Source organism: Triticum urartu, chromosome 4A (genome assembly GCF_056163025.1).
Source record: "Triticum urartu cultivar PI428250 chromosome 4A, HENAU_Tu73, whole genome shotgun sequence".
NCBI lineage: Eukaryota > Viridiplantae > Streptophyta > Magnoliopsida > Poales > Poaceae > Triticum > Triticum urartu.
Window position 1 is genome coordinate 59,171,604 of NC_141876.1, and position 72,089 is coordinate 59,243,692.

A 72,089-nucleotide genomic window follows, 5' to 3' on the forward strand; every position below is an offset into this window, starting at 1 on the left:
CAAGGACCCGCAGTTCAAACTCCAGCCTGTTCCATCTGAATCGGCCGGAGGTGGTCTGAATTGCCGGGAGTAGCTTCGAGGGTCGGAAATGCATGCTTTTTTGGCGACTGTCCGTAAAATAGGGTCTACTTTGAGATAGACATGGAATGGCACCGTTTGGGGTGACCCTCCTTGTAGCCGCTTCACGAAAAACGCATGTCTTTAGCATTAAAAAAATGAAAAACGGTTTTTTTTGTTAAATAAGTTGGAACCTCGCTTTGGAAAAATTGTTTGCCATCACAAGACGGAGGCATGCGCCAAATTTGGGCATATTATCAGAAACTATTCAACGGATGCGGCCATATCATTGCTACTTTGGCTTGAAAGCCATGAATCTTCGTTCATGGTAGGTCGTTTTTGAGAACACTTTTTCAAGAAAACGCCGGTATTGCAAGTTTAGTATTTTTGCTAGTTGGTAGGCCACATTTGATGACGTGAAGCAGAGGTCTCCCATTTTTTGAATTTTTTTTTAATTTTTTACGGTGTTTTAAAAAACCGACCGATTTCGTCGCGGCGGCCATCCGTGGCTAGGGTTTGAGCCGTGCAAATCTGTTGTCGATTCTGTGATGAAATGCCTACCTATGAAGCTAAAAAAGCATTTTTAGTGAAAATAACAGGCAAGCTATGGAGGACCCGCAGTTCAAATTCCAGCCGGTTCCAACTGAATCGGCCGAAGGTGGTCTGAATTGCCGGGAGTAGCTACGAGGGTCGGAAATGCATGCTTTTTGGCAACCGTCCGTAAAATAGGGTCTACTTTGAGATAGACATAGAATGGCGCCGTTTGGGGTGACCCTCCTTGTAGCCGCTTCACGAAAAACGCATGTATTTAGTATTCAAAAAATGAAAAACGGTTTTTTTTGTTAAACAAGTTGGAACCTCGCTTTGGCAACATTGTTTGCCATCACAAGACGGAGGCATGCGCCAAATTTGGGCATATTATCAGAAACTATTCAACGGATGCGGCCATATCATTGCTAGTTTGGCTTGAAAGCCATGAATCTTCGTTCATGGTAGGTCATTTTTGAGAGCACTTTTTCAAGAAAACGCCGGTATTGCAAGTTTAGTATTTTTGCTAGTTGGTAGGCCACATTTGATGATGTGACGCGGAGGTCTCCCATTTTTTTGAATTTTTTTGAATTTTTTACAGTGTTTTCAAAAACCGGCCGATTTCGTCGTGGCGGCCGTCCGTGGCTAGGGTTTGAGCCATGCAAATCTGTTGTCGATTCTGTGATGAAATGCCTACCTGTGAAGCTAAAAAGCATTTTTAGTGAAAATAACGGGCAAGCTATGGAGGACCCGCAGTTCAAATTCCAGCCGGTTCCAACTGAATCGGCCGAAGGTGGTCTGAATTGCCGGGAGTAGCTACGAGGGTCGGAAATGCATGCTTTTCGGCGACCGTCTGTAAAATAGGGTCTACTTTGAGATAGACATGGAATGGCGCCGTTTGGGGTGACCCTCCTTGTAGCCGCTTCACGAAAAACACATGTATTTAGCATTCAAAAAATGAAAAATGGTTTTTTTGTTAAACAAGTTGGAACCTTGCTTTGTCAACATTGTTTGCCATCACAAGACGGAGGCATGCACCAAATTTGGGCATATTATCAGAAACTATTCAACGGATGCGACCATATCATTGCTAGTTTGGCTTGAAAGCCATGAATCTTCGTTCATGGTAGGTCGTTTTTGAGAACACTTTGTCAAGAAAACGCCGGTATTGCAAGTTTAGTATTTTTGCTAGTTGGCAGGCCACATTTGGTGATGTGACGCGGAGGTCTCCCATTTTTTGGAATTTTTTACGGTGTTTTCAAAAACTGGCCGATTTCGTCGCGGCGACCGTCCGTGGCTAGGGTTTGAGCTGTGAAATCGGTTGTCGATTCTGTGATGAAATGCCTACCTGTGAATCTAAAAAGCATTTTTAGTGAAAATAACGGGCAAGCTATGGAGGACCCGCAGTTCAAATTCCAGCCGGTTCCAGCGGAATCGGCCGAAGGTGGTCTGAATTGCCGGGAGTAGCTACGAGGGTCAGAAATGCATGCTTTTTGGCGACGGTCCGTAAAATAGGGTATACTTTGAGATAGACATGGAATGGCGCCGTTTGGGGTGACCCTCCTTGTAGCCGCTTCACGAAAAACACATGTCTTTAGCATTCAAAAAATGAAAAACGGGTTTTTTTTGTTAAACAAGTTGGAACCTCGCTTGGAAACATTGTTTGCCATCACAAGAAGGAGGCATGCGCCAAATTTGGGCATATTATCAGAAACTATTTAACGGATGCGGCCATATCATTGCTAGTTTGGCTTGAAAGCCATGAATCCTCGTTCATGGTAGGTCATTTTTTAGAACACTTTTTCAAGAAAACACCGGTATTGCAAGTTTAGTATTTTTGCTATTGGTAGGCCACATTTGATGATGTGACGCGGAGGTCTCCCAATTTTTTTTGATTTTTTACGGTGTTTTAAAATCCGGCCGATTTCGTCGCGGCGGCCGTCCGTGGCTAGGGTCTGAGCCGTGCAAATCTGTTGTCGATTCTGTGATGAAATGCCTACGTGTGAAGCTAAAAAGCATTTTTAGTGAAAATAACGGGCAAGCTATGGAGGACCCGCAGTTCAAATTCCAGCCAGTTCCAGCTAAATCGGCCGAAGGTGGTCTGAATTGCCGGGAGTAGCTACGAGGGTCAGAAATGCATGCTTTTTGGCGATCGTCCATAAAATAGGGTCTACTTTGAGATAGACATGGAATGGTGCCGTTTGGGGTGACCCTCCTTGTAGCCTCTTCACGAAAAACACATGTCTTTAGCATTCAAAAAATGAAAAAAGGTTTTAAAATCTTTTACGGTGTTTTCAAAAACCGGCGGATTTCGTCACTGCGGTCGTTCGTGGCTAGGGTTTGAGTCATGTTTTTAGCATTCAAAAAATGAAACTTATATTGTTTCATACATGAGCATGCACAAAACCCTTAATTTTATCTTTCATCCATGAGCATGCATAAAAAATTTCAATTCCCATCAATTACCAAACTGAATATTCATTGTTAAGAAATTGACATGTTTAGATGACACCGTCATACAGCATCCATGAGCATGCACAAAATTAAACCTAACATACTTAACATTGACATGTTCATATTACACTAACAAGCTTAAACCTAACATGCTTAACATTGCCACTTCATTTTCTTAACATCTTCACTCCTCCTTCTTCTCCTTCATCAACCTGATGCGCTCAGAGTGGCGAATCCCAACACGGATGTACTCCTCTACCACAATTGGCATGGTCCTGTCGCCAAGCTGTGGGATTGCAGGTGCCACCACCATCGCGAGGTCGTCGTCCGCCACCACCATAGCAAGGTCGTCATCCTCCACCACCATAGTAGGGTCATCGTCAGCCACCATCATAGCATGGTCGTCGTCAGCCAGAATAGGCTGCTCCTCGTCATCCCCACTGCTACTCCCATTGCCTGGCCAAATGCAACAAAGTGTGAACATGGTGTTGTCGTCGTGCAGGTAGAGGAAGCCAAAAGGACAGGAAGAAGAGAGGCAGAGAGCTTACTGGCATCGTCGTCATGCTGGTAGTACATGCGGCACATGGTGTTGTCGAACATCTTCACGGCGAACATGGCGTCACCGTTGTAGCGGAAGACAAGGAAGTACCCGAGCTGTAGCTCATGGGCGTGGGCGAAATGCTCCCAGCCGGGCCCTAGGTACATGTGGCCTTCACCATCGAATACCACCAACACGTCCCACAACCTGTGAAGCCCGCTGCCGGCCTCCCGCAGCTTCACTTTGTGGGGCTCACAGCCGGCGAGCATCTTTGCAAACTTGTCAGGCAGCCTCTGCAGCGAGGGTCAAGCAGTGGTTAATTGTGGCAATCAAGCACTAGACATCAGAGTGATGATAAAGAAATGAGTGATGATAAATATACCTGCCTACTGCAAGATTTCTCAATTATGATCTCGAAGAACTCGAAACCTTCCAAGCCAGCCATCTCACTTCTCTGAAAAGCAGCATTGTAAATTAAACAACAGGACTGGACAGAAATAGGAAACAAGCACTTCAAAACAGTAGAATAATTACTACATGTGTTTGCCAGGGCCTCAATTTGGAATACTACTATAAATGGCAATGGCCTCAATTTGCTCCTACTATAAACAAGCACATCAACATCAATAGCATAGTAAACTAACATAGCAACATCAACATCATTAGGTGACCACCAACAACAACAACACTAAAATCTACTATAAATTGACCAGAACACATCAATATAAATTGACCAGAACCATATCTACTATAAATTGACCAGAACCATATCTATTATAAATGGACCAATTGTGTACAACAAAACAACAGTTTCAATATTACAATAGAAAGAAGTCTCAGGTTTGTCAAGCACAGCAAAACAACAGTGTGACTGAAGAAAATTATAGCAGGAAATACTTCATGCATCATCAAGAGATTATGATCATTTCTGACACTGGCCTTTCTCAACCTTTTGAGCCAGCATGATCACATTACATGATGCACACATATGCAAACTTCTATGAATATAACATCAAAACAGAAAAAAAAACAAGAGACCAAGAAAATCTTAGCAGTGCAAACACCTAGATAGAATTGTATTTGTACACATCAGAACATAAGCACCAACATAGCAGTGCTTAGCATGATCACATTGTATTTGTACACCTACATAGCAGTGCTTAGCCATTCGGGTAAAACATTACAAAACGAAAAACAAATTAGAACACACTAGTGTCTCACTGCCTCATAATGTTCATACTTGCTGCATATCAAATGGCACAGAACATTCTACAGCTCATACCAAGTGTCTCATACATCTGTACTTATCTAATTCCTTAACTGAATACTTGACAAGAACCCTTAACTGAATAACCCTTAACTGAACAATCCTTGACAGCATACTTCCCACTCTTATCAAAAGACACAAAGCATACTTGACAGGATAATCCTTAACTGAATCATTTCCCACTAATCAAACCCTAATCTAATCCAACCCTAATCTAATCTAATGCAGTCCCAATCAAACCCTAACCAAATCAAACCCTAATCTAATCCAATCCCTATCTAATCTAATCTAGTCTAGGCGACGGCAAGAACCCTAATCTAACCAGTAGCAGAAAACTAATCCAACCAGGAAGGAGAGAGAGAGAGAGGAAGGATTCATACCCCGGGAGAGAGAGGAAGGAGTCGGCGGCAGTGGGAGAGGAAGGAGTCGGCATCGGTGGGAGAGGAAGGAGTCGACGATGGTGGGGAGGCCGGCGGTGGGAGAGGAAAGAGCCGGCAGCGGTGGGCGGCACCGTCGATGGAGAGGAGGAGCGGGTCGAGTGGTGAGGAGAAGTGGGGAAAAGAGAGGGAGCGGGTCCACTTATCAGCGAGTTCTGTGTTTGCTACGTGACTGGTTTGATATATTGAAAAGGGTGGGCATATATTACAAAACCAACATCCTCTTCCTAGCCCAGTGGTCGAAACACAGTGAAATAAGTGCCAGGTCGTGGGTTCGAGCCCCCCCCCCCCGCGCGCATATTTTTTGGCCACGCACATATTTTTGGTAGCTTGGGTACAATAGCAAAATGGCCCACTTGTTAGTGAGTGGGTCGAGTGGCCCACTTGTCAGCGAGGTGTGTGCTTGATACTTGACTAGTTTGATATATTGAAAAGGGTTGGCATAGAGTGGAATACTAATAGTCTCTTCCTAGCCCAGTGGTAGAAACATAGTGAAACAAGCGCACGGTCGTGGGTTCGAGTCCTCACTCGCGCATATTTTTTTGCTCACAATGAAATAAAACAGCATCACATCACAACCAAAAATAGCATCTACTACAGCATGTGCATCTTTGGTTCACCAAAAACAGCATCACATCACAACCAAAAACTACATCAGTATCTTCATCATATCATTTGGCATTGTATCTTCACCATCTGCTACAACCATAAGTCTCATTCAGTGAAGAAATTTTATTCAGTTTGATATCCAAAATGCACAAGTGTTTTGCATCCAAAATTCTTACAAAATACTACAACCATCAGGATCACATCAAATGCTTACACAAGGAAATCAAATGTTTTGCATTTTGCATCAAATACTACAACCAACATTTTGTCATAGGATCACACCACTACAGCCATCAGGATCTTCAAGCATTTTGCTACCTGGAGATAATTGTAGTACATTAGGATCACCATGCATATGCACAAGAAGGAAAACTACAGAGAGTTAGAAGGATCACCAAGGAGACCAAATTTACCTTCATGTCCATTCGCTACTCATCGTCGTCGATACGAAAACAAGGAACTCTATGCCCACTCCTGTTTTCCTCATCATCACTACAATATTGCAGCATAATATGATCAGTCTGGTTTTCCTCATCCTCGCTCTCATGTCCATCCGCTACCACCTTTCTTCTTTTCTTGATGCCTTCAACTGTTGCAGCACCAACGATCACACGTTCCCGGTCCCTTCGCACTCTGCTTTGCACCGAAACTTCCATAGAGTCATCATCGGCTTGCAACAGAACTTCCGTAGAGTCATCATCTTGGTATGTTAGTCCACCATCACTGGGGCCCTTTTCCATTTCAGTTTCAGTCACAATCCACAAGTGTATGTGCTGAAAGTTTTGCACAACTCGCCATTTTCCGTGCAAAAGAGTGTCTGGCAGATAAAACACCATTGTTGATTGTGTTGTTAGAATAAAGGGATCACTCTTATACCAGCACCTTGCAGTGTTGATGCTTTTGAAGTGACCATCATATTTGACAAAAGAGTCTCTCTTCTTCTCGCTACCAAGCTCAAACCAGTCATAGCGAAATAAGACAACCGAGCGATGGATGCCTCCACTAGAGTTGTACTGCAACTCTATGATGCTTCTCAACTGACCATAGAAGTCAATGATCTCACCATCATGTGACCCCTCAGTGACAATTCCACTATTCTGTGTCTTCCTTTTTTCCTCGCGGTCAATGGTGTGGTACCAGACACCATCAGCAATGCACGGTGAATACACTCTCACTCGCTTATCCGGTAAGCATGCCAAAGCAAATAGATCATCACTGACCTTCTTCTCCTCATGCAACTTTCCAATCTGCACAAATAAACCATTTAGCAAACAATGGTATTTAACAATTGGTGAATAACACAGAAAACATAAAACATGTGGCTAAAGATCTCACATGATTCTTAAACCACTTAGCAAACCCCTTGGCAACCCTTTTATCAACATGGATATTGCTTTCTTCCTGATTTAACTCTTCCTTGCATTTACTGCAATGCCAACAAAACATGTGAATTAAAACATTAGGCTGGTGCCAACCCAAGAATATATATATATATATATATATATATAATGAGTGCATAAGATATAACATACTCGATATATGGTAGAACCTCGGCGCAATTGTTGAGCACAAATCAAACCATCTTGTCATACTCATCACCAGCCTCCAAGTATTCCGAGGCTCCAAGAAAGTTCACACCATGGTTGAAAACAGAGACATCACCACTTTGCGAATCAGACCGCTCTCTATTTCTGCCCGGCTAGTTCCATCTTGTTTCCGCATCACCAAAGTATCTAGAGCAAAAAGTCAAGCACTCGTCAACGACATATGCTTCAGCAATAGAACATTCAGGTCTTGCCGTGTTTCACAATAACACTTACAAGTAAGCAGCCTTCTTTCGATTGGGTACATCCAACCGTATTGCACATGGCCTCTAAGCATTGCCTCTTTTGGTAAGTGCACCACCAAATGGACCATCACGGTGAAGAAAGCTGGAGGGAAAATCTTCTCGAGCTTGCAAAGAATAATTGGGATTTCTTTTTCAAGTCTTTCCAGGACAGTTAACTTGAGTGTTTTGCAGCACAGTTCTCTAAAGAAATTTCCCAGCTCAGCAACCGCTTCATATATATCCTTGTCCATGATTCCTCAGAGGCCCGCCGGTAAAATCCTTTGGAGGAGGATGTGACAATCATGGGTTTTCAGTACTGAAAGCTTGAATCCATCATAAGTAACACACTTTGCTAGGTTAGCAGCATAACCATTTGGAAATTTCACCACTCTTAGGAATTCACAGAATGCAAGCTTTTGTTCTTTACTCATTGTATACCATGCTCGTGGCATTTTAAATGAATCTTCATCTTCATTGTGCTATAGATGCAAATATTCTCTTATGCCCATGTCCTCCAAATCAAGCCTAGAACTAACCGTGTCCTTTGTCTTCCCTTCAATGTTCAGAAACGTCCCTAGCAGATTCTCGCATATGTTTTTCTCAATGTGCATTACATCGAGATTATGCCTTAATTTCAGATCAGCCCAGTATGGCAGGTCCCACAAACAAGACCTCCGGTCCCAACATTGACCTTCCTCTCTCTTTCTTTTCTTTGCCAGCTTTCCTGGTCTCACATCTTTCACATTTTCAAGTTGTTGCTCCAGCTCTTCTTTAGTGAATTTAGCTGGCTTGTCACGGGTTTCATTCTCACCATTAAAATCTTTGCTTCTTCGCCAGCGATGGTTTCAGGGAAGAAAGCGGCGGTGCCCAATATAGCAGATCTTGCTACTTATTCTCTTTGAGGAAGGGTCTTTGTCACAATGGAGACAAGCCTGATAACCCATTGTGATCCTCCTAGACAGAGTGTGCAGAGCCGGGAAATCATGGATGGACCATATGATTGCAGCACGTAGATTGAACTTTTCTTCCGGACTCAAGGCATCGTATGTAGGTACACCAGTCCAGAGCTGGAGCAGTTCTTCTACGAGGGGCTCCATAAAGACATCAAAATCCTTTCTTGGAGACTCTGGACCTGGGATAAGCAATGACATCATGAAGTTGGACTGATCCATGCATGCCCATGGTGGCAGGTTGTACGGCACCACAAAAACTGGCCACATGCTATAAGACGTGCTCATGTTCCCAAACGGATTAAACCCATCTATGGCAATGCCAAGTTTTATGTTCCTTGGATCTGCAGCAAAATCTAAATGTATACGGTCAAACTCTTTCCATGCCTCTCCATCCGCTGGATAGCTCAGCTCATCGTCCACAGGTTGCCGCTTCAACTTGTGCCACTATACCTCACGCGATGATTTCTTCGAGATGAACATCCGCTGCAGCCTTGGTATCAAGGGAAAGTGCCTCAGTACTTTCTCCGGTATCGACTTCTTCCCATTAGCATCTTTCCACCTAGATGCATTGCATTTTGGACAGTTGTCATGCTTTGCTAAATCCTTCCGAAACAAGACACAATTATTTGGGAACACATGTATTGACACATAACCTAACCCCAGCCTGTAGATTATGCTCAATGCTTCATCATAAGATCTGGGAACACAACTATCAGGGAATTGCAAGCTCAAAAGACGGAGTATTGCGTTGAATGCGGCATTGCTAATCCGGTGGACAGACTTGATGTGGAGTAACTTCACGGTGAAAGTAAATCTTGAAAATTTACCCCCTTCATGAGCTGCGTGCTTCGCCTCCTCTAACACCTCAGCAAACAACGACTTCTTTCCATCAACACGATCTTCAGCATCGTACATATCCTTCAATAGGTCAGGAATCCTATCATCTTCATGCCCATCCTCTTCCTCCAAAACAACATTATCTCGCAAAACCTTTTCCATGAAATCAATGCCAGCATCACCACCACCCATCATATGAGGGGCCTCTATATCAGCTTCAAAATGTTGAGGTTGTCTGTCTAAAGGTTCTCCATGATATATCCATCTATCATATGTGCTGGACATCCCGTTAAGAAGCAGATGATCTTCTACCCTTTCTTGGGCCATTCTTGAACGGTTGAGGCATTCGCAGCATGGGCAAAGAATGTGAGAATCGTTGGCAAAATTTGCCCGAACAAATGCCATGAAATCATCAACTCCTTTCATATGTTCTTTCGAAAACTTTCTAACTCCTTTTCTAATCCAGCATCTGTCCATCTGCCAAAGACAACAAATTGTTGCAACTTAGCAAATCAATCTAAGTGCATCAACATTAATTAATGAAAATGGATGGAAGTAATGGAAGCTAAAATTCCAGAAAATTTTATATGCTAATTTCCTAACCACAACACTAAAACAAACCAAACTATAAATCAAACCAACACTGAAATTGGCATGAATTTATGTTGCAGAGAAGGCTAATTCAAAATAAACCAAACTAGCTAGCTAGCTCCTAACAAATACTATGCTGTTTCTATCAATTACAATTACAATTAGCCTAACAATCTGTAGACAAACAATTGAAGACCAAGGCCTTGTTTCTGGCCTTGATAAATGAGAGGGGTTAACAGATATTGGCAGGGATTAAATCCCATCTAGCTGAAATTCCCCCCAAATCTTAACCGAACAAGTCCTGAACAATTCTTAACAAACAAGCTGAAGAACTCCCAACAGTACATCAAGAAAATTCATCTATGCAATATCTACCAAACAAGCAAGCTATCTCCTAATTCCTAACAGTGCATGAACAAAATTCATCTATGCTGAAGAACATCTAACAAAATTCATCAACAAAATTCATCTATGCTCGACGACGAGGTGCAGATAGTGAGAGAGGAGAGGGGGGAAGAGGAGAGGGGTGCATACCGGGAGGTGTGATTGCGGCGGCGGCGAGTCCCCCATGCTCAGCGAGCCTCTCCTTGCGTCGGCGTCGTTCCTGCGCCCGCCCCCACCACCGCAGGTGGCCCACGCCCCTGCTGGTCGCTTTGGCAGCCAGCCCCACCTCCACACCCACCGGTTGCTTCCGCTGCTGCCCCCGCCGAGGACAAGGCGAGCGACGAGGTCGTGGGCGAGGTCACCTGCGGCGAGGCCGTTCCTGCCCCCGCCCCCACCCCTACTGGTTGCTTCGGCCGCCGGCCCCGCCCTCGTCTGCTAGCCATGCCCCTGCCGACAGCCCGCCGCCACCTGGTCGGAAGACCTAGAATTTTTTGGCTAAGTGTTGGCTCTGCCCGCAGCCCGCCGCCACCTGGTCCAAATAGGTCCCACTTGTCAATGACTTAGATTTGGCGCTATAATATAATATACAGAGCCATTCCGCTAGATGGGCAACAATCCCTCTCTAGCCCAGTGGTAGCGAACAAGTTAAACAGCGCGAGGTCGTGGGTTCTAGTCTCGACTCGCGCATCTTTTTTACTAACAAATTTAGGGCCTATCAAGTGGGTCCCTCCTGTAAACGAGCTCTTGTTGAATATACACATGTAAGCGAAAATGAAAACTAAGAACTCCACATAGGCGAGACTGCTAAGGTGGCCGCCTAATCATACAACTGCATTAAAACTCAAATGTAACGACCATTCATATTGGTCGTAATTTGTTAGAAATGAGGCATGAACCAGGGCTTTCTGCTTTATGACTATTTCCTCTAATGAAATTACGACCTTTCTGACCAGAATGGTCGTTATTGGTTAGGGTTTGGAGCCCCCTGAACAGCTTTTGACCAATTGGTCTAAAATGGTCATAAATTTATGACCAATTCTTCCAGGGTCACTGACAGAAGGTCATAAGTTGACATATTTCTTGTAGTGTTAGTCCACAGATACAACCCATTTCCTTTGATACAGATGCATACTTAGTTTAGATCTGATGTAAGTCTTGCGAGTACTTTGGATGAGTACTCACGACTGCTTTGCTACCTCTTTTCCCCCATACCCGATTGTTGCGACCAAATGGTGGAGCCTAGGATCCAGACGACACCACCGACAACTCCTAATACCCCAAGGGTGCCTACTACTACGTGGAGACCGCCGATGACTAGGAGTAGTTAGGAGGCTCCTAGGCAGGAGGCCTTGCCTTTTTCGATTGTTGTTGCTTTTGTGCTAGCCTTCTTAAGGCAAACTTGTCTAACTCATGTCTGTACTCAGATATTGTTGCCTCCGCCGACTCTTGTGTATTCGAGCTTATGTATTCGAGCCCTCGAGGCCCCTGGCTTGTAATATAAAGATTGTATTATTTTATTTTGTGTCTAGAGTTGTGTTGTGATATCTTCCCGTGAGTCCTTGATCTTGATCATACACATTTGCGTGTATGATTAGTGTACGATTGAATCGAGGGCGTCACAGCTACCTTCAGTCTATCTTGAATCAGCTTAACCTTCTCTTCGGACTCCTTAATCAAATCTGGTCCAAACAACTGGCAGTCTCCAACTTCATCCCACATCAACGGTGTTCGACATCTTCTTCCATACATGGCTTCGAACGGTGCCATCTTCAAACTGGGATGGTAGCTGTTGTTGTATGAGAACTCTGCATAGGGCAAGTTGTCATCCCAACTAGATCCATAATCTAGCGCACAAGCTCTCAACATGTCCTCCAGAATCTGATTGACTCTCTCAGTCTGTCCATCTGTCTGCGGATGAAATGTTGTACTGAACTCTAGCCTGGTTCCCAAAGTCTGGTGTAGCTGGTACCAAAACTTTGAAGTAAACTATGTTCCTCTATCTGATACGATGGTCCTCAGAACTCCGTGCAGACATACGATCCTGGTCATATATATCTTGGCCAACTTTGCACTAGTATAGGTGGTTTTCATTGGGATAAAGTGAGCTACTTTGGTCAAGCGATCCACTACTACCCAGATAGAATCATATCCCGATCGGGTCCTGGGTAATCCGGTGATAAAATCCATGCCAAGATTGTCCCACTTCCATTCGGGTATCGACATAGGCTGCAGTAATCCTGCTGGTTCTGATGTTCTGCCTTCACTCTCTGACCTACATCACATATGGCTACATACTCGGCAATGTCCTTCTTCATTCCAGTCCACCAGAAACGCTCCTTCAAATCCAAATACATCTTGGTGTTTCTGGGGTGTATCGAGTATGGCGAGTCATGTGCTTCCTGTAGTATCAACTTCCTGATCTCTTTATTATTGGGCACATATACACGGTCCTCAAACCACAAGGTGTCGTGCTCAACCTCATGGAAACCTTTGGCTTTTCCTTCACTCATCTTCTCCTTTATCTCGGCAATTTCTTTGTCATCCTTCTATGCTTCTCGAATCTTTCCCAATAATGTCGACTGAACTTCCATTGTTGTAACAAAATCTCTAGGAACTATCTCCAAACGAAGCTCTCTGAGATCTTCTGCTAACTCCTTTGGCAATCCTTTGCTTACAAAGGTATTGACATAACTCTTCCGGCTCAAAGCGTCTGCTACGACGTTGGCCTTGCCTGGATGATGGTGCAACTTCATATCATAATCCTTTATGAGCTACAAGCATCTCCTCTGCCCGAGGTTGAGCTCCTTTTGAGTAAAAATGTACTTCAAACTCTTGTGATCCGTGTACACATCACAACGGTTTCCAATAAGAAAATGTCTCCAGGTCTTCAGCGCATGCACTATGATACGTCTCCATCGTATCTACTTTTCCAAACACTTTTTCCCTTGTTTTGGACTCTAACTTGTATGATTTGAATGGAACTAACCCGGACTGACGCTGTTTTCAGCAGAATTGCCATGATGTTGTTTTATGTGTAGAAAACAAAAGTTCTCAGAATGACCTAAAACTCCACGGAATATCTTACAATAAATAATAAAAAGTCCTCGCCAAAGATGAAGACCAGGGGGCCCACACCCTTGCCACGAGGGTGGGGAGCGCCCCCCTTAGGGCGCGCCCCCTACCTCGTGGGCCCCCTAGAGACCCCCCGACTCCAACTCCAACTCTATATAACTGCTTTCGGGGAGAAAAAAATAAGAGAGAAGAAATCATCGCGTTTTACGATATGGAGCCGCCGCCAAGACCTAAAACCTCTCAGGAGGGCTGATCTGGAGTTCGTTCGGGGCTCCGGAGAGGGGGATTCGTCGCCGTCGTCATCATCAACCATCCTCCATCACCAATTTCATGATGCTCACCGCCGTGCGTGAGTAATTCCATCGTAGGCTTGCTAGACGGTGATGGGTTGGATGAGATTTATCATGTAATCGAGTTAGTTTTGTTAGGGTTTGATCCCTAGTATCCACTATGTTCTGAGATTGATGTTGCTATGACTTTGCTATGCTTAATGCTTGTCACTAGGGCCCAAGTGCCATGATTTCAGATCTGAACCTATTATGTTTTCATCAATATATGAGAGTTCTTGATCCTATCTTGCAAGTCTATAGTCACCTATTATGTGTTATGATCCGTTAACCCCGAAGTGACAATAATCGGGATACTTACCGGTGATGACCATAGTTTGAGGAGTTCATGTATTCACTATGTGCTAATGCTTTGTTTCGGTTATCTATTAAAAGGAGGCCTTAATATCCCTTAGTTTCCATTAGGACCCCGCTGCCACGGGAGGGTAGGACAAAAGATGTCATGCAAGTTCTTTTCCATAAGCACGTATGACTATATTCGGAATACATGCCTACATTACATTGACGAATTGGAGCTAGTTCTGTGTCACCCTATGTTATGACTGTTACATGATGAACCGCATCCGGCATAATTATCCATCATTGATCCAATGCCTATGAGCTTTCCATATACTGGTTTACGCTTATTTACTTTCCTGTTGCTATTGTTACAATCACTACAAAATACCAAAAATATTACTTTCCTTTCATTACTCTTTTGTTACCATTACCATCACTATCATATTACTTTGCTACTAAACACTTTGCTGCAGATACTAAGTTTCCAGGTGTGGTTGAATTGACAACTCAGATGCTAATACTTGAGAATATTCTTTGGCTCCCCTTGTGTCGAATCAATAAATTTGGGTTGAATACTCTACCCTCAAAAGCTGTTGCGATCCCCTATACTTGTGGGTCATCAAGAATAATTTCTGGCGCCGTTGCCGGGGAGCATAGCTTTATTCTTTGAGTCACTTGGGATTTATATCTGCTGGACACTATGAAGAATTTGAAAGACGCTAAGACAACAATTTATCCCTCAACTACAAGGGGAGGTAAGGAACTGCCATCTAGCTCTGCACTTGATTCACCTTCTGTTATGAGTAAGCTTGCGACACCTAAACCTGCTTCTGCTATTCGTTCTGATATGTCGCATGTTATTGTTGATGCTACTTCTACTATACATGATACTTATGATGAAACTACCTCTATGCCTGATACTACTATGCCACTTAGTGATTTTCTCGAGGAACGACTTGATAGGGCTAGAGAGATTGAAAATATTGAATCTGATTATGAAGATGAATGTGATGATGGAGAATCACTTGTTATTCCTGAGGGTTATTTATTTGATCAAGAAGCTTCTTTAGCTATTTTAGCTTGCAAAGATAGATATGAACTCAAAAGGTTATTAGCTAAATGGAATAAGCAATCTCTAAATGCTAGGATGAGACCTGATCCTGCTTTTGCTACTTCACCTATCTATCTTGCTGATAAGGATTATGAATTCTCTGTTGATCCTGATATAATTACTTTGGTTGAATCTGATCCTTTTCATGGTTATGAATCTGAAACTGTTGTAGCACATCTTACTAAATTAAATGATATAGCCACCCTGTTCACTAATGATGAGAGATCTCGCTACTTTTATATCCTTAAAATATTTCCGTTCTAATTAAAGGGTGATGCTAAGATATGGTTTAATTCTCTTGACTCTGGTTGTGTGCGTAGTCCCGAGGATATGATCTATTACTTCTCTGCTAAATATTTTCCTGCTCATTAGAAACAAGCTGCTTTAAAGGAAATATACAACTTTGTGCAAATTAAAGAAGAGAGTCTCCCACAAGCTTGGGGGAGGCTTCTCAAGTTACTTAATGCTTTGCCTGATCATCCTCTTAAGAAAAATGAAATACTTGATATCTTTTATAATGGACTAACCGATGCTTCCAGAGATTACTTGCATAGTTGTGCTGGTTCTCTTTTCAGGGAAAGAACACCGGATGAACCTGAAATCTTATTGAATAATATGTTGACAAATGAAAATAATTGGGCACCTCCTGAGCCAGCTCCTGCTCCAATTAATGATCCTATTCCTAAACCAACTCCGAAGAAGAGAGGTATTATATTTCTCAGTCCCGAAGATATGCAAGAGGCAAAGAAATCTATGAAAGAAAAAGGTATTAAAGTTGAAGATGTTAAGAATTTACCTCCTATTGAAGAAATACATGGTCTTAATTTACCGCCTATTGAAGAAACATATGATCTTGATCCTTTATTTATTGAAGAACCACCAGACCCCGATAACCTGACACAGGTAGTAAAGGTAAATTCTCTTTATAGATATGATAAAGCTGAAATCCCATTTACTAAAATTGCTAGCCCATGCTTAGATGAGTTTGATAAATTTATGGCTAAGCAAGAAGACTTTAATGCTTATTTTGGTAGACAATTAAAATACAATTCAAATATGCTTGGACACTTGGGTGATTATATGGCTAATGTCAAAGGTGAACTTAAACTTATTAGCAAACATGCTTCTATGGTTACCACTCAAGTAGAACAAGTACCTAAAGCTCAAAAGGAATTGCTCAATGAGATGAATAGTAAGAAAAATAATTATGCTGTTAAAGTGGCTACTAGAACTGGTAGAATGACTCAGGAACCTTTGTATCCTGAAAGCCACCCTAAGAGAATTGAGCAAGATTCTCAGAGAAATAAAATTGATGCACCTAGCTCTTCTAAAAAGAAGAAAAAGAAAAATGATAGAACTGTGCAAACTTCTAGTGAACCTATTGCTGAACCACCTGATAATCCAAATGATATCTCTATGTCTGATGCTGAAACACAATCTGGAAATGAACATGAACCTAATGAAAATGTTAATGATGATGTTCATAATAATGCTCAACCTAGTAATGATAATGATGTAGAAATTGAACCTGCTGTTGATCTTCATAACCCACAATCAAAGAATCAACGTTATGATAAGAAAGACTTTGTTGCTAGGAAACATGGTAAAGAAAGAGAGCCTTGGTTTCAGAAACTCGTGCCTTTTCATCCCAAACCATCCAAGAAAAAGGATGATGAGGATTTTGAGCGCTTTGCTGAAATGATTAGACCTATATTTTTGCATATGCGATTAACTGATATGCTCAAAACCAATCCTTATGCTAAGTATATGAAAGATATTATTAAAAATAAAAGAAAGATACCAGAAGCTGAAATTTCCACCATGCTTGCTAATTATAATTTGAAGGGTGGAATACCAAAGAAACTTGGAGATCCAGGAGTACCTACTTTACCATGCTCCAGTAAAAGAAACTATGTTAAAACTGCTTTATGTGATCTTGGAGCCGGTGTTAGTGTTATGCCTCTCTCTTTATATCATAGACTTGATTTGAATAAGTTGACACCTACTGAAATATCTTTGCAAATGGCTGATAAATCAACTGCTATACCTGCCGGTATTTGTGAGGATGTGCCTGTTGTGGTTGCAAACGTTACTATTTTAACGGACTTTGTTATTCTTGATATTCCCGAGGACGATAGTATGTCTATTATTCTTGGAAGACCTTTTCTTAATACTGCAGGGGCTGTTATTGATTGCAACAAAGGCAATGTCACTTTTCATGTTAATGGTAATGAGCATACGGTACATTTTCTGAGGAAACAACCTCAAGTTCATAGTATCAATTCTATCGGAAAAATTCCATCGATTATATTTGGAGGTTTTGAATTTCCTCTTCCTACTTTCAAGAAGAAATATGATATACTTATTATTGGGGATGTGCATATCCCCGTTGAGGTAACCTAATGTTATTCGAAATTTCTCCGGTTTCATGTTAATCGGAATGAGTTTGTTAACAAGACTTGATCAACCTTGTTAGTGGATTCCTTTTGATGAGCATGAGATGGATGAAACTAGAAGAACAACCTTCTGTACCCTCTCTATACTTTCTATTATTTAGTTGAAATAAAGTGAAAATAAATAATTTTCTGTCTGTTATCTGATTATCCGTGCAATATAAAAATACCTCGAAAATAAAAGTTCTCCAAATGCCCTGAAAATTAAATATGATTTTTTCTAGAATATTTGAGGATTTATGGAACTGAATACACACCAGGGGGGCCGACCACCTTGCCACGTGGGTGGAGGGCGTGCCCCCTGCCTCGTGGGCCCATGGTGGCCCTCCTCCACTTATTCTTGCACCCATCATCTTCTTCTTCCTCACACAAACAGGAAAAACCAACTCAAGCACGAGTTCCAGCCCTCTTTGCTGCCATTTCCGATCTCCTTGCTCAAAGCACCTCTCACAAAACTGCTTGGGGAGATTGTTCCTTGGTATATGACTCCTCCATTGGTCCAATTAGTTTTTGTTCTAGTGCTTTATTCATTGCAAATTTGTGTTGCTTAGGTGACCCTATTCTTGAGCTTGCATGTCAAATTTATATGGTCAAAAGTAGTTTTGATGCATGATATAGGCCCTAGGCACTTGTAGGAGTAGTTGCTATCAATATTATTGAGTTTGGTTTAATTTTATTTTGAAGTTACTAAAAAAAATTCAGAATTTTTCAGAGGAAGAAATATTCTTAGGAAAATGTTCCAAGGTGGTTCTTCAAGGAAGCAAGGACCCAGGCTTGCAATGCATGATGCTGACGAAGAGCCACCAAGAGACGCTCCAGTGCGTCCTTGTGAGTGGCTTTTTGAAAATTTTATGGATCGAGCGGGAATCAAAGAAGAATTTAACGCATATTTGCGTAATGCCGGTCTTGAGGACTTTGAGGCAGACAAATGCCCCCAGTATCATGATCTCACAAGCTCTTTTGTGAGGAGGTTTGAGTATTCATCTTCGCGTAATTCTCCTTCAGTCATGTTTGATCTTCATGAAAAATCTTATATCATGGACTTAGAGGATTTCACTTTTGCTTGCAAACTTCCACAATGGGGTAGTGTTAGAGATCCCCCTAAATCTGAATTTAGAAAATTTCTTGCTAGTATAACTGTAGGGGAATCTAGAGATATAACGCAAGCTACCATAGGGAGCATTCACTTTCCTGCTATACATTATTTTGCTCTCTTCATAGGTAGGTGCATAAATGCTAAGGATGAAGCATGTCACATGTGTGTCCCTGACCTTAGCATTCTCAGGAGAGCTGTGTCAGGGGACCAATCTTATCATATGGGAGCCATTGTAGCTCGTAGGTTGCATCATAATAGATATAATGGAGATTTCTTTGGAGGAATTTATGCAACCCGCTTAGCTAAATTTCTTGAGATAAACGTTCGTGCAGGAGACATGGAGTTGCCTCCTGCTTATTTAGATTTTGATTCTATGGTTTCTCACCATTTTGTCGAGAGGAACGAATCACCTCTCTAGTACCGAGTAATCTTTAACAGACGCCGTGCTGTCCGTATTACTCTCCCTGCTCCTGCTTTCTTTGATTATCAGGCAAGAGGATGATATACTATTACCAGAGAGGAGGCAGATGAGTACGAGAGGAGAGAGGAGGCCGCTCGTCGCCACACTGCAGCTCAGGAGGCGATAGCCGCTACATCATAGTATAACCCCAACAACTATTATTATGGATATCAGCCAGGCTAGCCGTGGCCATAGACCAACTTAGGCCAAAAGCCTAAGCTTGGGGGAGTATGTATTTCTCACCAACATTACATTTATGTTCACACACACTCATTGCTAGATGTTGGTGCTCATACTTTTTCATTGTATCATCCATGCTAGTTTATTTTCCCTTTTTATGCCTTCTTCTTGTGTGTCTGATAAACCTTAAGAAAAAAACCAAAAAATTTAGTTGTAGCTTTTAATTAATTTACTTTCCATGCTTATAGTAGTAATTAAAAAGAAAACCCCAAAATATTTCCTGTTCTTCTTTTGCTTGTTGGGAGCTTTCCCGTGTAAATAGTTTTATTTCTTTTCTTTTCTTTGGGGGTCAGTAGGAGAAGACCATGATTAAATTGTTGAAGTGGCTCTTATATGCTTTATTGTTGATTTAACCGAGAGCCCATATTGAATTGTCTTCTCCTGTTTATTGAATGCTTGCAGATTCCAGCTTAGTCCAATGCACGTGCACTCGTATTATTATTCACATCGTTCGGTCGTGCAAGTGAAAGGAAATTATGATGATATATGATGGACTGATTGAGATGAGAAAAGCTGGTATGAACTCGACCTCTTTTGTTTTTGTAAATATCATGAGTTCATCGTTCTTGATTCAGCTTGTTATGAATAAACATGTTTGCAATGACAATTAGAGATCATAGTTGCTTGTGTCATGCTTGATTAGCTATGAGTTATAATGGTTTACCTTGCATGCCAACATGCTATTAAAATGGTTATGATGTGGTATGATAGGGTGGTATCCTCCTCTGAATGATTTAAGTGACTTGACTTGGCACATGTTCACGCATGTAGTTGAAACAAATAAACATAGCCTTCACGATATTTATGTTCATGGAGGATTATATCCTACTCATGCTTGCATCCAATGTTTATTAATTTTAATGCATGTACATGGCTGTTGTCGCTCTCTAGTTGGTCACTTCCCAGTCTTTTGCTAGCCATCACTTGTACTAAGCGGGAATACTACTTGTGCATCCAATCCCTTAAACCCCAAAGTTATTCCATATGAGTCCACTATACCTTCCTATATGTGGTATCTACCTGCCGTTCCAAGTAAATTTGTATGTGCCAAACTCTAAACCTTCAAATAAATATCCCATTTTGTATGCTCAAATAGCTCATGTATCAACTAGGGTTGTCTGTATCTTCCATGTTAGGCAGGTTATTCTCAAGAGGAGTGGACTCCGCTCCTCACTCACGAGATAAATGGCTAGTCACCGGGATGCCCAGTCCCATGCTTTATGCAAACTAAATCAAAGAAAAATTGCAAACAAAACTCCCCCTGGGACCTGATGTACATTGGAGGCACTCGTTGTTTCGAGCAAGCCATGGATTGATGTTTGTTGGTGGAGGGGGAGTATAAACTTTACCATTCTATTTGGGAACCGCCTATAATGTGTGTAGCATGGAAGATATCGCCATCTCTTGGTTGTTATGTTGACAATGAAAGTATACCGCTCAAAATATTATTCACCTCTATTTCAAAACCGAGCTCTGGCACCTCTACAAATCCTTGCTTCCCTCTGTGAAGGGCCTATCCATTTACTTTTATGTTGAGTCATCACCCTCTTATTAAAAAGCACCAATTGGAGAGCACCGCTGTCATTTGCATTCATTACTGTTAATTTATATTGGGTGTGACTATGATTGGATCTCTTTTACCATGAATTACAATGTCTAGTCAGTCCTCGATCTTTAAAGGTGCTCTGCATTTATGTTTTGCGGTCTCAGAAAGGGCTAGCGAGATACAATCTTGTTATATCATATTATGATTGTTTTGAGAGAGTGTTGTCATCCAAGATTTATTATCATGGCTTGCTAGTTGATTATGCTATTGATATGGGTAATCATGAGACCTGAAAATTATTGCAAATATAGTTAGTTATAATCTTTGCTGAAAACTTGAATGCTAGCTTGACATATTTATAACAACAAGAGCAAACAGAGTTTGTAAAAGTTTTTCTTTATTTCTTTCAGTTTGTCAACTGAATTGCTTGAGGACAAGCAAGGGTTTAAGCTTGGGGGATTTGATACGTCTCCGTCGTATCTACTTTTCCAAACACTTTTGCCCTTGTTTTGGACTCTAACTTGTATGATTTGAATGGAACTAACCCGGACTAACGCTGTTTTCAGCAGAATTGCCATGATGTTGTTTTGTGTGCAGAAAACAAAAGTTCTCGGAATGACCTAAAACTCCACGGAATATCTTACAATAAATAATAAAAAATCCTTGCCAAAGATGAAGACCAGGGGGCCAACACCCTTGCCACGAGGGTGGGGGGCGCCCCCCTAGGGCGCGCCCCCTACCTCGTGGGCCCCCTGGAGACCCCCCGACTCCAACTCCAACTCTATATAACTGCTTTCGGGGAGAAAAAAAATAAGAGAGAAGAAATCATCATGTTTTACAATACGGAGCCGCTGCCAAGCCCTAAAACCTCTCGGGAGGGCTGAGCTGGAGTCTGTTTGGGGCTCCGAAGAGGGGGATTCGTCTTTGTCGTCATCATCAACCATCCTCCATCACCAATTTCATGATGCTCACCGCCGTGTGTGAGTAATTCCATCGTAGGCTTGCTGGACGGTGATGGGTTGGATGAGATTTATCATGTAATCGAGTTAGTTTTGTTAGGGTTTGATCCCTAGTATCCACTATGTTCTGAGATTGATGTTTCTATGACTTTGCTATGCTTAATGCTTGTCACTAGGGCCCGAGTGCCATGATTTCAGATCTGAAGCTATTATGTTTTCATCAATATATGAGAGTTCTTGATCCTATCTTGCAAGTCTATAGTCACCTATTATGTGTTATGATCCATTAACCCCGAAGTGACAATAATCGGGATACTTACCGGTGATGACCGTAGTTTGAGGAGTTCATGTATTCATTATGTGCTAATGCTTTGTTCCGGTTCTCTAGTAAAAGGAGGCCTTAATATCCCTTAGTTTCCATTAGGACCCCGCTGCCACGGGAGGGTAGGACAAAAGATGGCATGCAAGTTCTTTTCCATAAGCACGTATGACTATATTCGGAATACATGCCTACATTACATTGACGAATTGGAGCTAGTTCTGTGTCACCCTATGTTATGACTGTTACATGATGAACTGCATCCGGCATAATTATCCATCATTGATCCAATGCCTACGAGCTTTCCATATACTGGTTTACGCTTATTTACTTTCCCGTTGCTATTGTTACAATCACTACAAAATACCACAAATATTACTTTGCTTTCATTACTCTTTTGTTACCGTTACCATCACTATCATATTACTTTTCTATTAAACACTTTGCTGCAGATACCAAGTTTCCAGGTGTGGTTGAATTGACAACTCAGATGCTAATACTTGAGAATATTCTTTGGCTCCCCTTGTGTCGAATAAATAAATTTGGGTTGAATACTCTACCCTCGAAAGCTGTTGCGATCCCCTATACTTGTGGGTCATCACACTACAGCTGCTAACTCCAAATCATGGGTGGCATAATTCAACTCATGCGATCGAAGTTGACGTGAGGCATACGAAACAACTCTTCCATCTTGCATAAGTACTCCTCCAAGTCCTAAGCGATAGGCGTCGCAATATACTTGGAAATCCTTGCATATATCTGGCAGAATCAGCACTTGGGCCATAGTCAAATGTTTCTTCAAATCCTGGAAACTTGCTTCACATTCTTCAGTCCAATGGAACTTGGTGTCCTTCTTCAACAACGCCGTCATGGGCTTTGCAATCTTAGAAAAATTCTCAATGAATCTCCGGTAATATCCCGCGAGTCCAGGAAAACTGCGTATCTCTCCAACTGAGGTGGGTGCCAACCACTTAGTGACTGACTGAACCTTGGTAGGGTCTACTGCTATACCATCTCCTGATATAACATGTCCAAGAAATCCAACTTCCTTCAACCAAAACTCACATTTGCTGAACTTGGCGTATAACTGGTGTTCCCTAAGCTTCTCGAGAACTAAGCGCAAATGCTCCTTATGCCCCTCTTCATTCTTCGACTTCACCAAAATGTCATCAATGAACACCACGAAAAATTTATCCTAGAACTCCATGAACACCTTGTTCATCATACTCATGAAATAGGCAGGGCCGTTAGTCAATCCGAATGACATAACCGTATACTCATACATCCCGTACCTGGTGGTGAAAGTTGTCTTAGGTATATCCTGTTCTCGAATCTTCAGCTGGTGGTATCCCGATCGAAGATCGATCTTGGAAAAGACTTTAGCTCCTTGCAGTTGGTCAAACAAATCATTGATCATCGGCAGTGGGTACTTGTTCTTGATTGTTAGTTTATTGAATGCCCGATAATCAACAACCATTCTCAGAGTATTATCCTTCTTCTCAACCAAGAGCACTGGGGCTCCCCATGGTGATGAACTTCATCGAATGTAACCTTTCTCCAATAACTCCTTAACCTGTTTCTTAATCTCCTCTAGATCATTCGTGGGCATCTAGTATGGTCTCTTTGATATTGGTCCGATGCCTGGCAGTAACACTATCAAAAACTCAATGTCTCGATCCGGGGGCATGCCTGGTAGTTCCTCTGGAAATACATCTGGAAAATCCTTCACTACAGGCACTTCCTCCTGAACAACTCCCGAGAGGGAATTTACGTGAGTACTCTTAGGAGTATACCTGGATACATACTTAATCCTTTTCCCCTCCGGTGTGGTGAGCAGAATTGACTTACTGGCGCAATCGATGTTTCCTCCATACATCAATAGCCAATCCATACCGAGTATCTCATCCAATCCTTGGGATTCCAAAATTATCAAGTCTGAGGGGAAAACATGCCTACCTATGGTCAATGGCATCTGAAAACATCCCTAAATTGCCATATACTCCACTCCTGGTGAGCTTACTAACATAGGTGTCCTAAGTTCTTTAGTGGGCAACATATATTTATCCACGAATCCCCTTGAAATGTATGAATGCGATGCAGTAAATGACTTAACCAAAAACTTACCGATAACTGCATCTGGCTGCTCCTCAACCTCCTCCACGTTCACGTGGTTCACTTGTCCCTTGTTGAAAGGGTTGGGCTTCTTCCCAGAGCTTCCATTGCCATTTCCATTCTTTGCTTCCGAACACTCGGTGGTGTAGTGTCCAGTATTCCCGTACTTGAAACAAGTGATGTGACTTAAATCCTTCTTGACGAGCGTGCTTGGGTTAGAGCGGTTTTGGTTGCTGCCTGCTCCACTCCCATTTCCATTCCTAGGGCCATAGTGGTTATGCGTAATTCCCCCATTGTGGTTATGGCCCCATGGTTATGGGTAAATCCTCCCGGGTTCGGGGTGAAATGGGGTTTCTCCTGAGCTCCTGAATTGTACTTTCCTTGCCCATACTTCCTCTTGCGGCTCTCAATCTGCTGCTGCTTCCCTTCAATCATAAGAGCCTTATCTACCAACTCCTGGTAGTTGTTGAATTTTGCCACCATCAACTGCATACTCATCTCATCATTCAGCCCTTCCATAAACTTCTCCTGTTTTGCGGCATCGGTGGCCATGTCATCTGGGTCATAACGAGCTAGCTTGCTAAACTCCTCCATGTACTGCCCTACAGTATGGTTGCCCTGGCGTAAGTTGCAAAACCCACACTTCTTCATACTCATAGCTCCATTTGAGACATGAGCAGTGCAGAATGCTTGCTGAAACTACTCCCAAGTAACATTGGCTATGGGGAAAGTGGCTGTGTAATTTTCCCACCATGCGGTTGCGGGTCCATCCAATTGGTGTGCGGCAAAACACACCTTCTCAGTATATGTGCAACCGGCAGTGGTTAACTCCCTTCCAATCCTGCGTAGCCAGTCATCCACAACTATGGGCTCAGTGCTACTGGAAAACACCGGCGGTTGTAACCTCAGAAAACGAGCTAAGTTGTCAACTGGAGGTGGTGGCGGTGGGTTGTTGTTGTTGTTGTTGCCCTGATTCTGAACTAGCAACTGCATCAGTGTATTCTGCTGCTGGATCAACTGAGTGAGCTCCGGTGGAAATGCAAATTTGGGGTCACGTCTCGGAGGCATCTGATGGGTTTAGAGGGGAGAGATTAGAATAGAATGAGGTCTAATGAGAAACCACTACCCATATGCACATGAGACAAAACACAATCAATATCACACCAAAACAATATCAAGCAAGGACATACATTCGATCTAACTATCGTTACAGTGCTCGGACTACTAATATATACATGGGGGAATGCTACTAATCATATGGTGGTCATCTAGAAATTTTGTTCGGTGGAAGACTCCATGATATCTGCTCCAGTTTCGTTTTCGTCTTCATAATCATCACTACCATCAGGGTCGGAGTCAGTGTCGTCGATGATGATGTAGTCTTCAGAACGAATCTCCTTGGGTTCGTCGCCTTCTCCTCCTAGCGAGGGGTCTCCCATGAAAACTCCTAGCTTCCTTGTTAGGTCATCATTCTTCTCCACAAGTATCTTCATTTCCTCCTCATATCCATCGTGTGTAGACTTGAGTTCCTCTTCTAGCTCTATGATCCTGGTCATCGCCTTCTTCAAATCTATCATGCTTGCGCACATCTAGTTCTCCTAGCGACGAATGTGATGATTTAACTCCTGGATGAAGGCTACAATGGACCTGTCCTTCCTGGTGTTGATCATCTCCCATTGCTCATCTCAGCACCCACATATCTGGTAGATAGTGTCCTTAAGCTCCTTGTGATAAACTTCGCCGATGCGTCCCATGGTGATGTGGGCTGCCATGCTCTTTCCTAGACTCCAGGTTGGTGCATCAAAGGAAAACTCTATGGGCTCAGTGACTCGCATGAATGTCCTTCCTGGAACTTGAACTCGAATCATCCAACGTTCCTCTCCTGGTAGTGTGGCGGTGTATGTCTGGGTGAAACTTGGTATTCCGATGTTCAGATACCTAGTGACTTCCTTCAAGTGTCGTCGATACGTCTCCAACGTATCTATAATTTTTGATTGTTCCATGCTATTATATTATCTGTTTTGGATGTTTATGGGCTTTATTATGCACTTTTATATTATTTTTGGGACTAACCTATTAACCCAGAGCCCAGTGCCAGTTTCTGTTTTTCCTTGGTTTAGAGTATCGCAGAAAAGGAAAATCAAACGGAGTCCAATTGACCTGAAACTTCACGGAACTTATTTTTGGACCAGAAGAAGCCCACGGAGTATCAGAGATGGACCAGGAGAGTCCCGGGCTGCCCACGAGGGTGAGGGGCGCGCCCACCCCCTGGGCGCGCCCCCTGCCTCGTGGACAGCCCGGAGATCCACAGACGTACTTCTTCCTCCTATATATACCCATATACCCTAAAAACTTCAGGGAGCATAATAGATCGGGAGTTCCGCTGCCAGAAGCCTCCGTAGCTACCGAAAACCAATCTAGACCCGTTCCGGCACCCTGTCAAAGGGGGGAATCCCTCTCCGGTGGCCATCTTCATCATCCCGGCGCTCTCCATGACGAGGAGAGAGTAGTTTTCCCTCGGGACTGAGGGTATGTACCAGTAGATATGTGTTTGATCTCTCTGTCTCTCATGTTCTTGAGGTGGCACGATCTTGATGTATCACGAGCTTTGCTATTATAGTTGGATCTTAGGATGTTTCTCCCCCTCTACTCTCTTGTAATGTATTGAGTTTTCCCTTTGAAGTTATGTTATCGGATTGAGTCTTTAAGGATTTGCGAACACTTGATGTATGTCTTGCACGTGCTTATCTGTGGTGACAATGGGATATCACGTGATCCACTTGATGTATGTTTTGGTGATCAACTTGCGGGTTCCGCCCATGAACCTATGCATAGGGGTTGGCACACGTTTTCGTCTTGACTCTTCGGTAGAATCTTTGGGGCACTCTTTGAAGTACTTTGTGTTGGTTTGAATAGATGAATCTGAGATTGTGTGATGCATATCGTATAATCATACCCACGGATACTTGAGGTGACATTGGAGTATCTAGGTCACATTAGGGTTTTGGTTGATTTGTGTCTTAAGGTGTTATTCTAGTATGAACTCTAGGATAGATTGAATGGAAAGAATAGCTTCGTGTTATTTTACTACGGACTCTTGAATAGATCGATCAGAAAGGATAACTTTGAGGTGGTTTCGTACCCTACCATAATCTCTTCGTTTTTCTCCGCTATTAGTGACTTTGGAGTGACTCTTTGTTGCATGTTGAGGGATAGTTATGTGATCCAATTATGTTATTATTGTTGAGAGAACTTTCACTAGTGAAAGTATGAACCCTAGGCCTTGTTTCAATGCATTGCAATACCATTTGTGCTCACTTTTATCATTAGTTACCTTGCTGTTTTTATATTTTCAGATTACAAAAACCTTTATCTACCATCCATATACCACTTGTATCACCATCTCTTCGCCGAACTAGTGCACCTATACAATTTACCATTGTATCGGGTGTGTTGGGGACACAAGAGACTCTTTGTTATTTGGTTGCAGGGTTGCTTGAGAGAGACTACGCCTCCTACGGATTGATAAACCTTAGGTCATCCACTTGAGGGAAATTTGCTACTATCCTACAAACATCTGCACTTGGAGGCCCAACAACGTCTACAAGGAGAAGGTTGTGTAGTAGACATCAGTCGTCCAAAGGGTGTGTCTTCATCCGGCTGGGTAAACTTGTTCCTTGAGTCCGCCATCCTAAAGAGCAAAAAATAGAGAGGAGTCAGAAATGAGTAGAGAAGAGTGACTTATGGCTCATCTTAGTGGTAGTGTCCTACATTCAGTGTGTGTTCTGATATCATCTTGTAGCGATCCGACCTTAGACGGTCAAATCTCTGTGTTTAGTGTCATCCCTGGATCGGTAATGCTGACACACACACATAGTACTTGATGGATTTATAACAGAGTAGCAATCACACACTTATTGCATCGTATGTCTCAAAAGAGAACTTATTAAAATTAACATGGCTTAAGGCCATCTAATTAAGATAACAGCGGAAGGCTTGGAAGATAAAGTGAGTCCATCAACTCCAATGGCATAGCTGAGTGCACGACACATGACCTAGCACACCTTACTCTTCGTCTGAAAAGTTTGCAACATGATATGTTGCAGCCCAAAACGGGTCAGCACATGGAATATGCTGGCAATATAACACAATAGAGCAATGAATGGATAAATGATATCACTACATGCATATATGGTTGGTGGAGGCTCTATGGTTATAATGTTTTGCGAAAAGCCAATTTTTCCCTACAACAAAGGAATATATTTTATTTAACTATCATGGTAGTTGAAACATCATTGAGAAGGTTCCTCCAACTCAATCCCAATTAGAGTAGTCATTAACAACCCGTCAAATTAATTTAGAGTGATGAGATCAAATCAATAATTTTAAGTACCAGATACTCAAGATGTCCATAACCGGGGACACGACTAACCATGATTAGTTTATACACTCTGCAGAGGTTTGCACTCTTTTCCCCACAAGACTCGATCTCTTCCATTGGATTTCTCGCACTACAAGGTGTTTGAGAAACAGATGACCAAGACACAGTCTTTCAGAAGCATTAACTCTTTATTCTGGGTAGACAGTTACACCTACTTTCCCCTACATCTGCTAGCCTACCACCGAAAGAGGTCACGCAACATACTAAACTATGCCAGAGCCCATAATGTCTTGTGGCTGCACATGGAAGTTTCTAGCATGAATAATCTTATGACCCCTTTAAGCCTGGGTGGCGGACCATAGGATGATCACACGGGTACTCCGGGATATCCTTCGACAACACTGGATTCTCCAGGTGCCCACAAGCAATCCACCCAGATGTGTATTAAAGTTGCCACCTTAAGTTGAACCATTAATTAACAACTCACATCTGTCATGGATACACTCAAACCCAATCCACGTCTACGGGCATAGCATGGCAATATAAGCATAGCGTAGAAGTAACTCCCAAGGGTTTGATAATAAAACAGGTAATAGGTTCTACCTCATCATCTACTTCCCAGACCCACATGTTAAGAGATCCTACTCATGCAATGTGTGAGGGTTGAAACTAATGCATAAAAACTGGGTAATAAAAGGGGTATGATCAAAGTGTTACTTGCCTTACTGACGATCTGCAAATCCTAAAGACTCGTAGTAGCACGCTTTGCACTCCGGGAATTCTAACGCAAACAAACAATAGCATACATAAGCACTCAAGCAAAGATGCACAGGTAAAACTCAAATAAGAAGATCTAACCAGAAAGTTCAACTGAAGAACTCCGGTTTGCAAAAAGACTCAAATCAAACGGAGCAACGAAACTCAAACTATGAAAGAAACAAGATCCGATTACTAATCTGGAATAAAGTCAAATTTTACAGTACCAAAATCTTGTTCAAGTTGGTTAAACAGAAAGAGGGCTTCGAGACGAAGATCTAGGCGCTTGTTTCAGCTGATTTGGATAAACGAGCGAAAAGATAAACTAAAACGAAGATTTGGGCAGAAATCGTGATCGAAAATAATCGCGGAAAAATCCTGAGAAAATAAAACGAGACGAACAGGCTAACGAACGAACGTTGCTGTCTGCGGCTAACTGACGAACAATGTTCGTTAAAACGAACGTACGGACGAACGTTCGCTAAATAATAAACCGATGCAAAACCGAACCGAACCAGAATCTACAAAAATGAAACTAGGGTTTACTAAAAAAACCGATCGGTTTTCCTAAGAAAAACCGGACGGCGGCGGCGGCTACCTCGGCGGCGGGTGTCGGTGTTAAAACCGGCAGATCTCGGGTAGGGGGTCCCGAACTGGGCGTCTAAGGCGGATGGTAACAGGAGACAGGGGACACAATGTTTACCCAGGTTCGGGCCCTCTCGGTGGAGGTAAAACCCTACTTCCTTTTGGATTGATCTTGATGATATGAGTATTACAATAGTTGATCTACCATGAGATCGTAGAGACTAAACCCTAGAAGCTAGCCTATGATTAGGATTGTTGTTGTCCTACGGACTAAACCCTCCGGTTTATATAGACACCGGAGGAGGCTACGGTTACACGGAGTCGGTTACAAGGGAGGAGATCTACATATCCGAACTGCCAAGCTTGCCTTCCACGCAAAGGAGAGTCCCACCCGGACACGGGACAAAGTCTTCAATCTTGTATCTTCATAGTCCAACAGTCTGGCCAAAGTATATAGTCCAGCTGTCCAAGGACCCCCCAATCCAGGACTCCCTCAGTAGCCCCTGAACCAGGCTTCAATGATGATGAGTCCGGCGCACAGATTGTCTTCGGCATTGCAAGGAGGGTTCCTTCTCCGAATACTCCATAGAAGATTTTGAACACAAGGATTGTGTCTGGCTCTGCAAAACAAATTCCACATACCACCGTAGAGAGTATAATATCTCTACAAATCTAATCTGCTAACAACTTTTCATAATGTGACATCACGCCATAGCCCGGTCATTATTCGAACCATTTTTCTCAACCAGCAATTGCACATATTGCGAGGCAGTTTTCTCGACACGTCCTGTCGAAGCAGAGATCGTGTCCCCTTATCACGGGATTCTCATCAACCGCACCATCAATCACGGCGCTTGGGGAATAAGCGAGTTTACCAGGCAAGTGGGGAGGCGCATAGTTTCTTCCGCCCTTATAAAGGGACAAAGACTCCTCCTTTTTACTCACGCCTTCTTCTTCCCGATCCATTCCCCCTCGCCCGAGCTCCAGCGCCCGAGCGTTCATCTTCTCCGCCCGCAAAGGCCTTCCGAAAATGTCCGGATCCAGAGCAGGAGGCAAGTGGATGGCCTCTACCGTCCAGGATAAGCATATCAAAAAGCTTTGGCAGGCCGGGTATCTAGCCAAGAAAATCGGCCACCGTCTCCCGACGGCGGGACAGATCGTCCCTACTCCGGAACCCCAAGAGAGGGTTGTATTCCTCCCTCACTTTGCCCGTAGGCTGGGGTTTCCCCTCCACCCGTTCATTCGCGGCATCATGTATTATTACGGGATCGGTTTTCACGATCTATTCCCCAATTCCTTCCTCAACATCTCGACATTCATCGTCGTGTGCAAGGATTTTCTCCGCATCTCGCACACTTCGGCTTATGGCTCAAGATCTTTAATGTGAAGCCCAAGGTGGTGAGCGGCGAGCACGCCGAGTGCAGGGGCGCCATGGTGAGCAAGATGCCCAACATCACATGGCCAACACGTACTTTTAATGATTCCGTCAAGGAGTGGCAACAGCAGTGGTTTTACATTACTAAGCCGCGCGGCATGGAATGGGCCGCTGCTCCAGAGTTCCGATCCGGAGCCCCTCTGTGGCTTACATCCTGGCCCAAGAAGGGCCTGAACTGGTCTTCGTCCGACGAACTGTCTATGCTCCAAACGCGCGTTAAAGATATGGAAGACAAGAAAATCGAACTTGTCAATGTAGTATAGGTGATGTTAGTTCGCCGGATCCTGCCTTGTCAGCACTAGACTTGCAATCTATGGGAATTTGATCCGGCCAAGCACCAGACCCTGCGAAAGCACTTTGGCTCCTCGCACGAAGACATCTGGAAGGTGCTTTTCAAGTCCGGCAAATCATGGCCGGACTCGGCCGAGGACCGCGGGTATCAACTGTCCCGCCCTGCAAGCTCGGTAAGTTTTTATGCGTTTTACCCGCATAACCCAAGGGAAATGCTCAATGTGTTTTCCTCAACTCCCCTAGGGCTGGACGAAGAAGGCGGGGCGGATCCACTATCCGGCCCTGTTGCCCGAAGAACCGGCCGGCCTGCTTCTGACGAAGATGTTGGTCCCGGTGCCATACAAGGCGCCGAAGAAGAAGACCAAGAAGGAGGCCAAAAAGACCCGGGGCGGCCTTCGTCGCCTCGGCACTTCGGACACAATATCCGAAGGCTCCAACGTCTGTTCTGCCTCCGAAGAGGACAAGGAGGAGGAAGACGAATCCCCAGCGGGGGGGGGGGGGGGGGAGAAAGAAGAGGGCGGCCTCCATACACTTGGAGGCCGAGTTGCCTAAAAGGGGAAAGGCTCCTCTTCTGGAAGAGTCCACTGCCGCCGCCGACAGCAGCCCAGCGTGGGATCCCAGGGCCCAGCCCCTGGTGAATTCGTGAGTATAAGATCCGAACATGCTTATGCGTCCAGACTCATCATGGCATAATATTTTAACCTGAGCTATATTTTTTGTAGTCCAGCGAGGTCCCGCACCGAACAATCCTCATCAGAGGATTCGCTGAGCTCGGATGTTGTAGAGAGCGGGACGCCCCCGAAGGCCCCTTCCCCCAAAATGTGCATAACACCGAGGCTTCACCCCAGAAGGATCCCGGCCAAGAAGGGGGGGGGGAAGAGATCGTGAAGGCGGCGCCTGGAGGTCGAACTTCGGGGGCCGGAGACATGGGGGAGAAGATTCCCATGGGAGTCAATGGCAGGAGCCATCTTGAATTCGGCTCCCAGCCGGACGCAATTCCGGAGACCAATACGGCTCCAGAATCAAGCAGGCGGCCTCCCTCGGCTAGAGGGGGCGTGTCCGTTCCACCGGCAATCTCTGTCCAGCCAGAGGTGTCGGATGTTTTGTTGGCGGCGATGAAGAGCGCCTCCATCGTCGATGAACACCGTGCCCTGATGGGTGCGGTGATTAAGGAGATTCAGTCTGCTGAGAGTGGACTGAACGAAGCCTGTATCATCCTTATAAGAAGCTTTGAGGTATGTTTTATAAGGTTTCGAAGAGTGTCATGGTATGGTTAGCCCCTGATACACTGTTCGGTGCAAGAAAGTGTTGAAAATATGCCCTAGAGGCAATAATAAATTGGTTATTATTATATTTCCTTGTTCATGATAATCGTTTATTATCCATGCTAGAATTGTATTGATAGGAAACTCAGATACATGTGTGGATACATAGACAACACCATGTCCCTAGTAAGCCTCTAGTTGACTAGCTCGTTGATCAATAGATGGTTACGGTTTCCTGACCATGGACATTGGATGTCGTTGATAACGGGATGACATCATTAGGAGAATGATGTGATGGACAAGACCCAATCCTAAGCCTAGCACAAAGATCGTGTAGTTCGTATGCTAAAGCTTTTCTAATGTCAAGTATCATTTCCTTAGACCATGAGATTGTGCAACTCCCGGATACCGTAGGAGTGCTTTGGGTGTGCCAAACGTCACAACGTAACTGGGTGGCTATAAAGGTACACTACAGGTATCTCCGAAAGTGTCTGTTGGGTTGGCACGAATCGAGACTGGGATTTGTCACTCCGTGTAAACGGAGAGGTATCTCTGGGCCCACTCGGTAGGACATCATCATAATGTGCACAATGTGACCAAGGAGTTGATCACGGGATGATGTGTTACGGAATGAGTAAAGAGACTTGCCGGTAATGAGATTGAACAAGGTATCGGGATACCGACGATTGAATCTCGGGCAAGTACAATACCGCTGGACAAAGGGAATTGAATACGGGATTGATTAAGTCCTTGACATCGTGGTTCATCCGATGAGATCATCATGGAACATGTGGGAGCCAACATGGGTATCCAGATCCCGCTGTTGGTTATTGACCGAAGAGTTGTCTCGGTCATGTCTGCATGGTTCCCGAACCCGTAGGGTCTACACACTTAAGGTTCGATGACGCTAGGGTTATAGGGAATAGATATACGTGGTTACTGAATGTTGTTCGGAGTCCCGGATGAGATCCCAGACATCGTGAGGAGTTCCGGAATGGTCCCGAGGTAAATATTTATATACGGGAAGTCCTGTTTTGGTCACCGGAAAAGTTTCGGGTGCTATCGGTAACGTACCAAGACCACCGGGAGGGTCCCGGGGGTCCACCAGGTGGGGCCACCTGCCCCAGAGGGATGCGTGGGCCAAGTGTGTAGGGGGACCAGCCCCAGGTGGGCTGGTGCGCCCCCCCACCAGGGCCCAAGGCGAAGAGAGAAGGGAAAAGGGGGAAACCCTAGGCTCAGATGGGCCTAAGGCCCACCTAGTGGTGCGCCCCCCTCTCTCCCCCCTTGGCCGCCCCTAGATGGGATCTAGGGCTGGCCGTCACCCCTAGGGGTGGAAACCTAGGTGGGGGCGCAGCCCCTCCCTTTCCCCTATATATAATGGGGGTTTTGGGCTGCCATATACACGAGAACATCTCCTTCTTGGCGCAGCCCTACCCCTCTCCCTCCTCGTCTCTTGCGGTGCTTGGCGAAGCCCTGCTGGAGTACCACGCTCCTCCACCACCACCACGCCGTCGTGCTGCTGCTGGATGGAGTCTTCCCCATCCTCTCCTTCTCCCCTTGCTGGATCAAGGCGTAGGAGACGTCACCGGGCTGTACGTGTGTTGAACACGGAGGTGCCGTCCGTTCGGCACTAGGGTCATCGGTGATTTGGATCACGACGAGTACGACTCCATCAACCCCGTTCACTTGAACGCTTCCGCTTAGCGATCTACAAGGGTATGTAGATGCACTCTCCTTCCCCTCGTTGCTAGATTACTCCATAGATTGATCTTGGTGATGCGTAGAAAATTTTGAATTTCTGCTACGTTCCCCAACAGTGGTATCAGAGCTAGGTCTATGCGTAGTTTCTATGCATGAGTAGAACACAAAGCAGTTGTGGGCGTTGATTTTGTAAATTTACTTGCCGTTACTAGTCTTATCTTGATTCGGCGGCATCATGGGATGAAGCGGCCCGGACCAACCTTACACGTACTCTTACGTGAGACTGGTTCCACCGACTGACATGCACTAGTTGCATAAGGTGGCTAGCGGGTGCCTGTCTCTCCCACTTTAGTCGGATCGGATTCGATGAAAAGGGTCCTTATGAAGGGTAAATAGAAATTGGCATATCACGTTGTGGTTTTGGCGTAGGTAAGAAACTTTCTTGCTAGAAACCTATAGCAGCCATGTAAAAACTTGCAACAACAATTAGAGGACGTCTAACTTGTTTTTGCAGCATATGCCTTGTGATGTGATATGGCCAAAAGGATGTGATGAATGATATATGTGATGTATGAGATTGATCATGTTCTTGTAATAGGAATCACGACTTGCATGTTGATGAGTATGACAACGGCAGGAGCCATAAGAGTTGTCTTTATTTATTTATGACCTGCGTGTCAACATAAACGTCATGTAATTACTTTACTTTATTGCTAAAGCGTTAGCCATAGTAGTAGAAGTAATAGATGACGAGACAACTTCAAGAAGACATGATGATGGAGATCATGATGATGGAGATCATGGTGTCATGCCGGTGACAACGATGATCATGGAGCCCCGAAGATGGAGATCGAGAGGAGCAAAATGATATTGGCCATATCATGTCATTATTTGATTGCATGTGATGTTTATCATGTTTTACATCTTATTTGCTTAGAACGACGGTAGCTTAAATAAGATGATCCCTCACTAAAATTTCAAGAAAGGTGTTCCCCCTAACTGTGCACCGTTGCGAAGGTTCGTTGTTTCGAAGCACCACGTGATGATCGGGTGTGATAGATTCTAACGTTTGAATACAACGGGTGTAAGCCAGATTTACACAGAAAAAACACTTAGGTTGACTTGACGAGCCTAGCATGTACAGACATGGCCTCGGAACACGGAAGACCGAAAGGTCGAGCATGAGTCGTATAGAAGATATGATCAACATGAAGATGTTCACCGATGTTGACTAGTCCGTCTCACGTGATGATCGGACACGGCCTAGTTGACTCGGATCATGTTTCACTTAGATGATTAGAGGGATGTCTATCTGAGTGGGAGTTCATTAGATGAACTCAATTATCATGAACATAGTCTAAATTGTCTTTGCAAATATGTTGTAGATAAATAGCTCACGTTGTAGCTCCCTATTTCAATACATTCCTAGAGAAATATTAAGTTGAAAGATATTGTAAGCAATGATGCGGACTAGGTCCGTAGTCCGAGGAGTGTCCTCACTGCTACACAGAAGGCTTACGTCTTTGATGCACCGCTCGATGTGCAAACCCCTACAACGTCGTCTGTGGATGTTGTGAACACCTGACAGATACATCCTGATGACTACATGATAGTTTAGTGCACCATACTTTACGGCTTAGAATCGGGATTCCAATGACGTTTTGAACGCCATAGAACATATGAGATGTTCCAAGAGCTAAAATTGGGATTTCAGGCTCATGCCCGTGATTGAGAGGTGTGAGACCTCTGACAAGTTCTTTTGCCAACAAGATGGAGGAGAATAGCTCAGCTAGTGAGCATGTGCTCAGAATGTCTGGGTGCTACAATCACTTAAATCAAGTGGGAGTTAAACTTCTAGATAAGATAGTGATTGATAGAGTTCTCTAGCCACTATCACTAAGCTACTAGATCTTTGTGATGAACTATGACATGCAAGGGATGGAGTTGATCCCGGAGCTGTTCGCGGTGCTTAAGACCGTAAAGGGTAGAAATCAAGAAGGAGCATCAAGTGTTGATGGTTTAACAAGACCACTGGTTTCAAGAAGGGCAAGGGCTAGAAGGGAAACTTCATGGATGGTAAACCAGTTGCTGCTCCAGTGAAGGAACCCAAGGTTGAACCCAAACCCGAGACTAAGTGCTTCTATTGTAAGGGGAACGGTCACTGGTAGCAGAATTACCCCAAATGCATGGTAGATAATAAGGCTGGCAACTTCAAAGTTTATACGTGTCATTAATGTGTACCTCACTAGTACTCCTGGTAGCACTTGGGTATTGGATACCGGTTCAGTTACTATTATTGGTGACTTGAAGCAAAAGCTATGGACTAAACGGAGACTGGCTGAGGGCGAGGTGACGATGTGTGTTGGAAGTGTTTCCAAAGTTGATGAGATCACCATCGCACGCTCCATATGCCTTCGGGATTAGTATTGAATGTAGATAAATGTTATCAGGTGTCTATGTTGAGCATGAATATGATTAGATCATGTTCATTGCAATACGGTCATTCATTTAAGTTAGAGAATAATGGTTATTCTGTTTTACATGAATGATACCTTTCATGGTCATGCACCCTATGTGAATGGTTCATTGAATCTCGGTCGTGGTAATACACATGTTCACGCCAAAAGATGTAGAGTTAATAATGATAGTACCACTTTCTCGTGGCACTGCCGCTTAAGTCATATTGGCGTAAGATGCATGAAGAAACTCCATGTCGATGGATGTTTGGAGTCACTTGATTTTGAATTGCTTAACACATGCGAGCCATGCCTCATGGGCAGGATGACTAACACCCCGTTTCTAGGTACAATGAAATGGGCAAGTGACTTGTTGGAAATCATGCATGCTGATGCGTGTGATCCAATGAGAATTGAAGCATGCAGTGGATATCGCTGTTTTCTCATCTTCACTGACGATTTGGTAGATATAGGTATATCTACTTAATGAAGCACAAGTCTGAAACGTTTGAAAAGTTCAAGCGATTTCAGAGTGAAGTTAAGAATCATCATAACAATAAGATCATGTTCCTACAATCTGATCAAAAGGGGATTTTCTGAGTTATGAGTTTGGCAATCACTTAAGACATTGTGGAATTGTTTCAAAGTTGAAGCCACCTGGAACACCACAAGGTAATGGTGTGTCCGGACGTCGTAATAGAACCCTATGAGATATGGTGTGATCTATGATGTCTCATACCAATCTACCGTTTTCATTTTGAGGTTATGCGTTAGAGACAACTGCATTCACTTTAGATAGGACACCATCTAAGTCCGTTGAGACGACGTCGTATGAACATTGGTTTGGCAAGAAACCAAAGTTGTCGTTTCTTAATGTTTGGGGCTGCGATGCTTAAGGCTTCAGCCGGAGAAGCTCGAACCCAAAGCGGACAAACACATCTTCATAGGATACCCAAAGGTGACAGTTGGGTATACCTTCTATCTCAGATCCAAGGGCAAATTGTTTGTCACTAAGAACGGGTCCTTTCTCGAGAAGGAGTTTCTCTCGAAAGAATTGAGTGGGAGGAAGATAGAACTTGATGAGGTTTTCGAACCTTTATTTCAACCAGAGAATGATGCAACACAGAAAGATGTTTTCTGTGGCACCTACGTCTGTTGAATAGGAAGTTAATGATAGTGATCATGAAGCTTCGGATCAAGTTGCTATCGAACCTCGTAGGTCGACAAGGATATGTACTACTCCTAAGTGGTACGGTAATCCTGTCTTAGACATCATGTTGTTAGACAACAATGAACCTACGATCTATGGAGAAGTGATGGTGGGCCCGTATTCTGACAAATGGTTAGAAGCCATGAAATCTGAGATAGGATTCATATATCAGAACAAAGTATGGACTTTGGTGGACTTGCCCGATGATCGGCAAGCCATTGAGATAAATGGATCTTTAAGAAGAAGATGGACGTGGGCGGTAATGTTACCGTCTATGAAGCTCGACTTGTGGGAAAGAGTCTTTTCACAAGTTCAAGGAGTTGACTACGATGAGAATTTCTCACCCGTAGCGATGCTTAAGTCCGTCGGAATCATGATAGCATTAGCTGTATTTTTCGATTATGAAATCTTACAGATGGATGTCAGAACAAGTTTTCTTACCAGTTTTTCGTAAGAAAAGTTGTATGTGATACAATAAAGGTTTTGTCGATCCTAAGGATGCTAAAAGGTATGCTGGCTCCAGCAATCCTTCTATGGACTAGAGCAAGCATCTCGGAATCGGAATATATGTTTTGATGGAGTGATCAAAACTTTCAGGTTTATACAATGTTTGTTAGAAACTTGTATTTACAAGAAAGTGAGTGGGAGCACTACAACATTTCTGATAAGTATATGTGGATGACATATTGTTGATTCGAAATGATGTAGAATTTCTGGAAAGCATAAACGGTTGTTTGAAGAGTGTTTTTCAAAGGAAGACCTGGATAAAGCTGCTTACATATTGGGCATCAAGATCTATAGAGATAGATCAAGACGCCTGATGGTACTTTCAAAGAACGCACACCTTGACATGTTTTTGAAGGAGTTCAAAATAGATCAGTCAAAGAAGGGGTTCTTACCTGAGTTGTAAGGTATGAAGTTGAGTAAGACTCAAAGCTTGACCACGGCAGAAGAAAGAGAAAGGACGAAGGTCGTCCCCTATGCTTTTGTCATAGGCTCTATACGGTATGCCATGCTGAAGTACCGCACCTGATGTGTGCCTTGCCACATGTCTGGCAAGAGGGTACAAAGGTGATCTAGGAGTAGATCACCAGATAGCGGTCAAAATTATCCTTAGAGGAATAAGGAAATGTTTCTCGGTTATGGAGGTGATAAAGAGTTCGACGTAAAGAGTTACGTCGATGCAAGATTAACACCTATCCGGATAGCTCTGAGTAGAGATACCGGATACGTATAATGGAGCAACAATTTGGAATAGCTCCAAGTGGAACATGGTAGCAGCATCTACGATATGACATAAAGTTTTGAAAAATACATAGGGATCTGAATATGGCAAAACCCGTTGACTACAACCTCTCTCACAAGCATAACATGATCAAACCCAGAACTCTTTGAGTGTTTATCACATAGTGATATGAACTAGATCATTGAGTCTAGTAGACTCTTGGATGTTGGTCACATGGCGATGTGACCTATAAGTGTTAATCACATGGCGATGTGAACTAGATTATTGACTCTAGTGCAAGTGGGAGACTGTTGGAAATATGCCCTAGAGGCAATAATAAATTGGTTATTATTATATTTCCTTGTTCATGATAATCATTTATTATCCATGCTAGAATTGTATTGATAGGAAACTCAGATACATGTGTGGATACATAGACAACACCATGTCCCTAGTAAGCCTCTAGTTGACTAGCTCGTTGATCAATAGATGGTTACGGTTTCCTGACCATGGACATTGGATGTCGTTGATAACGGGATCACATCATTAGGAGAATGATGTGATGGACAAGACCCAATCCTAAGCCTAGCACAAAGATCGTGTAGTTCGTATGCTAAAGCTTTTCTAATGTCAAGTATCATTTCCTTAGACCATGAGATTTTGCAACTCCTGGATACCGTAGGAGTGCTTTGGGTGTGCCAAATGTCACAACGTAACTGGATGGCTATAAAGGTACACTACAGGTATCTCGGAAAGTGTCTGTTGGGTTGGCACGAATCGAGACTGGGATTTGTCACTCCGTGTAAACGGAGAGGTATCTCTGGGCCCACTCGGTAGGACATCATCATAATGTGCACAATGTGACCAAGGAGTTGATCACGGGATGATGTGTTACGGAACAAGTAAAGAGACTTGCCGGTAACGAGATTGAACAAGGTATTGGGATACCGACGATCGAATCTCGGGCAAGTACAATACCGCTGGACAAAGGGAATTGAATACGGGATTGATTAAGTCCTTGACATCGTGGTTCATCCGATGAGATCATCGTGGAACATGTGGGAGCCAACATGGGTATCCAGATCCCGCTGTTGGTTATTGACCGGAGAGTTGTCTCGGTCATGTCTGCATGGTTCCCGAACCCGTAGGGTCTACACACTTAAGGTTCGATGACGCTAGGGTTATAGGGAATAGATATACGTGGTTACCGAATGTTGTTCGGAGTCCTGGATGAGATCCTGGAAATCACGAGGAGTTCCGGAATGGTCCGGAGGTAAAGATTTATATATGGGAAGTCCCGTTTTGGTCACCAGAAAAGTTTCGGGTGCTATCGGTAACGTACCAGGACCACCGGGAGGGTCCCGGGGGTCCACCAGGTGGGGCCACCTGCTCCAGAGGGCTGCGTGGGCCAAGTGTGTAGGGGAACAGCCCCAGGTGGGCTGGTGCACCCCCCACCAGGGCCCAAGGAGAAGAGAGAAGGGAAAAGGGGGAAACCCTAGGCTCAGATGGGCCTAAGGCCCACCTAGTGGTGCGCCCCCCTCTCTCCCCCCTTGGCCGCCCCCTAGATGGGATCTAGGGCTGGCCACCACCCCTAGGGGTGGAAACCAAGGTGGGGGCGCAGCCCCTCCCTTTCCCCTATATATAGTGGGGGTTTTGGGCTGCCATATACACGAGAACATCTCCTTCTTGGCGCAGCCCTACCCCTCTCCCTCCTCGTCTCTTGCGGTGCTTGGCGAAGCCCTGCTGGAGTACCACGCTCCTCCACCACCACCACGCCGTCGTGCTGCTGCTGGATGGAGTCTTCCCCAACCTCTCCTTCTCCCCTTGCTGGATCAAGGCGTAGGAGACGTCACGGGGCTGTACGTGTGTTGAACACGGAGGTGCCGTCCGTTCGGCACTAGGATCTTTGGTGATTTGGATCAAGACGAGTACGACTCCATGAACCCCATTCACTTGAACGCTTCCGCTTAGCGATCTACAAGGGTATGTAGATGCACTCTCCTTCCCCTCGTTGCTAGATTACTCCATAGATTGATCTTGGTGATGCGTAGAAAATTTTGAATTTCTGCTACGTTCCCCAACAGAAAGGACCGGACAGAGTATCAATTTTATGTTCGCAGGAAGACTCACTTGATGACATCTATCTCTCTTGTTTTATAAGCAGGCGTCTGCAGCGGCTGCTGCCTCCCATGCTGCGGAGGTCTCCGGACTGAATCAAAGTCTAGAGCGGGCCAAAGAAGAACTTGGCCAATTGAAAAGGCAGTTGGAACATAAACAAGGTACGCGCAAGCCTTGTTCGCGCTCAGTGCGAAAAAATTCTCAGTATGATAACATATGTTTCGTTATTTGCGCCAGGGGCGATGATCGAAGTCGAGCCTCTGAGGAAGGTTGTTGCCGAGGCCGAGGAAAAGGCGGCCGCAGAGCAGGCTCTTCGTGAGAAGCACGAGTCCTGGGTTATTGAAGCTGAGCAGGAGCTTCAAGAGTCCGTGAAGAAATGCGAGACCTTGGAGCAGAGTTTAACGAAGAAATAATCTGAACTCGCCAGGGCTCAGCAGGCCGCGCCCGATGCCCAGGGGGAAACCCGAGGCGCCCTGCAGGAGATCCAAGAGGCGAGGACGATCGCGGCGGGTAAGGATTTTTCCATGTATAGCAAGTATTTGAGGAGAAAATCATGTTTCTAATTTTGAGTTCGGATTTCTCCAAGGGTATTTGCGGAACTGCCCCGCAGCATATCGGATGCCGCCCAATTCTACCGAGCTGAAGAAGGGAACACTGCGGATAAGCTCTTCTAGTCACAGTATCTGGCACCGAATTATCCGGTGCCTTTTGCCGACCAACTGAAATAGCTGATCGAACTGCACAGGGCGGCCGAGCTAGCCATGAAGGATTTGATTATCCGGCTATGGCCTGCCGAGCCGATTCCAGGCAGCTACTTCGGGCTCGTGAAGCAGCTTGTGAGTGCCTGCCCTCGACTTGACGTCATCAAGCGGTCGGTCTGTATAGAGGGTGCGTGAATGGCCGTCGCCCGTGCAAAGGTTCACTGGGGCAAGATGGATGCTGAAAAGCTGATGACCGAGGGACCGCTAGAGGGGAAGGAGCACCCCAAGACCGAATTATATTATGAAAGTGTCCTGAAAGGATCCTGCCTAGCGACGGAGCAATGCACGAAGGATATTATATTTCCATGAATACAATCATGTTGTCCTTTGTAATGTTGAAAAAGGTCATTATTTATTGCCTGTTATATAAAATTTTATCCTCCTGCGCGGCCGTTTTATATATTAAACCTGAGAGTTGGCCAGTCGTCGGCTTCTGCCCCCACGTAGGAAGTACAGGGGTGTTCGGGATAAACCTGATCACTCTTTATCCCAGTTTTGGGTCCTTCGAAGGAGGTGTTCAACACAACGAACCAAGCAATTGGACTATAGGGCTTTATCACTCTCACTTAGCCATAGGAGCATTATAAAAGGAAGGTAGGCGCAGCCCCTGGTGTTCGGAAGACCGCACGAGGGGCTATATAAGCACCTGATCGAAAGAAAAGACGATCCATCGCACGCTGCATTGGTTATGGCATTATGCGGGAGAAATGCTTAAAGATTTTACGGCCTCTCGAACAGCTGACCAACTCTCGCCTTATCATGACAGTCAGTTTTCGGCTTTCTCTACTGAGGTGCTCGTCCGGAAGAACCGGGACACAATCACAGTAGTTCTCCCTGTGCCGCCTTAGCCGATAGCGAAACGTAAGGCAGCAAAACATGGGAGCCGGGCAAACCAAACATTTGACCCAAGACATGATTCGGAGCTAATGCATATAATGCTATAAGTTCGGGGTGCCGAACTTCCATGAAGGTGTTCGGACTTTATTGCCGTATTATGGGAAAAACGAAGCCCCTGGCATATTTAAAGCATATTGCGGTGTAAGGATGCCACTTGATAAAAGAATGTCAATAAGAAATAACAGCAAATAGGCGTTATATAAATCCACATGTTGTATTTGAATAGTACGTTGATGCGTGTGAGTACAGGTAATGTGGTAAAAAAGAAATATGACTGTGGAACCTGCTGAGACCAGGGGGAAGAAGCTGTGTGCGGATCCGGAGTATAGTCGGATGGTCATCGCGGGGAATATCTAAGGATTTCCTTGCGCGTTCGAGCAGCTTCCATATCGCCAGTCCTGGTCTGGGCAAAGTTAAACCTGCAAACAAAATGTAAGAAATGCTTGTGTGCCATAGAGCGGTTGAGCCGCGGTATGTGGCCTATCCTGGCTTTCGCCGGAGTGTTTAATTGAGCTTTGGACGAGCCAGGCTATCCTGCCACGAAGTATTTCGAAGTCCTTTAGCGGTGTCCGGGAGTCAGGCCGTCGACTCGAGGTTCGGTTGGAAGGTGCTACTTGTAGCTTCTGCTGTCAAAGCAGCGGTATGCTCCTTGGTGCCGAGCGAAAGTTCGGCCTCGCCATTAGCCGTGATGATGCCGCGCGGACCGGACATCTTGAGCTTACGGTAGGCATAATGTGGTACTGCATTGAATCGAGCGAACGCAGTTCGTCCGAGTAGTGCCTGATAATCACTATGAAAGGGGACGATGTCGAAGATTAACTCTTCGACGCGGTAATTGTCTAGTGATCCGAGGACTACCTCAAGGGCGATGGAGCCTGCACAGCAGGCCTCCACACCTGGTATAATACCGCTGAAGGTGGTTTTAATGGGCTTGATCATCGAATGATCGATGCCCATCTTGCGCACTGTGTCCTGGTAAAGCAAGTTTAGACTGCTACCTCCGTCCATAAGGACTCGTGTGAGGTGGAACCCGTCAATTATTGGGTCGAGGACTAGTGCGGCTGGATTGCCCTAATTAGTGTTAACCGGACGATCCGCGCGGTTGAAGGTGATCGGCCCTAGTTTAAATTGTGGGATGGCTGGTTCCGTTAAGTCGACATCCCCAAGGGTGTGCGTCTGGTCTGAGTTGGGAGTGTAGGTGTCGTTTACCACGTTCACCGTTTGGATTTTCGGGGGAAATTTCTTTTGCCCTCCTGTACTTGGTGATTTGGGCTCCTCGTCGCCATCATCGCTTTGAGACCCCTTATCTTTGTTTTTGGCACCTGACCTACTGGCTTGTTTGAAGACCTAGCATTCTCTGTTGGTATGATTGGTTGGTGTTCCTGGGGTGCCATGAATTTGGCATGGGTGGTCGAGTATGCGGTCCAGACTGGACGGACCCGAATTGTCATTTGTGAGTGGCCCGTTCCGCTGACTGGACGTAGAGCCCCTAAATCCGGCATTGACTGGCGTATCTTCGGCGTTTCCACCATTTTTGCGGCGCTTGTGTTTGCTGCGTTGGGATTTGGCGTTGCTATCTCTGGCTTCTGATGTGCCAGGGTTGCTTGCTGTGTTGTTGCTACGGGCCAACCAGCTATCTTTGCCCGCGCAAAAGCGGGTCATGAGTGTCGTGAGGGCTGCCATGGATTTTGGCTTCTCTTGGCCGAGATGTCGGGTGAGCCACTCGTCACGGAAGTTATGTTTAAAGGCCGCTAGGGCTTCGGCATCCGGACAGTCGACAATTTGGTTCTTTTTAATTGGGAACCAAGTCCAGAATTTCCTGGCTGACTCTCCGGGCTGCTGTGTTATGTGACTTAAATCGTTAGAATCTGGTGGCCGCACATAAGTGCCTTGGAAGTTGTCTAGGAATGCATCTGCTAGGTTCTCCTAGCTTCCGATGGAGTTTGTCGGCAAGCTATTCAGCCAATGCCGAGCCGGCCCTTTGAGCTTTAGCAGGAGATACTTGATGGCATGTAGATCATCCCCGCAGGCCATGTGAATGTGGAGGAAGAAATCCTCTATCCATACCACGGGGTCTGTGGTGTCGTCATATGATTCAATGTTTATGGGTTTAAACCCTTCTGGGAATTCGTGATCCATAACTTCATCAGTGAAGCATAGGGGGTGTGCGGCGCCTCTGTGCTGGGCTATATCACGAGGCAGTTCATACGAGTCTTGTCTACTATGTTCGGCTCGGCCGAACTTGCTTTTAGTATATCTGGCATGACGGTTGTCATCACGCGTTGGGGCGCGCCCCAGTGATCCGTAGACCGATCTTTTATGCCCCAATTTGTTCTCCAATACTTCTCGCAGGTCCTGCATGTTAACCTGGGCCTTGGTATTTTTGTTTGACTGGCGACGGGGTACGGTCTGGACTTCGGGTTGATACGCCGCTTTGTCTCGGCCACAAGGTGGCTGGTCAGCCACATCATACGCTGGTAGTGTAGGCTTTAATGCTTTCTCCTCGAGTTGGGGTAGCAACCTGCGCTTTGGGTAACTTTTGGTTGGGCGCTCGAGTTCGTATTCCTCGGCTGCCAGCACTTCGGTCCATCTATCCGCTAGCAGATCTTGATCAGCTTGAAGCTGTTGTTGCTTTTTCTTCAGGATTTTTGCTGTGGCTATAAGCCGGCGCTTGAAGCGCTCCTCCTCGACGGGATCCTCAGCCACGATAAATTCTTCGTCGCTGAGGCTTACCTCGTCATCAGAGAGAGGCATGTAATTGTCATCCTCTGATTCTCCGTCTACCGCCTGTTCCTTAGGGCTAGCTTGCCCATCCTCCCGCTCGAAGCCTGGCTGGAGGGGATTGTCTTTGGCACTGTCCGCAACGTTATTGTCTCTTGTGCCGGTATCGCTGCTTCTGCTATGGCGGGGCTTAGAGCGGCGCCGATGACGCCGGTGCTTAGATTGCTTCTCGAGGGGATTATCCTCCGTTGCCTTATTGCCATCGCTTTCTTTGGGGGTGTCCACCATGTATATATCATATGATGAGGTGGCTGTCCAGCGCCCTGTGGGCGGTGGTTCCTATTCTTCTCCTGCATCGTCGGCCATACCGTCGATGTCTTTGGAGCCGAAATCAAGCATGTCGGTTAAGTCGTCGACAGTGGCTATTAATTCGGTGGTGGGTGGGGGACGAATTTCTTTGTCGTCCGCTTCCCGCTCGAGCCAGACACAGTTCGGCCAAGGGCCTCCTGATAGGGAGAGAGACCTTAATGAATTTAGCACGTCGCCCAAGGGCGAGTGCTAAAAGATATCCGTGGAGGTAAACTCCATGATCGGTGCCCAATCAGATTCAATACGCACGGACGTAGGCGGCTCGGAGCTTGTGGCCGGGGACGAATCCAAGGGTCCGGCAACACAGGTCTCACAGGAGGTGAAGTTAGTATTCGGCTCTATCGCCGCTGAGTGTGCGGCCTCCGTGTCGGGGTTCGTCCACCCGTCCTCGGACGGCACGATCTGTTCCGGATTGAGGGCCGGAGTAGCTACAGGTGTGATCTCCCGAACACCGTCCGGCGACAGAGCTAAGTCATGCTCGTCGCGACTGTGCGGCGCACCTGACATGGGCTCGAATCCCTCGAAGATCAAGTTTCCGCGGATGTCGGAAGTATAGTTCAGGCTTCCAAACCTGACCTGATGGCCAGGGGTGTAGCTATTGATCTGCTCCAGATGGCCAAGTAAGTTGGCCCGTAGTACGAAGCCGCCGAATACGAAGATCTGTCCTGGGAGAAAAACCTCACCCTGGACCGCATCGTTGCCGATGATCGAAGGAGCCATCAAGCCTTATGATGACGACATAGTGGAACTCTCAATGAAAGCACCAATGTCGGTGTCAAAACCGGTAGATCTCGGGTAGGGGGTCCCAAACTATGCGTCTGAGGCGGATGGTAACAGGAGACAGGGGACACAATGTTTACCCAGGTTCGGGCCCTCTCGGTGGAGGTAATACCCTACTTCCTGCTGGATTGATCTTGATGATATGAGTATTACAAGAGTTGATCTACCACGAGATCGTAGAGGCTAAACCCTAGAAGCTAGCCTATGATTATGATTGTTGTTGTCCTACAGACTAAACCCTCCGGTTTATATAGACACCAGAGGGGGCTAGGGTTACACAAAGTCGGTTACAAGGGAGGAGATCTACATATCCGAACTTGCAAGCTTGCCTTCCACGCAAAGGAGAGTCCCACCCAGACACGGGACGAAGTCTTCAATCTTGTATCTTCATAGTCCAATAGTCCGGCCAAAGTATATAGTCCGGCTGTCCGAGGACCCCCTAATCCAGGACTCCCTCAGCGGGGTCAGCGGCGGCGGGGCGGTCGGTGGCGGTGGGGCAACGGGGTGGCGACAGCGATGGCGCACAGATCGAGGCGGCGGCATGCGGCTAGGGTTTGGGCGGCGAGGCTGGCGGCTGGGCTGGCGGCGGGGTCGGGCCGTGGCTTATAAAGCCTGGACGGGTAGTTTCCGGCTCGGGCACAGCCCAGTTAGGTCGGTGCACTTCTTTTTTCTAAAAAAAATCCTCACGCGGAAAAACAAATAAAAGAAATACTAAACGGAGTCCAAAAATCCTGAAATAAATTTTCATGGTCCTCTAATAATATTGCGGACAAAGTGAACATTTATTTGGGCCTCTAATGCAATTTTGGAAAACGCATATTTTTCCTAATTTGAATAAAATAGCAATAAAATCCAAAAGAATTATTTATTTGATTTTAATATTTTTCCTCCAATATTCCCTTTATTTTGCAGAATTCATATTATCTCCTCTCATATATTTTAATATGAAATATTTTCGGAGAGAAAAATAATTAAAACCAAAGTGATCCTTGTTTCGGTATTTGATAAAATTCAAATATAAAAAACGTGAAATCCCCAACTCTCTCCGCGGGTCCTTGAGTTGCTTAAAATTTCGAGGATCACAAAGCAAAAATGCAGTAAAATATGATATGCTTGAATGACCTATGTATAACATTCCAAATTGAAAATTTGGGATGTTATACTATGCTAATTATATTGTTGCTAAATATGTACCCCTAGATTTACTTACCAAAAAAGGAAAAAAAATTCTTCTTTAATTTAAAACATTACTTTTGGGAATACCGACATATTTATAAAGAAGGAGTAGATGGTATTATTAGACGTTGTATACCTGAGCATGTACAGGAACAAATCCTACGGAAGTGTCACTCCGAGACTTATAGAGGACACCATGCGGGAGATAGAACTACACACAAGGTATTATAATCTGGTTTTTATTGGCCTACTCTTTTCAAGGATGCTCGTAAGTTTGTTTTATCTTGTGATGAATGTCGAAGAATTGAAAATATTGGTAGACGTCAGGAAATGCCCATGAATTATTCACTTGCTATTGAACCATTTGATGTTTGGGGATTTGACTATATGGGACCTTTCCCTTCGTCTAGTGGGTATAAACATAGTTTGGTTGCTATTGATTGTGTCACTTGGTGAGTAGAAGCTATTCCAACTAGTAGTGTTAATCATAACACTTCCATTAAAATGCTTAAAGAAGTTATTTTCCCAAGGTCTGGAGTCCCTGGATATTTAATGACTGCTGCTGGTTCACATTTTATTCATGGTGCTTTCCGTAAATTGCTTGCTAAATATGATGTCAACCATAGAATTTCATCCCCCTATCACCCTCAATCTAGTGGTCAAGTTGAGTTGAGCAATAGAGAAATAAAGTTAATATTGCAAAAGACTGCCAATAGATCTCAAAAGAATTGGTCTAAGAAACTTGATGGTGCAATATGGACTTATAGAACTGCTTATAAAAATCCTATGGGTATGTCTCCATATAAAATGGTTTATGAAAAAGCATGTCATTTGCCTCTTGAGTTGGAACACAAAGCATATTTGGCAAATAAAGAACTCAATTATGATTTTAAACTTGCCGGTGAAAAGAGGTTATTTGAAGTTAGATCATTAGACGAATGGAGAACCCAAGCTTATTAAAATGCCAAATTATTTAAAGAAAATAAAAATAAAAGATGACATGAAAAAAGAATCCAAAAATGGGAATTTAAAGTGGGTGAATATGTTCTTTTATACAATTCTCATTTTAGATTTTTTTTGCATGAAAATTTCTCTCTAAATAGGAAGGGCCATATATCATTGAAGAAGTTCATCATTCTAGAGCTATCAAGATTAATAATGTCAAAGGCACTAATCTGTAGGTGGTCAATGGACAAAGAATTAAGCATTATATCTCATGTACGCCTATAAATATTGAAACTAACACTATTCAAACCGTGACACCGGAGGAAGACTTTCGGGATGGTGCGCCACCGTCTCAAGGCGGAACTTGGGCAGGAGCACTTTTGCTCTCCAGCGGAGAGATTCTGCCGGGGATACTTCCCTCCGGGAGGGGGAAATCGAAGTCATCGTCATCACCAACAACCCTCTCATCACGGGAGGGCCAATCTTCATCAACATCCTCAACATCACCATCTCATCTCAAATCCTAGTTCATCTCTTATATTCAATCTTTGTATCAAAACCTCAGGTTGGTACCTGTGGGTTGCTGGTATTGTTGATTACATCTTGTAGTTGATGTTAGTTTGTTTATTTGGTGGAAGATCATATGTTCAGATCTATTATGCTATTCAATACCCATCTGATCTTGAGCATGAATATGTTTTGTGAGTAGTTACTTTTTTTCTTGAGGACATGAGAGAAGTCTTGTCATAAGTAATCATGTGAATTTGGTATTCGTTCGATATTTTGATGATATGTATGTTGTTGATTTCCTTGGTGGTGTTATGTGAACGTCGACTACATTACACTGCATCATCTTTGGGCCTAAGGGAATGCATTGTGGAGTAGTTATTAGATGATGAGTTGCTAGAGTGACAGAAGTTTAAACCCTAGTTTATGCGTTATTCCGTAAGGGGCTGATTTGGATCCATATGTTTAATGCTATGGTTAGATTTTGTCTTAATTCTTCTTTCATAGTTGCGGATACTTGCGAGAGGGGTTAATCATAAGTGGGAGGTTTGTTCAAGTAAGAATAACTTCCAAGCACTGGTCCACCCACATATCAAATTATCAAAGTAGCGAACGTGAATCAAACAAACATGATGAAAGTGACTAGATGAAATTCCCGTGTGACCTCAAGAATGCTTTGCTTATTATAAGAGACCGTTCCGGCCTGTCCTTTGCTACAAAAAGGATTGGGCTACACTACTAGGGAAAACCCTAGTAGTAGCACGGGTTTTGAGGCTATCAGCAGCGCGGGCAGCCACGCTACCAATAAGGCGCTACAACTAACTGTTAGTAGTAGCGCTGTTTGCACCCGCGCTACTACTATTGACTATATTAGTAGCGCTTTTCCAGAACACGCTACTATTACTTAGTTGTAGCGCTTTCCTAGCCCCACGCTACTGCTATGTGTTTCATCATTTCCCCCCGCTTCCTACCCAGTTTTAGTTTCAATAAACTGCAATTTCCAGATACTAGGTACTACTAGATATCAATTTCATAAAGCATTATAGGTACTAGGTAGTACTACCTCCGTTCCAAATTACTCGATAACGATCATCATATGCATCCTCAAGTAGTACAAGGTGATATCGATGACGATCATCATATATAGTTCTAGATGATATCGACGACGATCATCATATGTAGTTCTACATGATATCGACGACGATCATCATATGTAGTTCTAGATGATATAGCCACACACACATATGTAGTTCTAGATGATATCGACGATGATCATCATCCACAAGCCTGGGCGGTGGGTGTTCTTGATAGTAATTAGGATGTCCTGTCCAACATGAAGATTCTTGCCAACGAGGAATCTCTTCCACCCAACCGAGTTTAAGTGTGTGCGACCGTCTGTGTCCATGCGGTAAGTACAGGTGGTGACGGAGCCCCTTGCGGTAAAGCATAGTCCAGCTGAGCCTTCTTCATCATGCTCGATACCACAACTCACAGATAGGTTCTTTGGCAATTTTTGAATAAGAAAAACATATCAATTAATAAATAGCCTCGCACATACTCTTGCAAATATATTTCTATTAAGTATAGATTTCTACACTATCAAAAGACACAGTACTATGCATTTGTACTAATTAAGCATGAATTATACTAATAAGTATATATGGATTATCTACACTATTAATAGTTCCTTGGATTCTACACTAATAAGCATGTGATCAGACTCTACACTAAAGCATATCATCAACTAGATTCCACAAAGCATATCATTGGACTCTACACTAAGCATATCATCGGATTCACTAAGCATATCATCGGATAATTTGCATTTGTAATTATAACAATAAAGCATATATATATATATATATATCCTCAAATTACTACAGTCAGTATAACATACCATTTCGTGCCGATCGACCATGGTACTTGTCAGGCGGATCACGAATGGCACCCCGACAAAGTCATCACGTGGCGGAATTATGTCCCATAGGTTGCACACCTCCTCCTCACTCAGCCTCATTCTTTGAGATACGATGGCTTCATGAAGTGGGTTCTCATCATCTTCATCGAGTGGGTCCTCATTATCTTCATCATCTTCGTCATCTTCATCATCTTCGTCATCTTCATCATCTTCCACCAGGTTGAGATAAATGACAGCCAGCTTGGGTCTTTTTGCTCTGAAGGATAAGCTGATCAACTCACCACCAGTAAGACGCATGCGGGCGAGGAAATGGGCCCATCCATCTTCTCCAATCCGCGACATATTGCGCCCTTTCTCGACCTCCATAGTGTACAGCCCCCCAGGAGCCTCAAATGTCATAGTGTCTCCTGTCAGCTTGTTGAATTTCAACCTCGCATTGCATGGGACGATCTATGTAAAAAAAGCAAAATGACACAATGCAGTAATGCCAACACTAAAAATAAAATAGTTGTTACATTTCATCTAATTTCTTACCGCCGCATGACGGAAACTCGGCTGGAAGTAGATGCCGAACAGCTTGCCAGTTGCAAGGCTGTTGGCGCACCTTGACTTGCACAGTCGACATGGTGGTGGTGGTGGTGCCATTTTCATAAAGCAATATGAGCAAAGGATTAACGATCCACTTCACGGGAAAGAAAAATAGTAGCCTGTGATATTTTTGGTTCTTCTTCAGTTATATTTTCATAGTGGAACCCGATCCCAAAAAGTAAACAACAAGCTCTCAATTAACCTACTAACACCTTCTATAATAGAACCAACAGCAAGCAAGCCAATGCCAAATCATCCAACAAGACTCACAGACAACAAGTTCTCAATTAGCTTACTAACACCTTCTAGAATATCTCTAGATGAAGAGATTCTTCCGCGAGAAGCAATTTCAGGGGCACCTATTGCCAAAAAAACTATTTGGCCCCTACCAAAGATATAATCCTAAGATCTGTAATAAGTTATCTACCAAATCAAGGTACCACCTACCAAGACACATTTCATCTAATTTCGCCCCTATTGCCTAAGATAACTGATTAAAAAACAAGTGGCAAATTTAATTGGGATTAACTTAGCACTAGCAAACTAAATACTTGTACCACCTACCGAAGCATTTCAACTAAATTGGCACCTACATTTTGCAAAAAATAACTTATTATAAAAAAACAAAAGCATCTAGTTATCCATATGAAATTCGTAAGCCCTAGCTGCATCTAGGTAGGGCAACCCTCGGGGGGTGCTGACGAGGAGGGGGGATGGCATGGTGACCTCAGTCGGGGGTGCTGACGAGGGGAAGGTCGGTGACTTTCCTATGAGAGGGGGCGACGACAGCGGCCGGCGAGGGCATCCAGGGGAGTCGGCCAAACGCGCCTGACCAGAGCTCGCGGGCGGCGACAGAGTGGGCGGCGAGAGGGTGGAGGAGCAGCTAGCAGAGGGGCGGCGAGAGGGGGGAGGAGCATTACCTGCGGCGGCGGTGGTGGTGGCGCGCGGTGGCGGAGGAGAAACCCTAACCGCAGCTGCAGGCGTCGGGCGGAGGGGGACGATTGAGAGACGAGCGTGTGCCGGGGGCTGGGCCGCGTGTTTTGTTTTGCTGTAGCAGTAGCGTGGGTACAGGGAGCGCGCTACTGCTAAGCCCAATATCAGTAATGCTTTGTCCCGAAAAAACGCTACTACTAAGGCTAAGCATCTAAAAATATACATTGGTCATCATTGATCTTTTTGTGTAGAATCTAAATAGTCAACATGAATTCTCACCCTACCTGTATATGCACAAGTGAAGATTCATATTGCAGCCACAAATCCTACACATACAGTTCAGTGAAGACCAAGTGCTCAAGATAGTTTGAGAAGTAACATATTTAAGGTGGTAAATACCTTGTTCGCTTAGCAGTATGAGACTAAACTTAATTAGTTGCAAGAGAGGATGGTACTTAGCAGCAGCGAGTTTTAAAGAAGAACGCTGCTACTAAGTACTTTAGCAGTAGCGCGTCCAGGAGAAGGACGCTACTACTATATCTAGCCTGAGGGCAACACCGTGGCAATTGTAGTAGTAGCGCTCGTTTCACCTAGAGCGCTACTGCTACTAGGCTATTAGTAGCGTGGTCTTCTGAAGCTCGCTACTGCTAATTAGCAGTAGCGTTTGTTTTTAAACCTCGCTGCTGCTAAGGTTCTGTGTATAAGGTTTTCCCTATTAGTGCTACCTTGCTGTATTTTTGTTACCATTACTATTATTTGCTCGTTACAAATTATTTTGCTATCAAACTATCTGTTACCGACAATTTCAGTGCATGCAGAAATACCTTGCTGAAAACCGCTTGTCATTTTCTTCTACTCCTCGTTGGGTTCGACACTCTTATGGAAAGGACTATAATATAACCCTATACTTATGGGTCATCATTTAGCAGTGTGATATTTATAATCCACAAGGGATAACCAATTTTTTCCATCACTAACAAAATATTTCTTGGTCCAAGAGGCTAGCAGAGACATGACTCCCTCAAATTTGGATTACCTAGCCCACAAAAGTTTTTTTTTTCTGTGACACAAGCCCCCAATTTGCTAGAGATATTTTCTTCTAGAATTAACATGGTTGCTCCAAATAAACTCAGTTAGTATATATAAGATATGATATTGTTGTAGACACAATATCTACAAAATATGCACGACAACATACACCAAACTAGGTCGTGATGCGTACGATCATGATGCATAGACAAATATGACACATTGATTGTATTAGTACTTATGGACCAAAACATACAAAGGTAACATGATAACCTACTATCTCCACGTCTACCGCTGATTCTGCACCCTGTACGTCTATCTGTAGTTGACATTGATGCAAATCAACAACTCTTGATCTTGGACAAGGCCCTGACGCACGCATGTGGCTAGCTACTGGCTACTCCCTGATCTTGCCAGGAGGCGGGATCACAGGTTTGCACACGTATACATTTCTTTTTCAAAACCGAAGGCAGACGATTTGCCTAGGTGATTAATTAATGTTGAACATGTGTACATGTACGTAGGTCTGGGTTTTGTATGTCGCACCTGTAGTGTCTCTCTCCCTTTGTATTTACTTGTATCTTGGAAGACAAGACACCGATCACACCCATTATATCTATATATATGTGTCTAGTGCACGATCAATCAATCATCGAGGCACCAAATCTCTACATGGTATCTATCGCAAGTCGATTTCCCCGCTTCCGGTAACCCTACTCTAGCCGCCGCCGCCTCGGGCCGCCGCCGCCGCCACTACCCACCTCCCCGCTGCGCCGCCCTCCCACAGCGTCGCCTTCTCGACCCCGCCGCGTGCGCCCTCCCGCCGCGCCGCCCGATCCACCCCGCCGCGCCGCCCTCCTCCCGCGCCGCCCCCTTCCCACCGCTTCGTCGCCATATCGTGCAACGCCTCCACCTATTCTAACCCCTTCGCTGTCAACCCTGCGGAAATCCGCGACATCAACGTCCATGCATGCACGTGTTCCCGTCGTCATCGACGCCTCCAACTCCACGTACTTCGCGTGGAAGATGTACTTCACGCTGCTCTTCCGCGAGAACAACCTCGTGGATCACGTGGATGGCACCGTTCATTCCCGCGCCATGGTGGATGATGCTGAGTGGACCACGATCGACGCCACCATCATCCGGTGGTTCTTCACCACCATCTCCAAGGACCTGTTCCACACGGTCGTGAGCGCCGGCGACGACGCCCGCGCCTTGTGGGTCAAGCTGAACGGCCTCTTCACCGACAGGAATTTTTTGATTGTCACCGGGATGAACAGTCCATTGATGGCTACTGCTGCCGCCTGAAGACGTTGGCGGATGAGCTCCGCGACATTGGCGTCAAGGTTGATGACGACCTCCTCCTGAGCACGCTCACCGCCGGCCTCAACGAGGACTTCGGCAACGCCGCCTGCAACCTCACCTTGATGCCAGAGCCCTCCTTCCCTAAGTTTGTGGCGTACTTGCGGTTGGAAGAGCGCCGGATGAAGGGGGTCAAGAAGCGCGTGCAGAAACATGCGCCGGGGGGTGGGGCCTCGCCGGCAACAGCAGCAGGTCAATCCTCCGTGGAAGTACGGCACCAACCCGTGGACCGGCGTTGTCCACGCGTACTCGATGCCGGTCCCTCGGGCTCCCGCTCTGGGCATCCTTGGGCCTCGTCCAGCGAGCCATCAGGCCCTCTTCACCGCGCAGAACGCCGCTCCCTACAACGGCTATGGACCTATGGTGCCGCGCCTCAGCCCGCGCCCCCCTACGAGGCCGCGCCCGCGTAAGGCGCCGCCGCCGCACCGGCCTTCAACGCCGCCGCCGCGCCGGCCTTCGGCGCCGCCCTGGGCCGGCCTACGGAGGGTTTTACCCTCCTCAGGTGTCGCCGCCGTGGGACCCGACCCTTCTCGCCGCCCTGCACTGCGCCCCGTCACCGAGTTCCTACGGTGGCGGTGGTGACTGGTACATGGACTCGGGTGCCACCGCTCACATGACTGCTATCCTGGTAACCTCACGTCTGCCACTCATGTTCATACTCCCACTCGCATCATCGTTGGAAACAGTTCCTCTCAACCCATTACACATGTCGGTCATATGTCGTTTCCTTCTACTTCTACTCCTGTTAACATGTCTAATGTTCTTGTGTCTCCCAGCTTAGTCACTAATCTAGTTTATGTTCGTCGTCTTGCTCATGAGAATCCTATAACTGTTGAATTTGATGATATCGGCTTTTCTGTGAAGGACGCCCGTACACGGATGATACTCCACCGATGTGACAGCCCGGACGAGCTTTACCCGGTGCATCCCTCCGGCGCCGCCACCACCCGTCGTCCCGCCGCCTTCGCCGCTAGTGTCGATCTCTGGCACGCCCGCCTCGGTCACCCCAACTCCACCGTTATGCGTCAGATTCTTCAGATTTTTTCTTTCTCGTGTAATAAGGTTGACGACCACACTTGTGAGGCTGGCCGTCTTGGCAAGCACGTTCGTCTCCCCTTTAGCGAGTCTACAAACATTTCCACCTTTCCATTTCAGTTATTGCATAGTGATGTTTGGACGTCCCCGGTTGCGAGCAATACGGGCTATCTATACTATTTGGTGATATTGGATGATTTTACCCATTATGTGTGGACATTTCCTCTTCATCGCATGTCCGACGCTCTTGCCACACTCACCGCTTTTTATTCATATGTCACCACACAGTTCGGTCGTCCCATTCTCGCCTTGCAAACTGACAACGACAAGGAGTTTGACAACGTCGCCGTCCGCAATCTTCTTGCATCGCACGATGCCATTTTTCGCCTCAATTGTCCCTACACATCACAACAGAATGGTCGCCCAAGCGTGTCATTCGCACCCTTAATGACAGTGTCCGCACGTTGCTCTTCCACTCCTACGTGCCTCCTTGGTTCTGGCCGGACGCGCTCGCGATCGCCAGCCTTCTCATTAATATCCGCCTGTGTCGTTCACGCTGGAACTACACTCCTCACCAGCTCCTCTTCGGTGCGGTTCCATCTTATGATGGTCTTCGCATTTTTGGGTGTCTCTATTATCCTAGCACTGCGTCCACTTCTCCTCACAAGCTCGCTCCCCGGTCGCTTCCATGCATCTTTCTTGGTTATCCTCCCAACACCAAAGGTTACCGGTGCTATGATCCAGTGTCCCACCGTATTTTCACTTCGCGGCATGTGTACTTTGATGAGCTGGTGTTCCTGTTTCAGCAAGTACCGTCACCCTCGGTGTCTCCAGTGGCGCGGTTCGCCACTGCCTCCTCCTCTGGCGAACCGACCAGCCGCGCACACTGGGATCGGCCCTGCCCGCGCTCCCCGCGCCGGTGGCCCCCGTCGCCGCCGCCCCCACCACGGCCCCCTCGGCGGCCCCTGTCGTCGCTGCCCCCTCGGCCGCCCCCGTCGCCGCGGCCCCCACGACGGCCCCCTCGGCCGCCCTCGTTGTCGCGGCTGCACCCCTCACCGGTGTGGTCACTCAGACTCGGACTGGGACTCTTCGTCCTAGAACGTGCTACACGTTTGACGAGTACGCGTGTGTTGCATCTACCTCGGCACCGTCTCCACTCCACACCTCCGCTCGCACAGCTCTTCAGGATCCGAACTGGCTTGCTGCAATGCGTGAGAAGTTTGACGCCCTGCAGCACAATCGTACGTGGCAGCTTGTCCCGCGGCCTCCCCGTGCCAATGTGATCACTGGCAAGTGGGTCTTCCGCCACAAGACTCGCCCCGACGTCTCTCTCGAGCGCTACAAGGTGCGCTGGGTGGTGCGCGGCTTTCGCCAGCGTGCCGGCGTGGACTTCACCGACACCTTCGCCCCAGTTGTCAAACCGGGCACGATTCGCGCTGTGCTCCAGCTTGCTGTTTCTCGCGCCTGGCCAGTTCACCAGCTCGATGTGTCTAATGCTTTTTTGCATGGCCATCTCGACGAGCAGGTGTTTTGTCAGCAGCCTACTGGTTTCGTCGACACCGACCATCCAGACCACGTGTGCTTGCTCTCCTGTTCTCTCTATGGGTTGAAGCAGGCACCTCGGAGCTGGTACCAGCGGATCGCGGCCTTCCTTCAGCAGCAGGGGTTCCGGTCCACACGGTCTAATGCCTCCCTGTTTGTTTATCACCAGGGTCCCGCCATCGCATACCTCCTTCTGTACGTCGACCACATCATCCTGACTGCTGTTGGGTTTCGTAGTAATTTCAAAAAATTTCCTACGCACACGCAAGATCATGGTGATGCATAGCAACGAGAGGGGGAGAGTGTGATCTACGTACCCTTGTAGATCGACAGCGGAAGCGTTGTGACAACGCGGTTGATTTAGTTGTACGTCTTCACGATCCGACCGATCCAAGCACCGTTACTCCGGCACCTCCGAGTTCTTGGCACATGTTCAGCTCGATGACGATCCCCGGGCTCCGATCCAGCAAAGCATCGGGGAGGAGTTCCGTCAGCACGACGGCGTGGTGACGATCTTGATGTTCTACCATCGCAGGGCTTCGCCTAAGCACCGCTACAATATGACCGAGGCGGAATATGGTGGAGGGGGGCACCGCACACGGCTAAGGAACGATCACGAAGATCAACTTGTGTGTCTAGAGGTGCCCCCCTGCCCCCTATATAAAGGAGCAAGGGGGAGGGGGCGGCCGGCCTAGAAGGGGGCGCGCCAAGGGGAGTCCTACTCCCACTGGGAGTAGGACTCCTTCCTTCCTTGTTGGAGTAGGAGAAGGGGAAAGAGGGGAGAGGAAAAAGGAAAAGGGGGCTGCGCCCCTTGTCCAATTCGGACCAGAGGGGGGGGGGGCGCAGGCCTCCTTCCTTTTGGCCTCTCTCCTCTATTCCCGTATGGCCCAATAAGGCCCATATACTCCCCGGCGAATTATTTGGCCTCTCTCCTCTATTCCCGTATGGCCCAATAGCAATGTCTTTGAAGTCCCGATTCTAAGCCATTAAGCATGGTGCACTAAACTATCAAGTAGTCATCATATTGAGCTAGCCAAACGTTCGTAACGTCTGCATCTGCTCCTGCAATAGGTCCGTCACCTAGTGGTGCATCAAGGACATAATTCTTTTGTGCAGCAATGAGGATAAACCTCAGATCACGGATCCAATCCGCATCATTGCTACTAACATCTTTCAACACAATTTTCTCTAGGAACATATCAAAATAAACACAGGGAAGCAACAACGCGAGCTATTGATCTACAACATAATTTGCAAAATACTACCAGGACTAAGTTCATGATAAATTTAAGTTCAATTAATCATATTACTTAAGAACTCCCACTTAGATAGACATCCCTCTAATCCTCTAAGTGATTACGTGATCCAAATCAACTAAACCATGTCCGATCATCACGTGAGATGGAGTAGTTTCATTGGTGAACATCGCTATGTTGATCATATCTGCTATATGATTCACGCTCGACCTTTCGGTCTCCGTGTTCCGAGGCCATATCTGTATATGCTTGGCTCGTCAAGTATAACCTGAGTATTCCGCGTGTGCAACTGTTTTGCACCCGTTGTATTTGAACGTAGAGCCTATCACACCCGATCATCACGTGGTGTCTCAGCACGAAGAACTTTCGCAACGGTGCATACTCAGGGAGAACACTTCTTGATAATTTAGTGAGAGATCATCTTATAATGCTACCGTCAATCAAAGCAAGATAAGATGCATAAAAGATAAACATCACATGCAATCAATATAAGTGATATGATATGGCCATCATCATCTTGTGCTTGTGATCTCCATCTCCGAAGCACCGTCATGATCACCATCGTCACCGGCGCGACACCTTGATCTCCATCGTAGCATCGTTGTCGTCTCGCCACTCTTATACTTCCACGACTATCGCTACCGCTTAGTGATAAAGTAAAGCATTACAGCGCGATTGCATTGCATACAATAAAGCGACAACCATATGGCTCCTGCCAGTTGCCGATAACTCGGTTACAAAACATGATCATCTCATACAATAAAATTTAGCATCATGTCTTGACCATATCACATCACAACATGCCCTGCAAAAACAAGTTAGACGTCCTCTACTTTGTTGTTGCATGTTTTACGTGGCTGCTACGGGCTTAAGCAAGAACCAATCTTACCTACGCATCAAAACCACAACGATAGTTTGTCAAGTTGGTGCTGTTTTAACCTTCACAAGGACCGGGCGTAGCCACACTCGGTTCAACTAAAGATGGAGAAACTGTCACCCGCAAGCCACCTATGTGCAAGGCACGTCGGGAGAACCGGTCTCGCGTAAGCGTACGCGTAATGTCGGTCCGGGCCGCTTCGTCCAACAATACCGCCGAATCAAAGTATCACATGCTGGTAAGCAGTATGACTTATATCGCCCACAACTCACTTGTGTTCTACTCGTGCATATAAAATCAACATATAAAATCTAGGCTCGGATGCCACTGTTGGGTTTCGTAGTAATTTCAAAAAATTTCCTACGGACACGCAAGATCATGGTGATGCATAGCAACGAGAGGGGGAGAGTGTGATCTACGTACCCTTGTAGATCGACAGCGGAAGCGTTGTGATAACACGGTTGATGTAGTCGTATGTCTTCACGATCCGACCGATCCAAGCACCGTTACTTCGGCACCTCCGAGTTCTTGGCACACGTTCAGCTCGATGACGATCCCCGGGCTCCGATCCAGCAAAGTGTCTGGGAGGAGTTTCGTCAGCACGACGGCGTGGTGACGATCTTGATGTTCTACCGTCGCAGGGCTTCGCCTAAGCACCGCTACAATATGACCGAGGTGGAATATGGTGGAGATGGGCACCGCACACGGCTAAGGAACGATCATGGAGATCAACTTGTGTGTCTAGAGGTGCCCCCCTGCCCCCGTATATAAAGGAGCAAAGGGGAGGGGGCGGCGGGCCTAGAAGGGGGCGCGCCAAGGGGAGTCCTACTCCCACTGGGAGTAGGACTCCTTCCTTCCTTGTTGGAGTAGGAGAAGGGGAAAGAGGGGGAGAGGAAAAAGGAAAAGGGGGCTGCGCCCCTTGTCCAATTCGGACCAGAGGGGGGGCGCATGCCTCCTTCCTTTTGGCCTCTCTCCTCTATTCCCGTATGGCCCAATAAGGCCCATATACTCCCCGGCGAATTCCCGTAACTCTCCGGTACTCCAATAAATACCCGAATCACTCAGAACCTTTCCGATGTCCGAATATAGTCGTCCAATATATCGATCTTTACGTCTCAACCATTTTGAGACTCCTCGTCATGTCCCCGATCTCATCCGGGACTCCGAACTCCTTCGGTACATCAAAACTCATAAACTCATAATATAACTGTCATTGAAACCTTAAGCGTGCGGACCCTACGGTTCGAGAACAATGTAGACATGACCGAGACATGTCTCCGGTCAATAACCAATAGCGGAACCTGGATGCTCATATTGGCTCCTACATATTCTACGAAGATCTTTATCGGTCAGACCGCATAACAACATACGTTGTTCCCTTTGTCATCGGTATGTTACTTGCCCGAGATTCGATTGTCGGTATCCAATACCTAGTTTAATCTCGTTACCGGCAAGTCTCTTTACTCGTTCTGTAATACATCATCCTGCAACTAACTCATTAGTTGCAATGCTTGCAAGGCTTCAGTGATGTGCATTACCGAGAGGGCCCAGAGATACCTCTCCGACAATCGGAGTGACAAATCCTAATCTCGAAATACGCCAACACAACATGTACCTTTGGAGACACCTGTAGAGCTCCTTTATAATCACCCAGTTACGTTGTGACGTTTGGTAGCACACAAAGTGTTCCTCTGGCAAACGGGAGTTGCATAATCTCATAGTCATAGGAACATGTATAAGTCATGAAGAAAGCAATAGCAATATACTAAACGATCGGGTGCTAAGCTAATGGAATGGGTCATGTCAATCAGATCATTCAACTAATGATGTGATCCCGTTAATCAAATAATAACTCTTTGTCCATGGTTAGGAAACATAACCATCTTTGATCAACAGGCTAGTCAAGTAGAGGCATACTAGTGACACTCTGTTTGTCTATGTATTCACACATGTATTATGTTTCCAGTTAATATAATTCTAGCATATTTCCTTCAGTCTCCCACTTGCACTAGAGTCAATAATATAGATCACATCACCATGTGATTAACATCGATAGTTCACATCATCATGTGATTAACACCCATAGTTCACATCGCCATGTGACCAACACCCAAAGGGTTTACTAGATTCAGTAATCTAGTTCACATCGCTATGTGATTAATACCCAAAGAGTACTAAGGTGTGATCATGTTTTGCTTGTGAGATAATTTTAGTCAACGGGCCTGCCACATTCAGATCCATATGTATCTTGCAAATTTCTATGTCAACAATACTCTGCTCGGAGCTACTCTAGCTAATTGCTCCCACTTTCAATATGTATCTAGATTGAGACTTAGAGTCATCTAGATTAGTGTCAAAACTTGCATCGACGTAACCCTTTACGACGAACCTTTTTGTCACCTCCATAATCGAGAAACATATCCTTATTCCACTAATGATAATTTTGACCGCTGTCCAGTGATCTACTCCTAGATCACTATTGTACTCCCTTGCTAAAATCAGTGTAGGGTATACAATAGATCTGGTACACAGCATGGCATACTTTATAGAACCTATGGCCAAGGCATAGGGAATGACTTTCATTCTCTTTCTATCTTCTGCCGTGGTCGGGTTTTGAGTCTTACTCAATTTCACACCTTGTAACATAGGCAAGAACTCTTTCTTTGACCGTTCCATTTTGAACTACTTCAAAATCTTGTCAAGGTATGTACTCATTGAAAAAAAAACTTATCAAGCGTCTTGATCTATCTCTATAGATCTTGATACTCAATATGTAAGCAGCTTCACCGAGGTCTTTCTTTGAAAAACTCCTTTCAAACACTCCTTTATGCTTTTCAGAATAATTCTACATTATTTCCGATCAACATTATGTCATTCACATATACTTATCAGAAATGCTGTAGTGCTCCCACTCACTTTCTAGTAAATACAGGCTTTACCGCAAGTCTGTATAAAATTATATGCTTTGATCAACTTATCAAAGCGTATATTCCGACTCCGAGATGCTTGCACCAGTCCATAGATGGATCGCTGGAGCTTGCATATTTTGTCAGCACCTTTAGGATTGACAAAACCTTCTGGTTGCATCATATACAACTCTTCTTTAATAAATCCATTAAGGAATGCAGTTTTGTTTATCCATTTGCCAGATTTCATAAAATGCGGCAATTGCTAACATGATTCGGACAAACTTAAGCATAGATACGAGTGAGAAACTCTCATCATAGTCAACACCTTGAACTTTGTCAAAAACCTTTTTCGACAAGTCTAGCTTTGTAGATAGTAACACTACTATCAACGTCCGTCTTCCTCTTGAAGATCCATTTATTGCCGATCATCGGGCAAGTCCATCAAAGTCCATACTTTGTTCTCATACATGGATCATATCTCAGATTTTATGGCCTCAAACCATTTCGCGGAATCTGGGCTCACCATCGCTTCTTCATAGTTCGTAGGTTCGTCATGGTCAAGTAGCATGACCTCCAGAACAGGATTACCGTACCACTCTGGTGCGGATCTCACTCTGGTTTACCTACGAGATTTGGTAGTAACTTGATCTGAAGTTACATGATCATCATCATTAGCTTCCTCACTAATTGGTGTAGTAGTCATAGGAACAGATTTCTGTGATGAACTACTTTCCAATAAGGGAGAAGGTACAATTACCTTATCAAGTTCTACTTTCCTCCCACTCACTTCTTTCGAGAGAACCTCCTTCTCTAGAAATGATCCATTCTTAGCAACGAATGTCTTGCCTTTGGATCTGTGATAGAAGGTGTACCCAACAGTAACTTTTTGGGTATCCTATGAAGACACACTTTTCCGATTTGGGTTTGAGCTTATCAGGATGAAACTTTTTCACATAAGCATTGCAACCCCAAACTTTAAGAAACGACAACTTTGGTTTCTTGCCAAACCACAGTTCATACGGTGTCATCTCAACAGATTTAGATGGTGCCCTTTTAACGTGAATGCAGCTGTCTCTAATGCATAACCCCAAAACGATAGTGGTAGATCGGTAAGAGACATCATAGATTGCACTATATCCAATAAAGTACGGTTATGACGTTCGGACACACCATTATGCTGTGGTGTTCCATGTGGCATGAGTTTGTGAAACTATTCCACATTGTTTTAATTGAAGACCAAACTCATAACTCAAATATTTGTCTCCGCGATCAGATCGTAGAAACTTTATTTTATTGTCACGATGTTTTTCCACTTCACTCTGAAATTCTTTGAACTTTTCAAATGTTTCAGACTTATGTTTCATCAAGTAGATATACCCATATCTGCTCAAATCATCTGTGAAGTTCAGAAAATAACGATACTTGACGTGAGCCTTAACACTCATCGGACCGCATACATCAGTATGTATTATTTCCAATAAGTCAGTTGCTCGCTCCGGAGAACGGAGTCTTAGTCATCTTGCCCATGAGGCATGGTTCGCAAGCATCAAGTGATTCATAATCAAGTGATTCCAAAATCCCATCAGCATGGAGTTTCTTCATGCGCTTTACACCAATATGACCTAAACGGCAGTGCTACAAATAAGTTGCACTATCATTATTAACTTTGCATCTTTTGGTTTCAAATTTATGATTATGTGTATCACTACGATCGAGATCCAACGAACTATTTTTATTGGGTGTGTAACCATATAAGGTTTTATTCATGTAAACAGAACAACAATTTATTCTCTTACTTAAATGAATAACCGTATTACAATAAACATGATCAAATCATATTCATGCTCAACGCAAACACCAAATAACACTTATTCAGGTTCAACACTAACCCCGAAAGTATAGGGAGTGTGCGATGATGATCATATCAATCTTGGAACCACTTCCAACACACATCGTCACTTCACCCTTAACTAGTCTCTGTTTATTCTGCAACTCCCGTTTCGAGTTACTAATCTTAGCAACTGAACTAGTATTAAATACTGAGGGGTTGCTATAAACACTAGTAAAGTACACATCAATAACATGTATATCAAATATACTTATGTTCACTTTGCCATCCTTCTTATCCGCCAATCACTTGGGGTAGTTCCACTTCCAGTGACCAGTCCCTTTGCAGTAGAAGCACTTAGTCTCAGGCTTAGGACCAGACTTGGGCTTCTTCACTTGAGTAGCAACTTGCTTGCTGTTCTTCTTGAAGTTCCCCTTCTTCCCTTTGCCCTTTTCTTGAAACTAGTGGTCTTGTCTACCATCAACACTTGATGTTTTTCTCGATTTCTACCTTCGTCAATTTCTGCATTACGAAGAGCTTGGGAATCGTTTCCGTTATCCCTTGCATATCATAGTTCATCACGAAGTTCTACTAACTTGGTGATGGTGACTAGAGAATTCTGTCAATCACTATCATATCTGGAAGATTAACTCCCACTTGATTCAAGCGATTGTAGTACTCAAACAATCTGGGCACATGCTCAATAGTTGAGCGATTCTCCTCCATCTTTTAGCTATAGAACTTGTTGGAGACTTCATATCTCTCAACTCGGGTATTTTCTTGAAATATTAACTTTAACTCCTGGAACATCTCATATGCTCCATGACGTTCAAAATGTCTTTGAAGTCCCGATTCTAAGCCATTAAGCATGGTGCACTAAACTATCAAGTAGTCATCATATTGAGCTAGCCAAATGTTCATAATGTCTGCATCTGCTCCTGCAATAGGTCCGTCACCTAGCGGTGCATCAAGGACATAATTCTTCTGTGCAGCAATGAGGATAAACCTCAGATCACGGATCCAATCCGCATCATTGCTACTAACATCTTTCAACACAATTTTCTCTAGGAACATATCAAAATAAACACAGGGAAGCAACAACGCGAGCTATTGATCTACAACATAATTTGCAAAATACTACCAGGACTAAGTTCATGATAAATTTAAGTTCAATTAATCATATTACTTAAGAACTCCCACTTAGATAGACATCCCTCTAATCCTCTAAGTGATTACGTGATCCAAATCAACTAAACCATGTCCGATCATCACGTGAGATGGAGTAGTTTCATTGGTGAACATCGCTATGTTGATCATATCTGCTATATGATTCACGCTCGACCTTTCGGTCTCCGTGTTCCGAGGCCATATCTGTATATGCTTGGCTCGTCAAGTATAACCTGAGTATTCCGCGTGTGCAACTGTTTTGCACCCGTTGTATTTGAACGTAGAGCCTATCACACCCGATCATCACGTGGTGTCTCAGCACGAAGAACTTTCGCAACGGTGCATACTCAGGGAGAACACTTCTTGATAATTTAGTGAGAGATCATCTTATAATGCTACCGTCAATCAAAGCAAGATAAGATGCATAAAAGATAAACATCACATGCAATCAATATAAGTGATATGATATGGCCATCATCATCTTGTGCTTGTGATCTCCATCTCCGAAGCACCGTCATGATCACCATCGTCACCGGCACGACACCTTGATCTCCATCGTAGCATCGTTGTCGTCTCGCCAATCTTATACTTCCACGACTATCGCTACCGCTTAGTGATAAAGTAAAGCATTACAGCGCGATTGCATTGCATACAATAAAGCGACAACCATATGGCTCCTGCCAGTTGCCGATAACTCGGTTACAAAACATGATCATCTCATACAATAAAATTTAGCATCATGTCTTGACCATATCACATCACAACATGCCCTGCAAAAACAAGTTATACGTCCTCTACTTTGTTGTTGCATGTTTTACGTGGCTGCTACGGGCTTAAGCAAGAACCAATCTTACCTACGCATCAAAACCACAACGATAGTTTGTCAAGTTGGTGCTGTTTTAACCTTCACAAGGACCAGGCGTAGCCACACTCGGTTCAACTAAAGTTGGAGAAACTGTCACCCGCAAGCCACCTATGTGCAAGGCACGTCGAGAGAACCGGTCTCGCGTAAGCGTACGCGTAATGTCGGTCCGGGCCGCTTCGTCCAACAATACCGCCGAACCAAAGTATCACATGCTAGTAAGCAGTATGACTTATATCGCCCACAACTCACTTGTGTTCTACTCGTGCATATAAAATCAACATATAAAATCTAGGCTCGGATGCCACTGTTGGGTTTCGTAGTAATTTCAAAAAATTTCCTACGGACACGCAAGATCATGGTGATGCATAGCAACGAGAGGGGGAGAGTGTGCCTACGTACCCTTGTAGATCGACAGCGGAAGCGTTGTGACAACGCGGTTGATGTAGTCGTACGTCTTCACGATCCGACCGATCCAAGCACCGTTACTTCGGCACCTCCGAGTTCTTGGCACACGTTCAGCTCGATGACGATCCCCGGGCTCCGATCCAGCAAAGCGTCGGGGAGGAGTTCCGTCAGCACGACGGCGTGGTGACGATCTTGATGTTCTACCGTCGCAGGGCTTCGCCTAAGCACCGCTACAATATGACCGGGGTGGAATATGGTGGAGGGGGGCACCGCACACGGCTAAGGAACGATCACGAAGATCAACTTGTGTGTCTAGAGGTGCCCCCCTGCCCCCGTATATAAAGGAGCAAGGGGGAGGGGCGGCCGGCCTAGAAGGGGACGTGCCAAGGGGAGTCCTACTCCCACTGGGAGTAGGACTCCGTCCTTCCTTGTTGGAATAGGAGAAGGGGAAAGAGGGGGAGAGGAAAAAGGAAAAGGGGGCTGCGCCCCTTGTCCAATTCGGACCAGAGGGGGGGCGCAGGCCTCCTTCCTTTTGGCCTCTTTCCTCTATTCCCGTATGGCCCAATAAGGCCCATATACTCCCCGGCGAATTCCCGTAACTCTCCGGTACTCCAAAAAATACCCGAATCACTCGGAACCTTTCCGATGTCCGAATATAGTCGTCCAATATATTGATCTTTACGTCTCGACCATTTCGAGACTCCTCGTCATGTCCCCGATCTCATCCGGGACTCCGAACTCCTTCGGTACATCAAAACTCATAAACTCATAATATAACTGTCATTGAAACCTTAAGCGTGCGGACCCTACGGTTCGAGAACAATGTAGACATGACCGAGACATGTCTCCGGTCAATAACCAATAGCGGAACCTGGATGCTCATATTGGCTCCTACATATTCTACGAAGATCTTTATCGGTCAGACCGCATAACAACATACGTTGTTCCCTTTGTCATTGATATGTTACTTGCCCGAGATTCGATCGTCGGTATCCTATACCTAGTTCAATCTCGTTACCGGCAAGTCTCTTTACTCGTTCTGTAATACATCATCCCGCAACTAACTCATTAGTTGCAATGCTTGCAAGGCTTCAGTGATGTGCATTACCGAGAGGGCCCAGAGATACCTCTCCGACAATCGGAGTGACAAATCCTAATCTCGAAATACGCCAACCCAACATGTACCTTTGGAGACACCTGTAGAGCTCCTTTATAATCACCCAGTTACGTTGTGACGTTTAGTAGCACACAAAGTGTTCCTCTGACAAACGGGAGTTGCATAATCTCATAGTCATAGGAACATGTATAAGTCATGAAGAAAGCAATAGCAATATACTAAACGATCGGGTGCTAAGCTAATGGAATGGGTCATGTCAATCAGATCATTCAACTAATGATGTGATCCCGTTAATCAAATAAAAACTCTTTGTCCATGGTTAGGAAACATAACCATCTTTGATCAACAGGCTAGTCAAGTAGAGGCATACTAGTGACACTCTGTTTGTCTATGTATTCACACATGTATTATGTTTCCAGTTAATACAATTCTAGCATGAATAATAAACATTTATCATGATATAAGGAAATAAATAATAACTTTATTATTGCCTCTAGGGCATATTTCCTTCAACTACCTCCTCGCAAACGCTCCTTCAGCAGATCACAGCTCGCCTCGGCATTGAGTTCGCCCTCAAGGATTTGGGGGCTCTCCACTACTTCCTCGGCATCGAGGTTGTGCGTCGGGCTACTGGCTTCTTCTTGCATCAGCAGAAGTACGCCTACAAGCTTCTGGAGCGAGCGGGCATGCTTAATTGCAAGCTTGCTCCTACGCCTGTCGACACGAAGGCTAAGGTGTCCGCCGTCGAGGGATCTTCGGCATCCGACGCTCCCTTCTACCGCTCCATCGTCGGTGCGCTTCAGTACCTCACACTGACGCGTCACTTGCTTTTGGATTCTTCTCGAAAGTGAATCCCTCTAACACTTCTGTTAGTGTTTTATGAGAAAATCTTTTATAGACACAACAAGTGTGAAAATCCTTAGTCACTAGGCAAGAAAGCTCGATGGGAACAAAAATGATACAATTAGTTCAGAATCAAAAAAATGTGGACATTCAGTACGCTATCCAGCAGGTGCGCCTTCATATGCATGCTCCTCGTGATACTCACTGGGCTCTGGTGAAACGTATCCTTCGGTACATACGTGGCACCATAGCTATGGGTCTTACCCTGACGGCATCACCTGACACCAGCCTTGCCGCCTACTCCGACGCCGACTGGGCTGAGTGTCCCGACACTCGACGCTCCACTTCCGGCTACTGCGTCTACCTTGGGCCCTCTCTGATTTCGTGGTCGTCTAAACGATAACCCACGGTCTCACGATCGAGTTCCGAGGCCGAGTACAGGGTCGTGGCCAATGCCGTTGCGGAGTGCTCTTGGCTACGACAGCTACTTCAGGAGTTGCCATGTGAGGTTACCAAGGCGACGCTTGTTTACTGCGACAACGTCTCCGTGGTGTATCCCGCTGCCAACCCTGTCCATCACCGACGGACGAAGCATATTGAGCTCGACATTCACTTCGTCAGGGAGCATGTCGCACTTGGTCGTGTTCGAGTTCTCAATGTGCCCACCGATCAGCAGTTCGCCGATGTCATGACGAAGGGACTACCCACCTCGACGTTTGAGGGCTTTTCGGTCCAGTCTCTGCGTCACCGGCGACGCTTCGACTGCGGGGAGGGGGGGGGGGATGTTGAACATGTGTACATGTACGTAGGTCTGGGTTTTGTATACCGCACCTGTAGTGTCTCTCACCCTCTGTATTTACTTGTATCTTGGGAGACAAGACACCGATCGCACCCCTTGTACCTATATATATGTGTCTAGTGCACGATCAATTAATCATCGATGCACCAAATCATTTTCTACAATTAAGATGAGGACAATCACTCAATCAATTAACAGAAAATCAGCCGGAAATGGATACAGACATACCATATGTAGACTACTCACAAGGTTTATATAAACACTCTCATTTTTTTTTGAAAAGGTGAGGTTTTCTTTGATTTTGTATTACATGATGCACACAATCATCTCTACTCCTAATCTTCTACTTTTAATGGAGCAGTTGGTAGGCTGGTATCCATGCTTTTTTTTTTCGTCCCCCCTTTTCGTCTGATTTTTTTCGTCTCCCCTCTCATCAGCCCTTGGTTTATTTTTGCGTCACCTCTCACACAACAAAAAAAATCTGAACGGATCAGAACTTTCCATACCAACGCAAGTTATTTAGTAATGTCATTATGTGAAAGAATCAATCACGATCAATCTTAAAAATCAAATCTAAATTAATTAACCTTACCATAAATCGCTTAATCACATTAACTAATCAAAATTACCTTAGTTTTTTAGGGCAATATCCCACACCTTGATATTTTTCTACATCGAATCGTCAAGGATGCTTAAAATTGAGGGGTACGAAGCCCTCAAAGGGTTCGCTACTTGCGTCAGTCTCCGGTCCGGCGTGTTTTGTATGGGCGGATACTATTGGTGTGTAGAGTGCCGACTACATATGTCACCTTCTATGTCATCCATCCATCGCTCGATCGGTCCGTCCCCGCTGCCGTTGCGACTGCATCCTATGTCCTCTCATCTGCAGCTGACAATTCCTCAACGCCGGGGTGCCTAATCTCGCTCACTATGTCGAGGTCGATGTTGGCACCGCGGCCGGGAACGCATCGCCATGGATCAGGTGAGCCCTCCCGCCTTGCTCTTGTCTTCCTCTCTCTCCCCTGTGTAGCGGCAGCGTCATGGTATGGTCTGGACTTGGTCGCTGCTAAATAGATTGATGGATTGAGTGGTGTAGGCGTGTAACTGATGTTTCAACCTATTTTTTTCTTGTACAGGCTGTAGGACGTGGTGCAGGAGAAGTTCATCTTCAAGTACCTGGAACTCGACCTCAATCTCAGGATGCCTCTTCAAATTCTTATTTCCATATTTATGAAGTTCATATGCAGCATTGCTTGTTGCAAGATATGGCAAGATATTTTTTTTAGAAAAGAGGATGTACACCGGCCTCTGCATCCGAACAATGCATACAGCCATATTATTAATTATTCACAAAGACCATACAAGGTGATACATCAATAAGCCTGAAGCCACCATCTTGACAACACCGTTGCTACTCCTATCCTCTTGATGAAGGCGTGCCGAATGTTCGGGCCTAATACCAAACAGACAACGCACCAAAGCCTAACATTCAAAGTCGGGTGTCTCATCCAAGCCACTACTTGAATTGGGTCCCACACCGATTCCCATTGAGCACCGCAC

General features: G+C 45.1%; 2 protein-coding genes across 2 annotated transcripts; both read right to left on the minus strand.

The window, feature by feature from the left end:
- Positions 1–3,223: 3,223 nt before the first annotated feature.
- LOC147974757 (B3 domain-containing protein Os03g0212300-like) lies at positions 3,224–4,022 on the minus strand. Its single transcript, XM_087520131.1, has 3 exons — positions 3,960–4,022; positions 3,588–3,870; positions 3,224–3,495 (listed from the first exon to the last, which is right to left on the minus strand). The coding sequence occupies exons 1-3, from the start codon at positions 4,020–4,022 to the stop codon at positions 3,224–3,226; spliced, it is 618 nt and encodes a 205-aa protein (XP_087376257.1).
- A 40,112-nt stretch (positions 4,023–44,134) lies between these two features.
- LOC147974758 (uncharacterized) lies at positions 44,135–55,419 on the minus strand. Its single transcript, XM_087520132.1, has 4 exons — positions 55,286–55,419; positions 52,509–52,656; positions 51,954–52,424; positions 44,135–44,269 (listed from the first exon to the last, which is right to left on the minus strand). Exons 1-4 carry the CDS (start codon positions 55,417–55,419, stop codon positions 44,135–44,137), a joined length of 888 nt encoding a protein of 295 aa, XP_087376258.1.
- Positions 55,420–72,089: the final 16,670 nt, after the last annotated feature.

Bases quoted from the DNA above. Each gene is read 5' to 3' on its own strand.
- LOC147974758 (XM_087520132.1), bottom strand. From the start codon at position 55,419: ATGGCGACGAAGCGGTGGGAAGGGGGCGGCGCGGGAGGAGGGCGGCGC. The intron at 52,425-52,508 runs GTAAGAAATTAG...TTTTTTACATAG, and splicing joins CGAGTTTCCGTCATGCGGCG to ATCGTCCCATGCAATGCGAG. The intron at 44,270-51,953 runs GTATGTTATACT...CGTAAGCTCAAG, and splicing joins TGGTCGATCGGCACGAAATG to ATGTCCGGTCCGCGCGGCAT.
- LOC147974757 (XM_087520131.1), bottom strand. From the start codon at position 4,022: ATGGCTGGCTTGGAAGGTTTCGAGTTCTTCGAGATCATAATTGAGAAA. The intron at 3,871-3,959 runs GTATATTTATCA...CCCTCGCTGCAG, and splicing joins AGAAATCTTGCAGTAGGCAG to AGGCTGCCTGACAAGTTTGC. The intron at 3,496-3,587 runs GTAAGCTCTCTG...GCATTTGGCCAG, and splicing joins CCAGCATGACGACGATGCCA to GCAATGGGAGTAGCAGTGGG.